This window comes from Triturus cristatus, chromosome 5_1 (genome assembly GCF_964204655.1).
Source record: "Triturus cristatus chromosome 5_1, aTriCri1.1, whole genome shotgun sequence".
In the NCBI taxonomy this organism is placed as follows: Eukaryota; Metazoa; Chordata; class Amphibia; order Caudata; family Salamandridae; genus Triturus; species Triturus cristatus.
This window is the reverse complement of record NC_140587.1, coordinates 547,917,459-547,989,547: the sequence shown is the minus strand read 5'-3', so window position 1 is coordinate 547,989,547 and position 72,089 is coordinate 547,917,459.

The window sequence follows — 72,089 nt, the reverse complement described above, 5'->3', positions numbered from 1 at the left end:
TGGCAGAAAGGTAGCTATTGGTCCAGAAAGCACACTTTTTGTTATTTGGTGTAAATCTATTCAGTAGCTTTGGAGGTATAAAAGAAAATTCAAATTTGCATATCTAGAGTTTCTACAAATCACGAATGCACGATCCAACAGGATTGCCATGATTGCCATGATTGACTGGCCACAACCAGTGTAGAAAGTTGCAGCACCACTTTAAGTAATGGGACACAATCCCTGGGGTGGAAATAAAGTACAAAAGTGGTATAAAGGTTCAGGGTAGAGGTACCCTGATCCCATGGGTGGAATATAGGGGTGTTTGTGTGACATCTTATGTGTTCAAAATGTAAAAAACGTGTTTTTCCCCCTCAAGCGATATTCGTGAATCCGTCGCAGCACCACGTAATGTCACAAAGAATTTGCGAATATCATCAATTTTTTAAAGAAAATACATGCACTAACACTCACAGATGCACTCAGACACTCACACACCTACTCACAGACCGACTCAGAGATTCATGCACCCACTCATAGACCACTGAGACAATCATACACAAACTCATAGACCTACTCAAAGACTCATGCACCCTCTAACAGACTAACTCAGACACTCATGCACCCATTTACAGACCCATTCAGACACTAATGCACCCACTCACAGACCCACTCAGAGACACACGCAACCACTCACAGACCCACTCAGACACTTATGCACCCACTCACAGACCCACTCAGAAACTCACAACTCTACTCACAGACCCACTCTGAGACTTATGCACCCACTCAGAGACCCAGTCAGACACTCCCACACCCACTTACAGACCCACTCAGAGACTCACTTGCCCACTGACTGACCTACTCAGATACTCATGCATTCACTCACAGACCCACTCAGAGACTCACACACCTACTCACAGACTCACGTAGGCACTCACACACCAAATCACAGACTCACTCAGACACTCATGCACCCACTTACTGACCCACTCAGAGATTCATGCACCCAGTGACAGACCCAATCAGAGACTCACACACCTACTCACAGACACAGTCAGACACTCATGTACCCACACACAGACCCACTCACACACTTATGCACCCACTCACAGACTCAGTCAGAGACTGATACACCCATTGAGAGACCCACTCAGACACTCAGGCACTCACTCACAGACCCACTCAGACACTCATGCACCCACTCACAGATCTACTCGGAGACTCATGCACACACTCATAGACCTACTCAGAGATACATGAAACCACTCATGGACCTACTCAGAGACTTATGTACCCACTAACAGACCCACTTAGAGACTCACACAACCACTCACTGACCTACTCAGAGACTCATGCATCCAGTCATAGACCCACTCAGACCCTCGCATACCCACTCACAGATCCACAGTCACTGATGTACACACTCGTAGACCCACTCAGACACTCACACATTCACTCATAGACCCACTCAGAGACTCACACACCCACTCAGAAACTCACTCAGTAACTCCTGTACCCATTCACAGATGCACTCAGACACTCATGCACCAACTCACAGACCCATTCGGACACACACACACACACTCACACAGACCCACACAGACACTGACACGCCCACTCACAGATCTACTTAGAGACTCATGCACCCACTCACAGACCCACTCATACACTCATGCACCCACTCACAGACCTACTCAGAGACTCATGCACCCACTCACAGACACATGTACATGCTCATGGACCCCCTCAGAGACTCATGCACCCCTAACAGACCCACACAGAGGCACACAACCACTCATCGACCTACTCAGAGACTCATGCACCCAGTCATAGACCCACTCAGACCCTCACATACCCACTCACAGATCCACACAGACACTGATATACCCACTCATAGACCCACTCAGACACTCATGCAACCACTCACAGAGCCACTCAGACTCACACATCCACTCACAGACCAACTCAGACACTCATGCACCCATTCCCAGATGCACTTAGACAATCATGCACCAACTTACAGACCCACTCAGACACACACACACTCCCAGACCCACACAGACACTGACACACCTACTTACAGACCCACTCAAAGATTGATGCACCCACTTGGAGACCCACTCAGACACTCATACACCCACTCACAAAGTGCAAAAAGCCATTTACAAAGTGCAAGAGGAAACAAAACAATCCTAAAATATAACAATGCATGTACACCTAAGTAAGAAACAATACAAAATATTACAATATAAGGAGACACATTAAAAATTTCTAATAAATCTCCGAAGACTTTTCAAAAATAAATAAATCCTATTACAGAACCATTTCATTTGGGAGGGACAAAATAAATGAACCGGCATCGAGGGCAGAGTGAATGTTGAATTTGATGAAAAAAGGTCCTAATAAAATAGTGCCTAGCTTTTTGCAACTCTGAACACACAAATAACACGTGATTAATATCTTGGCCTTGTGGATGACACATGTCAAAGATTATCTCCTTTTTCGGTATTTTGTCCCAAATGCCAGTAATTTCTCTTAAGGGCAGCAAATGCAGTCTCAACAAGAGCATCAGACTTAGGATCCGATGGGGTAGGTTCCAAGTTTAGAAGGGCTGTGGTTTGTTCTCCAAAGCTCTCTCACATATCACCTCATTGTGCAGCTTGGGCTGACTTTAGACAGTATCTCTGGCCAAGCTAATGGATGACCACTTTATAAACGACCTTAATCCGGACTTTAGCATGGGAGAATCAATATTCAAGCTAAGCCCGAATAAATCCTTTGCTCGTTCAAAAAACCAAAAGAATGTGGACTGTTGTTTCAACCGACAAAATCTTTCAGGGCATCCCTAAGTGTTCCCTCATCCCCCTGAAGGAGGGAATTGCCTCACCTCAAAACTGCTGCAGCGGATGATGTATATGAGGAGACCAAATTCAAAATGCAAAACATGGTGGGGCAGCCAGTGAGTTCAAGTTGCAGATTTGATGCAGGATTCGGCCTCCGGTCTTGTCAAAGGAAAGCCAGTAGCTCATATCCAGCATCTCAGCTGCATAGGACAAAGAAGGAGGAATTCTGACTCCAAATACTGATAAAACATGCCCAAAATGGCCTTTCTCACAGATTCCATAGAATCTGTGCAGTGCACTAGCCTGGGAAAGAGCCGTGCTTACACAGAGCTTAATGTGTTCTCTATCACTCCAAGTTTTTGAAAAGACCTTTCCAGGCGTCCAGCAAAGAAACCTGTCTGAAGCAAGATGGAGAGGTTTTACGGCCCTTCATGTATAAAGGGATTACAATACTACCCTTCCAAGAAGGGGGAATTTTCCCAGATCGAAAACAATAACTAAACAATGGGGCAATAAAGGCTCCCCAGACAAAAGCCTCCTATTTGATTATCACAATAAGAATTCAATCAGGGCCTTGTGCACAAGATGTTGTAGCGTTCTTTATAAACCCCACTAATTCCTCTCCTGAAGAGGGGCCATATGCCGAGAGAGAAGCCTCGTCAACACCAATTGTTTCAGAAATGACTGGTCTATTATTTGCATATAATAGGGAGATATAATCCACCCAGTCCTTTTCGAAGATTGGGCTAGGCAGTGCCTTCTACCCTGAGTCGCAATATTCTATGATCAGGCGACAGTACTAGGGTGCGAATCTCTTCCATTTGGGCCTCAACGCGTTGAATAGGATTGTCGGGCACACGTCCCAGCTCATGTGCATAAACCCTCTTAATTTTGACCACGGCCATATTTTTTGATGTCCAAAAGGAGCGACTATTTGATTTATTAAAGGCGGCCATACTCAGGCAAGAGTTCCCCGGATCCAATGCCGGTAAATTAAAGGCAGCTTTCATGCCCACTATACTGTGGTCACTCAATACCGGCGAGAGAACAAAAAGATTTTCACAGACCCCAAACATTTGATAAGAAACAGCCACATAGTCTAGAAGACTCTGGATTGTGAGAATGAAAAGTAAAGGAAGCAGCTTCACCCTGTGGATACTCTCCCATTTAATATAATCAAATCCAATCTTCTAAGCATCTGGAGGAAGGACAGCCCTCGTTTGTCCGTTTTTATTTGTTTCTGGGAATAAGATCGCAGGAACAGGCCAGATTTCTTCTTTATCCGAGTTGACGTAAATCTCAGCGGCCGAGTTGGAGACTTTGACGTTTATGTGTCCCATTATTTTCATATGGGGATATTCTTCCCTGATAGCTATATCATAAACGAATGAAAAAAGTGCACTCACAAATAATCAAAGTGTCTTCTGGGTGGAATATACATATTTGCCAAGAGGAAAAAAGAGGAGCAACCATTATCTTCAAAACATGCTTGGTTCCAATTGCTTGAATTCTTAAGCAGGATAGCCACTCTCCCCACACTGCACAACCATGGCCTTTTTCAGAGTGCTTAGGATAGCTAGAAAACACACAAAACACTACAATCAAATGCTTCACAGGCCCAAGTTTCCTGTTAACATATAATTTGGGGTTCAGAGTTTTCAAAAAATTTAGTTTTTCCTCGTTATGACCCAGGCCAGACATGTTCCATGGCAGGAGTAACCCCCCCGGGCTACCTCAAGGGATGACTCCTTTCTGCTTGGGGGCGGTTATTGTTCAAGGCTCCTGTCACCCAGCTCCACTGGGCCAAGTCGTCTTCCAAATGCAGAACCTGAGAATCAGCTGCTAGGTCCATCATCATGTTCAGTTCTCGTCCCCTTTGGCCCAAAGAAACCACAATATCTTTGGGGTTACCAGGCAAGAGCTCCAAAATTGGACCCATCGCATCGGATACCACTGATTTAGAGGTCTTTGGACCATTTAGACACTGAATTATGGGATGCCTGAGGGAAGATTCCCTTATATCATATGACAGATGTAACTTCAATCCCTCGCTTAAGAAAGTACTCACAATTCAGCGCAACCAAATTAGCAATGATGTGGGAGCAGAAGGTGACCCTAGAGTAGGAAAGTCTATCATATAAGTGGATCTTCACATTTGAGATGCCCCTGCTGGATATCAATCTTAAGGCCTTGATTTCAGGGAAGGAGCTAAGGATAAAACCTCTGTTTACTGGAGAGGATTCATAGTCAAATAACCAAGTGAAGTCCAGGATGGAAGATGGGATATTCTGCACCACACTAGATTTCTTTATAGCGTCCGTCATGGGGATCCATAAGGGAAACCTATTCCTGTAGCTAAGAGTTTTTGACCCGTTAGACTGTGCGCTAAGGTATGGAGCGAGAGTGTTGGAGGAACCGCCCTCCCGATTTATATTCGACAATAGATTGCACTCCGTATGGACCTTGTTAGGCCCTCCTTGAGTAGCTCTCAGCTCTTGAACCCACCCTTCTAAGTTTCCGACTGCCCTAACCTCAGTCACTGGCTGGGCCAAGGGGACTCCACAACCCTCTCCTTTTTCCCCTCCCTGGGGGATGACTAACTCATTAAGTAAGGTGAATGGAGCTTCTTTGGGGGACTGAGGTGTTAGATATGGACGAGACACTACCACTCCAAAGCCCCCAGTCCTCCCTACTGAAGCCATGTGTGGCGTAAGGGCCAACCTCGGAGCACCCCCTTCAGGATGAGAATTTAATATTCCCTCGTTCTCTGTATGTCACACAGCATGACAGAGTCCCTCATAAAGTGTAGCCTTATAGTTTTACGTTTGGGAAATTGTCTGAACTTTTGATATTTCCTTTTCTTATTCTTGTCCTTTTGTTTTCTTATGGATTGTTCCCCTTCTCTTCCTTCAAAGCACCTGCGCCCAAGATATTAGAATGCGGAGCGAGGAGGGTGATAGGAGATGATTGCGCCCCCTCCCCCACCTGGTTGTGAGCAGAGCCAACTTCTCCAATTCCCCTTTTTTGACTTTTTTTTTAAACAAGGGGAAACGTTCCAATTTTGGGTTTCTCAAGGGGGGACCTGTTTCTAAATCCCCAAATAATGTATTGAGGCAAATTTCTTCCAATTCAAAATCGCACCCAGGTTCTGTGGGAGGTAGCATATCTCCTTGAACAGAAACATCTCTGTACTCCCGGTAAGGCATACTGGGAGAGACTGTGGTTCACCGCTAATTCCATAGGAAAATGTGTCATAAGTGAAGATTTAGCAGGACCAAACTTATTTACATTCTGTACTTCGAACAAAATTACTGACATAATTTCCAATAAATGGTCAGAACTTAACACAGATTTCTCTATTAGAGACAAAATGGAAAAAATATTTTCAATGCCAAAAAGGTATTGAGAGGAGACACCATCCCCACCATTTCCAATCTTAGGCTGTGTACAAGGCAAGAATACATCTTGAACAGATTCTGAAGAAGAGACAATTAAATAACTTGAGCTGCAGTAAATGAGAGGCATAGAGAGATGCTGGGGAGAAGAACTTACGTTTAAAGAACTCTTTTTATTAGATCTAAATCGGTAGAGGATTGCTCTTATGATCATAGTCAGGGGGGCCTCCCCAGCCCCCTAATTGGGTTTCAATATCAATATCTGGGAGTGTGAAATCTTCCCCAATCCTCGATTCTTTACATATCTTCGACTTCCCACCCAAAATAGGTTCAACTCCCAACGGTTCTTCAAGGCACCTGACCTGGCTTAACCCCTTACAGACAGACCATCTGAAGTGGTGTAACAACAGGAGGACAATCTTTATTGGGCCCATTCGGGGAATTGTGGAGCAGGTCCTGAAGAACGAATGGGGCCTCTGTATCCAAAGGAAATGGAGCGGTAGTAGATTGTAGAACTGGGCCATCCTAAGCACCCTCATTTGACTGATTCTTGACCCCACTAGAAGTAGAATGACCCCCCTGTGGGCTGACATAGTCCAAGGAGGAAGATGTTCCTAGTTGAAAGGTAGGGGCCAGACCGTTAGGGGTCACTGCTGTCACCTCGGATACAATCCGTGGCATCTTTCGGAAGAATCCAGTAATAGATGGATAGGATTTATAGTGATGTTGCTGTAGTATTTTGATCCCACTGTGTGATTTCCTTGTTTTATGGGGTTGTCCAGGTGAAGAGGAAATCACAAGACCTGAGCGGAATTTTGTTGAGGTCATCGTGCTCCTTGAGTTTTCTACGCAGCTCTGGGAAATGCACTGGATAAGGTGAGCAGGAGATCTGAGCTTTTCTTATGGCAAGTTGGGGGTTTAAGACTTGCAAACCCGGCTCAGTCCTGGTTGAGATGCCTGGGAAGGGGTCACAACAAGAAAGTAAAGCTGTGGCTAAGCGGGAAATTTTGCAGGAGGTTTTGCAAAGGCCAGGCAGATTTCCAAAAACCCAGTAGGTGCAATAATGGGGCGTAATGGTGGACTCCAATGCAACAGACTCCACAAATTCTTGAGTGCGATGGCTGAAGGTAGTGTGCGGCATGCGGGCCTTCCTCAAGAGTAGCAAGCCGCACCGACTTCCGCGCCTGCAGTGAAAAAACAGAACTGTGCCCCTGGGGCCTCGCCTATACTCTGCACCCTTTTAATCCGCTTCTCCCAGCCCTCAGCATTTGACACTAGAGAGACTGCCCCACCTAGATCTCACCTGAGGTTCTTTAAATTGGGGTACCTAGTGCAGGGAAAGCTGGGAGCGAGAGTGGAACCCCCGGAATGCAAGCTGGGAGACGGGCTGCTTGCAACTCGCCTATAGCCTGGGGGCGGTGTGTGGGAGCCCCTGCCGCTCTACCACCTCACCTTACTGAGATTCTGGCATACATGCACTGCTCTCCACCTCAATTGTGGTATCCCTACGCAAACTCTGTTGTATGCTGCAGTCTATTTCTCCACCTCCTCACTGCAGCCTGCCTCTACCAGCCTTCCTTGTTGTCTTCTTGCTGCCCCCTTACCTCCTTCACCACCACTAACAAACAGCCCACTCAACGGTACTGAGGTGGCCTGGGAGGAAGACAGGCGAGAGATAGGGATGCAGGCTAGCACGGGGGCAGGACCCAGTAGGACCAGAGACGGGAAAACCAACTGCCCAGGATAGTCAACCTTTCGTCGGGGTTCCGTTTTGCGGGAGAGTCAGACCTGGCCTCACAGCGAGCGGGGCACACCAGAGAGCACCCACAAGCCACACCCAGCGCTAGCCAGGCCACCTCTGTGGGTCTCCTAGGGGCACACACTTAGCGGCAGCTAGCTGCATCTGCCGCCCTCGCAGTCCACCCCTCCTCTCCTCCCTGTCTCCCTGAGTTCAGTGACTGGTGACCAGCCTCCACAAGCAGGTGCCGCAAAGTGAAGTGAAAGCTGGGTGTCAGGTAATGGGAATTGACACTGGTAGCTCTCTGACTCGCCTATGGCCTGTGGACCGCTGGCGGTTTATTGCAGTATAGCCAGTATCAGTTCTATGGCTGTGGTAAATCTGCGGGGCCGCTCCCTCCGCTCGCTGCTCGACACATGCTCACGTCTCTTCCGGATCTGAAAAACAGCAAAAATATGAGGCGAACAACCTCTCACTTGCTCTCTAACCATCACCAACCATCACTGCCAACTTTGCACTCAGAGATACTATTGTAGATAGAAAATCAAAATGTCCCTTTCATATTTTACCACTGTTATTGTACTTCCCAATGGTCACTATTTCCTAACGCTTTTTTGCACTTCAGTGAAGAAGCCCAATCTGGTAGTGGTTTTGGGTGCCTTTGTGAATTAGTCGCGACCCCCAGCACAGGAGCCCAAACACATATTTCGTTTTTTACTCTTCATACTTTGCAACTCCTCTAATGTTTATTACATACATAAGACTAAGCTGCATAAAAGTGGAATTTATTGTTAGGTGTGGGAGGAAACTAGGATCACCATAGTACAATCAACACATACACTCTCAGAGCCCAAGTTAAGTGTGGCTGAAGACTTAAAAATGCCCAAAGTGGGAACCTTTTCTCCATTGGTTAGGGTGTGCACGGGGTCATTCTCACTCACTAGCTCATGGCAGACATAAATGAGGCATCTTTAAGACCCACTTCAGAACACTCCTGGACCTGTGGAAGATCAGAAGAGGACTGAACCTGTTCTCTGAGATGTGAGAAGAGGCCAAAATTACTGGACCTGTTCTGCCCTCTTGTATCCAGGACACCAAGTGTTATAAGGCTGACCTCCTGTTCAACCTACAGAGATTCAACAAGCTACAATAGGCCGTTCCTGCAACTGCCTTGCAGACCAGTTGCAACTGGGCCTGGACCTGGACTGGACCTTGTTTTTGGCTTCTGTCTGACACCCAGTGAGTCCCTAAGTGCCTCTGCTGAGGTCCCGGGAGGGGCTTTAGAGATGTACTCATGTGGCGGATTGGAACTTAAAGGACTGAGGGCCTGATTATCAGTTTGGTAGTCCACAGTGGTGATGCAGCAACTGTCGCACCAGCAGTCCGACTGCCCTTTTATGAGATAGGCGGACGGCCCGCCATTGGACCGCCACAATTGCCGGGGATCCATGATCCCTCTGCGGTGGCGTTTCGGTAAGAGGCTTGCAATATGCTCGCAGAGCCCCTGTGGCACCACCATGCATGTTACGGCTTTCCTCACTGCCACTTTTTTCATGTTGGTGGGCCTGCCATGAAAAGTGCAGTGGTGAGGAAACAAAGGAGCCCTTACAGGGCCCCATGTTGCCTGAAGGCCTAGGGATGCATGCAGGGGGGCACATGGTGTGCCCCCCTATGTGCATGCAACACCTGTTTCTGCACACCATGATGTGCAGGAACAGGCTGTGGCGTGCCCAATGCGCTGCCTTTCTAAGGCTCTCATATAATCCTTAGCACTGCACCATCATGGGGTCACCAGAGGACCACTACCAGACCAGGAGAAAACTCCTAATCTGGAGGGTGGTCAAATTTGGGGGGGTGAGAATGGAGCGATGGGTTGGCGCCTGCTCCCACATCGCCAAACCTGTAATGAGGCCCTAAGTCAGAAGCTAAAATTTTTTGCCCGCAGTGAATTTGGTTGGTGTATCTAACCTGTGCTCCATCACAGTCGGTGTCAAATCACTCCTAAGTCCTGTTCTACCATGACCATTGACTATCATTGGCACCTTGTGCTTCTTGGTGCTATTGCTACTTAAAATGTTTAAAAAATCGTATTTCCGGTTCCCTTGATGGGATTTTATAAATGAAAGACAACATTACAAGTGATATATAATAATAGAAATATATCATTATTTGTGATAGGGAAAACTGGGTGAGGCCATACAAAAAATGTGGTGCGGAATCACAGAGAAATCTACTTGCTGAGATCTTGACACAGATAGGTTTCAACCTACACTTGGTCAAAAATCTATGCCTGAGTGGTGATCACAATTTCAGATGGAATTGTCCCCTCAGTAGTAGGATTCATGAGTCCTTAACCCTTTGCACGAGTGACTGAAGTCTCTTGCAAGAGAGGTTTTGACTTTACACTTACTTATCAGATTCTGTTTAGGGGGGTCACAAGGTGACAGAGGTCACAGCACCTGAACTGAGATGGTTGAGGTTGTTAGCCACTGGTGTCCTGGGGTCTATCCTACTATGGCTCTGAAACTGGGTCAAGTACAATATCATCAGCACATGACTCTCAGGGTAGGTAGCAAAGGTGAGCAGTCACAGTCTTGTCAGAAATGTAGTGTTGGGAGCAAGGGATCAGAAATCAACAGTCAATCATCAGACACAATAACTTAATGTACAGCTCAGTACTTGTCTTTAGGGAAACAAAAGTATTTTTAGTAACACACCAAAATGAAGTACTACACAGCGTAATTTAATTAGTGCATCCAAGTTACAATCTTGTTTGAACACTACACAATTAACTCTCGAGTACTCTCTCCTCATTATTCTGTAGCAGAGGCATGGATTAGGCACAAGTGCAGATTACTTTATGCTGACCCCACAGATTTAGATGCACAGTCAGTTTGCTTGTTCTTATCCCTATCGTTAATGTAGGCAGAAAAGACTTAAGTCCTCATGCTAGAGTCTGTGCTTTATAGTCGGTGCCTTGCATTACTTTGCTTTTTGAAGGTGTTACATGGGTGGAGGATGTACATTCCAGTGCATCCACCTATGTATTTTGACGCGAACCCATAAATACTAATGTCAGTAAACATGGGTTTGTGCCAAAATGTTGCACCTACCTGAGACTGGTTTAACGAGGAGAAATATCTTTATTCCTCCTCGTTACTTCCTCTTTGCATGTGTGCTGCATTCTTCTGCATACCTACAACAAGGAATAAGCCTAGTAGAATAGTTTTTGTGCAGGAAAGCATACCTTCCTGCACAAAACCTATTCTGACCATAATTGAGGCACCCTTGCATTGTGGCTCATGGATGCATGCGTTGGGCCAAGGCATCCACAAGTGCTCCAGCACTAAGAGAGAGCAAAACGGTGCCATATCTTTGTAATTATGGCATAGTTCTGCTCTCTCCTTTTCACACAACACAGTGCATCAAATCACTTGCTGTGCTGCATAAAGTGCAATCCTGAGTTGAGGTACAAAGCTCTTGTCTATCTTTCTGGTCATAGACTAGGACCACTTTTAGTTACTCCGCCAGTGCAGGCACTTGGGGCTGAGGGGTGGGGCAGGACACAATTTGTGAGTCAACACACGCTAGCGCAGATTTCGGGACAGAGGCGTAATACATACTATCGGACACAACAGGGCAGGTTTGGGAGTTTGAGCAAGTGGTAATGACTACTGTCCAGGAGAATACCTGCTGATCTGAGTGAGCACTAGTATAAGGAGAAGGTATAACAGGGGATGCAGCTGGAAACTTAATTGTTGTGGGGCTTCTTGATTGGTGAACAGGTGACGACTGGCCCTGAAGACAGAGAGACAACTCATGGGATGCAACAGATGTAAGTTGTTGATGGCTACAAGGAGCTGCATCGTCTTTCTCCTCCTGGCATGTGCTGTTCACATCACCAACCCACTTTTGGTTTCCACAGCCTCTGCCTGGAGTCTCTTTGATTGTAAGCAAGTGACTCTCTGAGTTAGTGCACCACCAATTCTGGTAGGTGCTCCCCCCTCCTCTATGACGATGTTCTCATCTCCGTGTGCACACCTAGAGGCTGAAGTTCTCCTTCATCTTCACTTCTGGTTCTACTGTTCCCCTCTTTGCCCTTGGCTGCCAGCTAAAAAGGAAAGGCTAGGAAAAAGTATGAGTGACTATGTCCACTTCTTCATGTAAATTTAAAATACATTTTAGTTTCTGGATTTTAAATGTGACAAAGAAATAGAATGTTGGAGAACATACTGGTTCTGTGCAAAGTCATAAATTACTCATGCCACGTTTAACAGTGAGTTTCTCTGTTTATTAAAGATAGACATTAATCACATATTACTTCATAATTAAACCTTATTCTGTAAATTTCACTTTACCATATGAGTTGCATTCTGTCACCCTCACATTCCTTGATGAGGGTAAAAAGGGACATGAGCATGGTTTGAAAGTACAGATATGAATATTTATTGGTATAGAATGCATATGTATTATATGGACCAGTGAGGGTTGAAACTTGTAATTGTATATTGTATATACATTACATGACAAGGGCCATTCTATGTGCGTAATGCAGAAAACTTCAAAGAAGTGTGCTACCCATGCAACTAAATTATAGTTGCTACGTTTATTCAACATCCTTCATAATAAATAAAGCTATAAAATATTAGTGAGATCAACTTTTTTGTTTTTTTAAAGTGAATCGTTTTTTAAAAAAGCTCCCTGTGAGCCAACACCATATTTATTTATTTGTCAGTTCGAATTCATTACATTCATCCACAATACACACAATACATTAAATGGCATAGCAAGATAAAAAAAACATCAAAAAGGATAAAAACTGAAGATTAAAAAAAAATGGCGATAATTCCTCAAACTTTAAAATATGAACTAACAGCCTGAGCGACAATAAGCATCTTATATAGACACAGCAAACACAACCATATAGTTATTATCTGTTTTACAGATCCTTGATGCTTCCAAGTAATACCTAATCTCCAGGGTTAAGCAAAGCGGTATGATCCACTTTGAACAGAGTTATTTGTACGCAGGACAAACAATACGTACATGTTCGAAATTTTCGCAACTAGTGTCACGTACAGGGCACGTACCATACCCTAGAATCTGATCAACTACTCGTAAAAGATGCCAGAGGGAGAGTGCCCATCCTTAATTGAACATACAATTTCCTTGAGAGCGGGGTTTGAAGATAGCAAACAAATTCCTCAGATTTGTCATCAGACTTGAACATTTGAAAAAGAGTCAGTTAAGCTCAGTGGCGAAGAAGAATTAATTCTTTTTTTCCTGAAAGTATTGACAAAATCTCTTCTTCACTATAGAAAACGCATTAGAGAAGATAAAGGCCACATTTGACCAAAATTCTCCTAATCCCAGATTTGCTAAAGACTCTTTGATATACCTTAGCCACGGAATCTTTAATACTTGTGGTCTACTAATAACATCGCTCAACCTTGCTCTAAAATGGTCTAGTCCTTTGGTACACCAAACTCTAACCCAATATGAGATTGTTTTCAATCGGGCGCACCCACTTATCGATAGATGTAAACACAGGCATAAGAGAGGGGTGAACAGTGGCAGCCTTAACAATGATCTTATAAAGGTATTCTCTGAGGGTACAAGATCTTCAACTCCACTGTGTCCCCACAAGTCTGCTCCATAAATTCCCACATTAACGACCTGTTCTCTATGGACCTCCAGTGAGGGGAAAATTGGATTTCTCATAACAATCCTGAAGAATTTAACTATGGCACATGCCCCATATTTGAGAGGAAGCTTGCTCTTAACAATTTGCTCATTCTCAACTGTCAGAGTTAGAGACCCTAATGCCTAAGTAATAAAAGTACGTTATTCAAGACAGTGGCACCCAGGGTTATTCTGTGCCTCTGTGACTTCTCAGAATTAAATAACATTAGTTTGATTTTTGGGCATTTATCTCTCGGTCGTTTTTGCTACAAAATAAACCAAATTTCTCAAGCAAAATTTAAGGCCTTTCTGCTTTTTAGAAATCAGTAGAGTGTTGGTCAGTGAAGCACAATGCAGGGATTTTTTGACCTGATAATGTGGGTGAATCATTCTCGCAATTAGACAAAAATTCTATACAGCAATTTACAAAAAGAAAAAATCATGTTGGTGCTATCACTCAAGCCTGATGAACCCCTCTTTTAATTGTAATTTATTTTTCCTGTGAGTTGGCCACTGCGGACCCGAGCTAACTTTTCTGAATATAAACGTCTGATAATGGCTAGCATGTCAGATGGTATTCTCAAGTTTCGGGTGATTTGCCATAACTAGTCCTTGGGACCATGTCGAAAGCTGTCTGCAGGTTCACAAAAGCGACATACAAACTGCCCCTAGCCATATTCACGATATTCCACCTAATCAATTGAATAGCCTGATCTATTGTGCTTATTTTGGATGTAAAACCAGCTTGGAGTTGACCTAACGTACAAATTTCTAGTATTCAAGCAATACGTTTGTCTATTATCTGTTTACAAAATTTTTTTTGTAAATTGTCAATTAGACTGATGGGACAGCAGTTGCCGGGTTTGTTGTGGGATCCCTTTTAGAATATGGGAATAATCTCTGCACCCTTTCATGTTTCTGGAAATGGGCTTCCCTGCAATATTGCATTGCAAAGGGAATTTCTAAATGGTACCCATATGTCAAGGTTAGAGTGATAAAGATCAGCTACAATCTTATACAGGCCTGAGGTTTTCCCTAGTTTATGCGCCTTAAGGGCTGCTGCAGTGTCTGCCATAGAAATGTTTGTTCAGTGATGGGGGAATTTTGACATGCAAGATGGTAGATACTGGAAACAGATGTGTCATCAGCCTCTATTAAGTAAAGGGCTCCAAAATGTGCTACCGACTCACTGGCTAAAATATGTGCAGGTCTTTTTTCTGCTCATATGGCTTTCCTATAGGAAGATCTAGCTTCAATTATAACATCTCATTCACCAGACCTTGAGGCGTTAACAAGGTTCACTTTTTGAAGGCAGCAATTTGAATTAAACCACTCTCTGCTGTCATACTCTCCCCGTCTTGGGTTTCCCAAAAAAAAACCCTTGGATCTCTTCAACCAGTGTATCGTGGATCTCAAGAATGCTCCTGGGGCAGCTCATATGCACTTTTCAAAGAGATCAAGCACTGTACTACTACTTGCAAAAATAGAATTTAGTGCTGTGTTGCTAATCTCTACGAGCGCCAATTTTAGATTTTCCATATTATTTGTTAGAAATTATCGTTACTTCCCTGAGTTAAACCTTCAGATAACATGTTTGTCAATGGGCCTGCCATATGGAGAGCTGTACGGTTGTGATTCCTCTCATCCCTTGGGGCCACAGAAAGGTCAACCAACTCCCTCCACAACCCTAGGTTGACAAATAGGTAATCCAGGTGATTTCTGTAAGTTCCCTTTTGAAAGTTGGAACTGTCTTGCTATCAGAAGGTGAACAAACATTGCATGCACGGAGACCATGCGACAAGGTGCTATTAATTATTTGTAGGGGGGACTTTGTGAGATATTGAATTGAATTGGTGTCAATTGCAGGTATACCCCCGTATGCACCCTCATCACTGGCTAGGTCGCCAGCGAGTGCGGAGGGTTTAAAGTAAGCCTGGGCGGAGTTTGTAAGTGCAAAAAAACTCTGCCGCGCTACGTGGAGCTCCGCAAGTGGCGGAGTGTGTTAGATAAATGCAGTTCACAGTGATTTTCAGTGCCAGGTGCTTGTCCGCTCTGTGCAATCATCATGAAGGGCACCATGCACAGCACAAGCAGGCACTGCTTCCTTTCTGCCGCTCGAGTAGATTTTTACTCAAGCGGCAGCTTTCTCAACGTGAACGGACGGTTTCTCAATGCGAGCGGTCGCGAGCATACGCAACCACTCGCAATGAGAAATCTGACCGTCTGCGTTGAGAATTATCGCCGGGAGGTTGATTTTCCACGCTTGCGCTCGCCACCTTGATGTTGACAATCGCCAACGAGGAAAAATCTCATCAGGAGGTGGATTTTCCTCGCTCGTGCTCACCAACTTCACGTTGACGAACACGAGCGAGGGATAAAACGGAGAGAAGTTTTTCGGAACTCCGTGAGCTCCACGTAACATGGAGTGCGGAAAACTCCATGAACGGAGTGGAGTTCACTGTCAGACTTCGTTTAAAGTGGACATCAAAATCTCCTCCTACTATAGTTGCACAATCTTTTTTTTAAATGATTTTAACAGCGAGTCCAGGAATCTTGAAGTAGGAGATTCTGTAGAGTTATTAGAAGCTCTATTCCGTACATTCAACAACAATATAGCTTTACCATTACTGGCATGAGCTTGGAATCTCCTTTACTGTACAGTGGAGAGATGTTTTTACTCATGTGCATAAGCCACCCACCGCCCAGACCACCTAAGAGTTTCTAGCCATGATTTGAAAACTTCTAAAACCTGGTCTATATACACAAATGGTCGCCAAAGTCTCTTGTAGTAAGCAAACATCAAAAGCATCAATAAAAAGACCCCAATTGCTAATCAATAATTTAGACTTGAAGCCTGCAATATTCCAAAAGACAACCAAAACATTTCCTAAATTAGATGCTTCTGATTTTTTTTGGACTTCTGGAGTGCACTTCATAGAATCTTAAGTCAGTGGGCGTTCTTCTAATCTGACAGTATGGTGAGATGAACTAGAAGGGGCATGCTCATTTAAGGCTAGAGGCTCATTGTTTGAAACAAGGCCTGCATTCTCAAATCCATAGTTTTGATTTGCATGGGGGCTAGTTCTGAATTAAGTACCATCTTACGAGAAGACTTGGCAACTGAAAGTTTGGATTTCTGGGATGTTTTCCGTTTTGGCAAAAGTCAGAGGGCCAGATGGAAGATCACTAGAACTGATAATGGAGGCTGCCCTTTGCGGTGCAAAAGTCCCTCTTTCTATTGGGCCTTCTGGAATCAAATCTGTAGGTGGAACAGGTTTGTATTGGATCTCTGAGCCTGATGGGGGTTCACATCTAAGGCCAAGTGATAGAAGACCGCTTGCTAAAACATCGCTGGTTAAAGTGATTTTGACTTAGACCCAGTTATTGCTTGAATTGGGATAGAACTTTACGCTCACTATGTCGTTGTGAATAACAGAATAACAATGCCACACATTTCTAATCAAAAGAATTACTTTATTTATTAAGGATTCTGTGTGTCAATTTGATTCACATTTAGGGTCTTTAACCATTAAAATGTCTCTCTCATCATAGGCACCTGTGCGGTGGAGTCATTTGCGTATATGCAGATCATTGATGGAGATTGGTGCATTAGACTAAGAAAAACTTGCCCTGGGGGCACAAACATTTTTGAGGTGTGTGCAAGATGATGGAAATCGGTTTCCTTGCTGGTATCATCCCTTTGTATTACCCCTGCCTGGGCTGTCATTGGAAGTAGATCCCTGCCGTTTATATTGATCTTTTCTTTGTACAGGTTAGCAAGGTTAGTAAATGAGACAGGGTAAGAGAAATTATGGGTAGGCACACAAGGGCGGATGTCATTTAACATGCTTTGGAAGGATGTAAATCTACCAGAGCGATGAGGAGCATAAGCGAGGCAAGCTCCGTTGCTATTCTGCAAGTCCCCAACTGGCAGCACAGAATTACTACTGCTGACATGAACCACAACATCCATTAGTTTGGCAACCATAGATTTATGTCTCTAATTTCAGACTACAATTGCAAAGATTGGATATCAGTTTCCCCAGAACTGACATTAGGACATGATTGTAAGAAGAAATCAGTTTGGGTCTCTTTGGAAAGATTCGCGCAGTTGGAGGGAGCAAAGTGTTCTGTAGGCGCAAGTGATGCATATCTTTTACGCAGACAACCTGTGGCACTAATAGAGGAGGAGCAACTACTAGCGTGTCGCTAGTTGACTGGTATTCACTACAATTGGAGGTTCTATCTAGAATATGTAACTCTTGTGTTGGAGTCCCCGCTCTTTTTCGAAAGTTTTGGCCAGCTTTTTTAATCCATGGCTTTCCCCAGCCATTGATGAGGCCTTATCCCCCAATATAACCTCCATTTCCTTATTCAGATTATTTATATCACCTAGAACACAGTTTTTGAGCCCACAACTCGCTTTAGGTCGCTATGAATTCAATGTCAAAATAAAACAGTAGGTATACAAAAAAAAGGTCAAATGCTTGAGGACCACAATTACCTGATCCTCATCAAAGTAGCTGTGGGTTGGTAACAAGGGCACTTGTAGCAAAGCCAAGAGGCGTTGCCCAGCCCATCCTCCCCCAGGTGATTATGGGTGAAGATGTGCGTGCCCTTAGCCCAGGATTTGCTAAGGGGCGCCCTGCGTGTGACCCGTTCAGCGGAAAATCTTCTTACGCTATAAAACGCAACAGTGAGGTGGGGCCTACCTCCCCCACCCCCTCCTTGTCATTGGGAATGCTGGGACTTGGAGTCCCTGGTTTGAGCGTCCTGTGCAGCGAACAATCTTTTCACGCTATACAGTGCCACAGCGAGGCGGGGTCTACCTCCTCAGCCCACTCCTTGCCCTATGGAATTCTGGGACTTGGAGTGCTTGTTTGAGTGTCCCCTAATTTATTATATAATTGACACACACACTAATACCAATTATAGAACTACACGTTTTAGTAAAAGATGTAAAATACTGACAGCATGTTAAACAATTTAAATGAGACATGACGCTATGACATTTTCAAACCTTAGAATTGTTTTTCTACGTTTTCTATTGTAAGATTTACCACCTTACTTCTGCTTGTGGGCCTCCAGATGAATGTAGGGGGTTGGCAATTTTGTTAGAAAAATCCTTCTGTGCAATCGGGAGATCCTGGGGTACTGCTTGTGGGGCTTAAAGGATACCTCCAGCACATCCTGTGTCTTCAGCTATGGCCAGCACTGGAGGTCCTCCAAGCACGTGCAGCCTTCCCTGGCTATTTGAGTATTAACACCAACTGCACTGCAGGGTGTGACAATGTCCTATCAGATTCCAGTTCAAGCTGCATTGCTCAGCTTGGTTTCAGATCCCGTAAATATGAGGATATATCTGGACGGCCCTCTCCCTGATGATTTCTAATTCCACCTGTAAGAAAGTGAGGGCCCTCCCATTTCGTCCTCAGCCTCTGGAGTGATATAATAAGTACAAAGAGCAGCTGAATGAAGGAGGACCTACTTCCTGTTTCTGTATATCATATGAAATGTGTTGCAGTAGACAAAGGATACAGCCCTGACTACAGATTTCTACTTTTCGACTAAGGAGTTCACCTAAATGCCGGCGGCAGAGACCCTTAACTACGTAGGTGGATTAACCAGGAAAATGAAGGGGAACACATCTGGGGTTGTGAAAGCCTCCATATTGGATGGTAAATGAAATAAAATGTTAATGTAATGTATTATGTGGAAGTAGATACAAGATAATAGAAGGATATGCAGATGTTATCTGCATGTGTTATATATCATGGTCCATGCATTACACTAATTCAAAGTAGTACTGGAACGCCCCAATTTTTTCAAGACTTCTGAAGCGCAACTTGTGGGTACCAAACATGCACTCAATGATGTGCTATTTTATGCCTCTGTTGAGGCTGTAAAAATCTGGAAAGTGGATAAGGAAATGGTGAGTTTAGTCATATTCGGCATCATCTCCAGTAGACTCCTGATATTTGTTAGAATTTTACACATTATACGTAAATACATGCACGCAATATTAATGTTATGTGTGTCTATTGTCATGGTTTGAACTATATGAGTGACTTTGCTTGCGATGGTATTCCCTATATACACATACATTCCTAGTGCATATTATTTAAAGTTACCTATTAGATCCAAGTCTGCAACATCACCAGCAACCACCTGACTAGTAAGAGCTAAAAGTTGAAAAATATATCTGTCCTATGAACACTCAGGAAAGGAAGCATACATGTCAGTGGAGCAGCACCTGCTTGCACTTTGATAGAGTGCCTGCGGTGTCATTTGGGGAAATAGTATACCCTGTGGAAATGGGTTGATGTACCACACAGGTGCAGTTGATGGCATCTAAGACCTGAGGGAAATGGACAATAATAATAATAATAATAATATAATAATAACAATGGTATAACATTTTCATGCCAACTGTTGCCTTTTGGCCAAGGGTGATGGCATGGGGATAAAGATATGCACTGATAATGCATCTAAGTATCTGTCACAAACACCCTGATTGGGCTGCTGTCTATGAGACACCCATGGTGTCCCCACTCACTTTTTCTGAAAAGATCCATTGGACAGGTAGTGGAGACAGTTTGTGTGTGACTGGTTGATATTGTAATGAGTTTCATTTGTGGATTCATGATCACTACTCCCTTGATTGAGCATAACGTCTTCTTGCCATATGTAGTCTCTACTAAATCTAGCTGTGTTTACTGTTAAGAGCCTGTTTTTTTAAATATAGGTTTTTTTGCATGTAAACAGATGTTTCTCTTTATTTGCTATGTTGTTTTATTGTTACTCCTTGCCTCCATTCATTTCTGTGAGAGTGCAATGCCAGTGATACTTTGTGACTTATAACAGTGCTTGTCTGGGGTAAATTTGAGCCACTAGTACTATTATAGTGGATGTGGGAGTAACTTTGGTGAACAGTAATTGTCTTACTCTTTTGTTGACCAGTTTCGTAATTTGCATGTGTCTTGCTCTGCCCCTCGATAATTATAACCCATTAGTAGTAGATATTCCTATTATTCCAGTCGCCCCTCCTTGCCCCCCTTCACCAACACAGCAAAAATGGAGACCTTTTGCAGATTTCTCTGTACTCATGGAAGAGAGCGCAGCACATAAAAAAAGGGTAGACATAGGCAGGGATCTGCAGCTATAAATTAGTGAGTAGAATTTGTGAGTACGTAAAGTAGTGGTACTGAAGTGCTACTTTACTTACTCCAAAATGCTTTGGTGAATAGGCCTCATGATGTATAAAGCAATTGAACGAACAAACACAATCTCAATTCATTGTTAATGAATTTATCAACAGGAAACCACCAAGATACATTTTGTTAAACTAGCAAAAAAACTGTCTTGTGAGTGGGTCATTTAGAGGGACATCAACTGTAAAGTGGTCAAAAGCGCCAGGATACCCTTGTGGGTGAAAGTGCACCTTCAATATACATATTACCTAACAGGTTGGGGCACCACCTAGTGTCTGACAATGGAGCCTCAGCTGTTGCAGACTCTCAGCCTGTCACCCATCTGCCACAGAATCATTAGCTGTACCATGTGGGGAGCCTCGTCCTACTTAGGGCTTGTTTGATGCTGTATTTTCATGCTCATGAATACTCTGGCATGCTAGTTGCACACATCAACAATGGCTCTGAAGAACAAGCATTTGCAATGCAATAGGTCTCACATTCATGTGAGTTTGAGCTATTGGCATTGTAAATGACAATGCCTTTTATTTATGTTTTGGGTTTTAATACATAAATAAAAGGCATTGGCATTTACAATACTAATAGCTTAAACTCTCGCAAATGCGAAACCTATTGCATTGAAATAAAGGGCCTTCTCGACCGCTTGTTAGATTGTAAATATCAGAGGAACAGACCGGCCTGCCACGTCTTCAAAGTAGTGATATATAGTGTAGTGAAGAAGACATGTAAGTGTTGTAAATTACACAGAAACAAAGTGTGAAGTGAGAGTTACATATGACCCAAGCTATAAACACCAACAAAGCGCACCAACACCTTTCACTTTGTGATTACACTGTCCTGGCTCAGGAGGAAGAGCGGGAGGGGGGACTATTTCCTGTCCTCTCCGTGATTTGAGTGTGCAGTGTGGCATTGAGTAATGTCATTGCTATCTGTGGCCTCATAAAAAGGGAGGGAGGGATGGTCTCGGCTGCAGCTCTAGCCTCGCACAGTGCTCCTGCAACTACTAGTGAGAGAGAGGCGCTGAGGTGGTGGTATTGGCATTGGTGGTATTGGCATTTGTGTTATTGGTGGTGGTGGTATTGGTGGTGCTAGTATAGGTTGTATTGGTGGTGCTGGTGGTGGTGGTATTGGTGGTGGTGGCATTGGTAGCATTGATGGTGGTGGTATTGGTGGGGGTGGAGGAATTGGTGGTGGTATTGGTATTGGTGGCATTGGTGTTAATTGGTGGTGGTATTGGTGGAGGTGTAATTGGTGGTATTGATGGTGGTACTGGTGGTGGTATTGGTACTGGTGATGGTATTTGTATTAGTACTGGTGGTTGTGGTATTGGTGTTGTTATTGGTGGTGGTGGTATTAGTGGTTGTGGTGGTATGGGTGGTGGTATTGGTGGTGGTGGTATTGGTGGTGGTGTTGGTATTGGTGGTGGTATTGGTGGCGGTATTGGAGGTGGTGGTATTAGTGGTTGTATTGGTGGCGGTGGTGGTATTGGTGATGGTGGTGGTATTGGTGGTGGTGGTGCTGGTATTTGTGGTGTTGGTATTGGTGGTGGTGGTGGTATTGGTGGTGGTGGTATTGGTGGTGGTGGTATTAGTGGTGGTGGTGGTATTGGTGGTGGTATTGGTGGTATTGGTGATAGAATGAGAGTGGTGGTGGTATTGGTGGTGGTGATGGTGGTATTGTTGGTGGTGGTATTGGTGGTGGTGGTTACGGTTGTATTGGTGGTGGTGGTATTGATGGTGTTATTGGTGGAGGTGGTATTGGTGGTGGTATTGATGGTGGTGGAAGTGGTAATATTGGTAGTGGTATTGGTGGTGGTAGAGGTGGTGGCATTGATGGTGGTGGTGGTGGTGGTGGTAGTGATATTGGTGATGGTATTGGTGGTGGAATTTGTGGTGGTATTGGTGGTGGTGGTATTGGTGGTGGTGGTATTGGTAGTGGTGGTGAAGGTATTGGTGGTGGTGGTATTAGTGGTGCTGGTGGTAGTGGCATTGGTGGTGGTGGTATTAGTGGTGGTGGTGGTGGTATTGGTGGTGTTGGTGGTGATATTGGTGGTGGTGGTATTAGGGTGGTGGTGGTATTAGTTATGGTATTGGTGGTGGAAGTGGTGGTGGTGGTATTGGTGGTGATATTGGTGGTGGTATTGGTGATGGTGGTGGTATTGTTGGTGGTGTTAGTGGTGCAATTGATGGTGGTATTGGTGGTGGTGGTGGTATTGGTGGTGGTATTGTTTGAGGTATTGATGGTAGTGGTGGTGGTATTGGTGGTGGTGGTATTGGTGGTGGTGGTATTGTTGGTGGTAGTGGTGGTGGTGGTGGTATTAGTGGTGGTGGTATTGGTATTGGTGGTGGTGGTATCCGTGGAACTATTGGTAGTGGTATTGGCATTGGCGGTGGTATTGTTATTGGTGGTGGTATTAATGGTGGTATTGGTGGTGTTGGTATTATTGGTGGTATTAGTGGTGGTGGTGGTATTGGTGGTGATATTAATAGTGGTATTGGCATTGGCAGGGGTATTGGTGGTGGTATTGGTGGTGTTGGGATTGGTGGTAGTATGGGTGGTGGTGGTATTGATATTGGTGGTGGTGGTATTGGTGGCGGTATCGGTGGTGGTATTGATGGTGGTGGTACTGGTGGTGGTATTATGGAGGTATTGGTGGTGGTGGAGGTGGTGGTATTGATGGCGGTTATGGTGGTGGTATTGTTGGTGGTATTGGTGGTGGTGGTGGTATTGGTTTTGGTGGTGGTAGTATTGGTGGTGGTGGTAGTGGTAATGGTGGTGGGATTAGTGGTGGTGGTGGTGGTATTGGTGGTGGTATTGGTGGTGGTGATATTGGTGGTGGTGGTATTGGTGGTGGTGTTGGTGGTATTGGTGGTGGTGGCATTGGTTGTGGTGGTGGAGTGTGTGGTATTGGTGGTGGTATTGGTGGTGATACTGGTGGTGGTGGTATTGATATTGGTGGTATCGGTGGAGCTATTGGAAGTGGTATTGGCATTGGCGCTGGTATTGTTCTTGGTGGTGGTATTGGTAGTGTTGGTATTATTGGTGGTATTGGTGGTATTAGTAGTGGTGGTGGTATTGGTGGTGATATTAATAGTGGTATTGGCATTGGCAGTGGTGTTGGTGGTGGTTGTGGTGGTGGTATTGGTGGTGTAGGGATTGGTGATAGTATTGGTGGTGGTGGTATTGGTGGTGGTGATGGTATTGGTGGTATTGATATTGGTGGTGGTGGTATTAGTGGTGGTATCGGTGGTGGTATTGGTGGTGGTGGTGGTATTGGTGGTGGTATTGGTGGTGGTATTGTTCGTGGTATTGATGGTAGTGGTGGTGGTATTGGTGGTGGTGGTATTGGTGTTGGTGGTATTGGTGGTGGTGGTGGTATTAGTGGTGGTATTGGTGGTGGTGGTATTGGTATTGGTGGTGGTGGTATCCGTGGAACTATTGGTAGTGGTATTGGCATTGGTGGCGGTATTGTTTTTGGTGGTGGTATTAATGGTGGTATTGGTATTATTGGTGGTATTAGTGGTGGTGGTGGTATTGGTGGTGATATTAATAGTGGTATTGGCATTGGCAGTGGTATTGGTGGTGGTATTGGTGGTGTTGGGATTGGTGGTAGTATGGGTGGTGGTGGAATTGATATTGGTGATGGTGGTATTGGTGGCGGTATCGGTGGTTGTATTGGTGGTGGTGGCACTGGTGGTGGTATTATGGAGGTATTGGTGGTGGTGGAGGTGGTGGTATTGATGGTGGTTATGGTGGTGGTATTGTTGGTGGTATTGGTGGTGGTGGTGGTATTGGTTTTGATGTGGTGGTATTGGTGGTGGTGGTAGTGGTAATGGTGGTGGGATTGGTGGTGGTGGTTGTATTAGTGGTGGTATTGGTGGTGGTGATATTGGTGGTGGTGGTATTTGTGGTGGTGTTGGTGGTGGTGCCATTGGTGGTGGTGGTGGAGTGTGTGGTATTGGTGGTGGTATTGGTGGTGATACTGGTGGTGGTGGTATTGATATTGGTGGTATCGGTGGAGCTATTGGAAGTGGTATTGGCACTGGCGCTGGTATTGTTATTGGTGGTGGTATTAATGGTGGTACTGGTGGTGTTGGTATTATTGGTGGTATTGGTGGTATTAGTAGTGGTGGTGGTATTGGTGGTGATATTAATAGTGGTATTGGCATTGGCAGTGGTGTTGGTGGTGGTTGTGGTGGTGGTTGTGGTGGTGTAGGGATTGGTGGTAGTATTGGTGGTGGTGGTATTGGTGGTGGTGATGGTATTGGTGGTATTGATATTGGTGGTGGTGGTATTAGTGGTGGTATCGGTGGTGGTATTGGTGGTGGTGGTGATATTGGTGGTGGTATTGGTGGTGGTGGTATTGGTGGTGGTATTGTTCGTGGTATTGATGGTAGTGGTGGTGGTATTGGTGGTGGTGGTATTGGTGTTGGTGGTATTGGTGGTGGTGGTGGTGGTATTAGTGGTGGTATTGGTGGTGGTGGTATTGGTATTGGTATTGGTGGTGGTATCCGTGGAACTATTGGTAGTGGTATTGGCATTGGCGATGGTATTGTTATTGGTGGTGGTATTAATGGTGGTATTGGTGGTGTTGGTATTATTGGTGGTATTAGTGGTGGTGGTGGTATTGGTGGTGATATTAATAGTGGTATTGACATTGCAGTGGTATTGGTGGTGGTATTGGTGGTGTTGGGATTGGTGGTAGTATGGGTGGTGGTAGTATTGATATTGGTGGTGGTGGTATTGGTGGCGGTATCGGTGGTGGTATTGGTGGTGGTGGTACTGGTGGTGGTATTATGGAGGTATTGGTGGTGGTGGAGGTGGTGGTATTGATGGCGGTTATGGTGGTGGTATTGTTGGTGGTATTGGTGGTGGTGGTGGTATTGGTTTTGATGGTGGTGGTATTGGTGGTGGTGGTAGTGGTAATGGTGGTGGTATTGGTGGTGGTGGTTGTATTGGTGGTGGTATTGGTGGTGGTGATATTGGTGGTGGTGGTATTTGTGGTGGTGTTGGTGGTGGTGGCATTGGTGGTGGTGGTGGAGTGTGTGGTATTGGTGGTGGTATTGGTGGTGATACTGGTGGTGGTGGTATTGATATTGGTGGTATCGGTGGAGCTATTGGAAGTGGTATTGGCACTGGCGCTGTTATTGTTATTGTTGGTGGTATTAATGGTGGTACTGGTGGTGTTGGTATTATTGGTGTTATTGGTGGTATTAGTAGTGGTGGTGGTATTGGTGGTGATATTAATAGTGGTATTGGCATTGGCAGTGGTGTTGGTGGTGGTTGTGGTGGTGGTATTGGTGGTGTAGGGATTGGTGGTAGTATTGGTGGTGGTGGTATTGGTGGTGGTGATGGTATTGGTGGTATTGATATTGGTGGTGGTGGTATTAGTGGTGGTATCGGTGGTGGTATTGGTGGTGGGTATTGGTGGTGGTATTGGTGGTGGTGGTGGTGGTGGTGGTATTGGTTGTGGTATTGTTCGTGGTATTGATGGTAGTGATGGTGGTATTGGTGGTGGTGGTATTGGTGTTGGTGGTATTGGTGGTGGTGGTATTAGTGGTGGTATTGGTGGTGGTGGTATTGGTATTGGTGGTTGTGGTATCCGTGGAACTATTGGTAGTGGTATTGGCATTGGCGGTGGTATTGTTATTGGTGGTGGTAGTAATGGTGGTATTGGTGGTGTTGGTATTATTGGTGTTATTAGTGGTGGTGGTGGTATTGGTGGTGATATTAATAGTGGTATTGGCATTGGCAGTGGTATTAGTGGTGGTATTGGTGGTGTTGGGATTGGTGGTAGTATGGGTGGTGGTAGTATTGATATTGGTGGTGGTGGTATTGGTGACGGTATCGGTGGTGGTATTGGTGGTGGTGGTACTGGTGGTGGTATTATGGAGGTATTGGTGGTGGTGGAGGTGGTGGTATTGATGGCGGTTATGGTGGTGGTATTGTTGGTGGTATTGGTGGTGGTGGTGGTATTGGTTTTGATGGTGGTGGTATTGGTGGTGGTGGTAATGGTAATGGTGGTGGGATTGGTGGTGGTAGTTGTATTGGTGGTGGTATTGGTGGTGGTGATATTGGTGGTGGTGGTATTTGTGGTGGTGTTGGTGGTGTTGGTGGTGGTGGCATTGGTGGTGGTGGTGGAGTGTGTGGTATTGGTGGTGGTATTGGTGGTGATACTGGTGGTGGTGGTATTGATATTGGTGGTATCGGTGGAGCTATTGGAAGTGGTATTGGCACTGGCGCTGGTATTGTTATTGGTGGTGGTATTAATGGTGGTACTGGTGGTGTTGGTATTATTGGTGGTATTGGTGGTATTAGTAGTGGTGGTGGTATTGGTGGTGATATTAATAGTGGTATTGGCATTGGCAGTGGTCTTGGTGGTGGTTGTGATGGTGTTATTGGTGGTGTAGGGATTGGTGGTAGTATTGGTGGTGGTGGTATTGGTGGTGGTGATGGTATTGGTGGTATTGATATTGGTGGTGGTGGGGGTATTAGTGGTGGTATCGGTGGTGGTATTGGTGGTGGTGGTATTGGTGGTGGTGGTACTGGTGGTGGTACTGGTGGTGGTATTGTGGAGGTAATGGTGGTGGTGGTACTGATGGTGGTATTGTGGAGGTATTGGTGGTGGTGGAGGTGGTGGTATTGATGCGGTGATGGTGGTGGTATTGTTGGTGGTATTGGTCGTGGTGGTGGTATTGGTATTGGTGGTGGTAGTGGTAATGGTGGTGGTATTGGTGGTGGTGGTGGTATTGGTGGTGGTCATATTGGTGGTGGTGATATTGGTGGTGGTGGTATTGGTGATGGTTGTGGTGTTGGTGGTGGAACTGGTGGTGTTGATGGTGGTGGTGTTGGTGTTGGTGGTGGTGATGTTATTGTTGGTGGTATTGGTGGTGGTGGTATTGGCGGTGGTAGTGGTATTGGTATTGGTGGTGGTGGTGGTATAGGTGGTGGTATTTATGGTGGTGGTATTGGTGGTGGTAGTATTGGTGGTGGTGGTATTGGTGGTGGTGTTGTTGTTAATAAAACAGGCTTTTGAAAACAACCCGTCAGGTAGCTTATGTACAGATGACATGTAACACAGATGTGCTGTTGTCAGCTTCAGCCCATTAGTACAGGATTATGTGCTACCTGAAATTCACATGACTTAATTCGCTAATCATTTGTAAATCCATTTTATTTGGAGGGGGGTTGAAACAGACACAAGATAATGCTGGTTAAAGTGATTGAAAGCAGGTTCCCATGTTACGGAGCGGCCACACTGCTTAAAGAAACACAAGCAGTTTCAGCTGAAGCAGCGCATGTCCGGCCTGCAGTAAGAGAAACTCAATAAAGTAAATAGTGCTTACAGACTAAGTAACAGATCCCGTGTAACAACCGAAGTGAAGGAGCCAGTAGCCATGGGAGGGTGCAAATGAAGATAAGGCCGTACTAGGGAGGGACTAACAAGCCTATTAAGAAGGCAGCTTTTACAAAGATAATTAAACAAGCCAATGAAAAATATGGGAGGAGAGTGGGCGTGGCTTCTCTCCCATACTCTACCACAGCAGTCTCGCAGAGCGAGCAGAGCAAGCGCGCTGCCACTAGGCTCGACCTAAAAACTCCTAGAATTCAGGCCACTGCTATTTTGTTTTGCACAAACCAACCACACTTTGGAGCAGTAGTTTCTATTTCAAAACGTAAATGCTGACCAGGCCACCCGGATGTGATAGTACAGCTGGCATTAGATTTACACCAAGGGTGATATTGTTCTTCCATAGAGCACAGTGTACAAAAAGTCCTGGCAGCAGGACAGAGATCTATAAACATGGTGAGTGGGCTACCCACCTACATCAATCACCCACATCATCCACCAACTATATACAAAATATTGCCATAAGAATTAATCTCTCTTTGAAAATGTTAACACTGGCTGAGGACTTCCAGTTAGAAGTAATTAATAAAAAATAAAAAAAATCAGTAGAATTTTAAATATTGTACTCTTAAATTGGTTTTAAAGAGTTTTTAAACTTTTGGATTTGTAAACAAGATGTTAATATGATAGGTCTGCTCTTCTAGAGCAAATAATAAACCATAATTTGCATGAGCTATTAATTTTGGCTATTCCTAAATATGAAGAAGGGGTTCCAAAGCCAATTAAAAGGTAAACGACCAGAGCGGACAGCTCTGCCTAGTTTCAAGATTACATATAAAACAAGAAACAATGCCAGTAACGCAAATTAAGCCAGTTGAGTGATATATAAACATTTTAATATGCTGAGAACTTTTTTTTAACTCAAATTAAATTTAGGAATGACACTAAAAATTCGCCAGAAATGGTGAAAGTCTAAAGAATGAGAGGCTATGTTTCTGTCAGTAGCCCACCCCTTCTCCTCCACCTCCTCATTCCTTCATCTTGCTGTCTTAGGTTCTGTGGTGTGTGTGGGTAAATGCGTCAATTAGAGAGAATAAAATAGGGCAAGGAAAGTCTATCTGCAGATAGAGTGGTTGAGGAGGGAAGTACAGCTAGATTTTTCCTTGTCTTCCTTCCTTACGCCTCCTGTCCTCCTGCCTCCTCGTTTTGTCTTTGTGCGCTCCCTAGCGTGGGATGATGTCTCTTTATAAAGCAAAAGAACATCAATCTCCACCTTGCTGTGTACATTGTGTGGTGAATTAGCAAAAGGGGTATCTGAAAATAACCACATTTTGCTAGAGGTTCTACAATAACTATGTCCACATAAAAGCACAAATCCTATCAGTATCTTGTGCAGGCCTACCCGTGACACACTCAGCAGTATGGTACTAGAATACCATCGCCCAAATATATTGTTTGACAAAAATCTAGGCCAACATTCAGGCTTCAATACTAATGTCAGATTATATTTTTTGTTGTTATCAATCTTTTGACATTAAACCCTTTAAGTGCTGGTATATTTCTAAAAAATCTATCCCAAAGATATAAAAACTGAATTCAGAAGCACTATGCCCCTGAGCCAAGACCACACTCGCCAGAAATTGATGATAAAATCTCCTTTCAGGAGAGGTCACAAGCCACATTCCAGACCCACCAGGTGATCACTAAGTTATCTCAGGAAGTGGGGGGAGATAGAACCTTCCACGTCTCCAGCCTTGGACAAAGAAAATGAGCTCAAATTTCCCTGCCAGGGAAAACCAGAAAGCAGCCTTACCACCTTGCCAAGATAATAATAGGGTGAAAACATTTATTCTAAACAGCCTACAAGAAACATCTCTTGAGCTCTACCATCAGCGTTCCTTTTAAGAATAGTTCTTCCATCTATTGACTTCCAAAAACTGAACACTCATCAGCATACAACCAGCTCCTTAAAGACTGACTCTACTCTCACCCTTTCTGAGGCTAAGGGCCTGACTAAGAGTTTGGTGGATGGATTACTCCACAAGGCCAGACCCACAAGGCCAGACTAGTCACACAGGGCATTGGGCATTTCCCTGGGAGGCTGGATGGGTGGGGCCTGTTTGCCAACTTTGGGGTCAGATTTTGTTACTGGGGCTAGTTTTGCAGCAGTGCTGCAATATCGGCCCCCAGTAACAAAAGCAGCAAGTAAGCGTTTCCAACCACCCAGGCCGTGCTTCCTCAGGGGCTGGTCTGAGAAAATTGCCAGGGCTGCTTTGGGTTCCCAGTCCGGCCCTGCTACTCCATCACAAATATTATGGATAGCCTGTCTGCCATATTCCAGTTTATTACATCGAGTGGCCCTTGTAATACGGCGGATGGCTTATACGTCACGATTGTGAAGGAGTAGCAAATCTGCCAAACTCTACATGAGACCCTAGCACCCAATTCCCATTGAAAAGTAAAGCTTATTCACCCGGAGTCAACGCTATAGATACAAAGTAGGCACAAATGGGATTGACAGTACCTTTTTCACATTACTGTAGGTAACACTTTAACTCTCATTTCAATCAGGGAGCTTGAGGGTCTCCTAGGCCTCCAGCAGATGCACCCATTTTCTGGTCAAAGCAGCATATGACATTGTTAGATTTGGGGGTCTCTAGTTGGCACAGGTAGGTACTTGTGACAAATAGGGACCCTTGCCTCTAGTCAGGGTAAGGGGTACACTCCTAAAATAACCTCTGCTCACCCCCTTGGTAGCTTGGCACGAGCAGATAAGCTTATCTCAGAGGCAGTGTGTAAAGCATTTGTGACACATACACTAATCCAGTGACAACACCACAAATGGACACCACACAGGTTTTATATAAAAAATACGTATACTTTATATAGATTTACCACAAGACCATAAACGACAAAAATACACAATACTATTACATTAAGATGGTAGTTTTTAGCTTAGTTCAGTTCAGTTCTTAAGATGCGACACTTTGCGTCAATGTACCTTACGATGCGTTGCGCTTCCACGACAAGTAATGTAGTAGCGATGGAAATGCGGCAAAGTTCTGGTGCAAAGAAATAAAGATGTGAATATCTTCCAGATGCGGCACGCTTCTCCGGGGATGCGAGAAGTTCTCGGTTAGATGCGTGGACTGCAGTGGTGACACCCTTGTTTAGAAGTGCGACGGCAACAGCCTCAGCTGCGACACTCTTCTCCCAGTTTGCGTCAAGTTTCCTCACAATGCGACAACTACAGCGGCAACCTCCTTGTTCAGAAATGTGATGGCAGCAGCTCCGACGGCGGCGTGCTTCTCTTGGGATGCGAGGCGCTTTCCTCGATGCGGTGCAATGCGACAGTTCCAGTGGTGACACCCTTGTTCAGAAGTGCGACGGCAGCAACAGCGACTGCGACATGCTTCTTCCTCGTTGCGAGACCCTTCTCTCGATGCGGTGCAGTGCGACAACTCCAGCGGCGATACCCTTGTTCAGAAGTGCGACGGCAGGCAGCAGCGACGGCTACACGCTTCCTCTTCATTGTGAGACGCTTCTCTCGATGCGGTGCAGTGCGACAACTCCAGCGGCGACACCCTTGTTCAGAAGTGCGACGGCAGCAGCAGCGACGGCGACACGGTTCGGCTTCGTTGAGTCGCGCTTCCAGCTCCTTGCGACACACAGTCCCTCAGAAGGCCCAAAACAGCAGCAGGCACTTCCAAAGAACTCTGGGGAGCTGGAGGTTGAAGTCTGTCGTCCCTGAGACTTCAGCAGGAGGCAAGCTCTGTTCCAAGCCCTTGGAGATCCTTACAAGTTGAAATAAGCACGCAAAGTCTCTTCTCCTTCCTTTGGCAGTCAAGCAAACCACTGCAGGCCAATCCCCCAAGCAGCACTTCAGCTTAGGGATAGTCTCTCCTCAGTTTCTTCAGGTTCTGCTCCTCAGTAAAGGTTTCTTCTTGTTCCAAAAGTGATCTAAATTCTTGGGATCAGGGTCCCACTACTTATAACCCAAAATCCTTCGTTCTCTGAGGGGAGAGGGGCCTTTGCCCAGTTCAAAGCAGTTCCTGAGCACTCTGTTTACCAGACTTCTCCTTTCCTTTCACAGTGTAGGGCAGAAACATCAGACGCCCCACAGGAGGTGGAGCCAGCACTGTGGAAGGCAAGTACAGCCCTGGAGCACTTTGTTGACAGGATTCCCTCTCTTCATTCACTGTGCAGGACAGAGACATCAGCCGCTCCCCAGGAGGTGGAGCCAGCATTGTGGAAGGCAGGCACAGCCCTATTCAAGGTTCAGGTGTAACCCCTCCCTCACATCTAGATGCAGATCTCTCTATTCACCACTGGGCTGACTCATCCTATCTCATGGAATCCCCCAGCCCTGTCACTCACAGAAACCAGACAAAGGAATACACAACCTAGCAGAGGCAGGCTTGAAAGGTTAGGCAAGAAAATACCTACTTTTTAAAAGTGGTATTTTCAAACACAGAATGGTAAAACCACCTTCACTAAAATATGTATTTTATCATTCAGTTCAGGCATACTAAACTCGAATTTCTACCATATTCTCTGAGTCAGTTAAGATTATAAACATGTAATAATCTAAAAGCCCATTCTGGCCTATGGAGAACAGGTAGCCTTGCAATAGTGAAAAACGAAAATGGCTGTAATTCACTATTAGGGCATACCACACACATCAGGGCATGTCCTACCTTATCCTTACAATGCACCCTGCCCTTGGGCCTAAAATAGGGGTGTCTGATATGAAGAAAAGGGAAGGTTTAGGGACTGGCAAGCGGGTGCACTTGCCCAGTACAGTACCAGACTGCACGCAGGCTCTGCAATGGCAGACCTTAGACACATTTTACAAGGCTGCTTTTGTGGGTGGCACAACCAGTGCTGCAAGCCCACCAGCAGCATTTGGATTTACAAGCCCTGGGCACACTCAGTGCACTATACTAGGGTCCGACAAGTAAACCAAATCAGTCAATCATGGAATCACTAATCAATACATTCATTAATAGTAGGGAGCACTTGCACTGTGGCACTGGACAGCAGTGGCACAGTGCCCAAAGCATCTAACACCAGCAAAAACACATGAGGCAACAGCAAAAAATGGAAGGGAGACCCACGCCAATGGTGCCAGGTCTAACAGACATCTTTCATTCTGTGGTGTTCATCTGACACTTGTAGAGAGACCAGAAGTTACAGGCATGTCCTTAGCTATTTACTACCGAAAAACTGCCCTGTTGGGAAACAAGTATTTGCATTGCAATCGGTCTCGCCTTTGGGACCTTAGATTTATTTAGCTATGCAGCACATTAGCCTGGGTGCTAAAACCTCCACTGTTCTTTAACAAGGAGGGAAAGTAAGCACCAAACTGCTTGACACGCCAGGTATGGGAACATATGGAGATAAATATTGCCTTTCAGCTGGAAATGGTATAGTCCAAAGCTCTGTTTTTAATATAAAATCAGGGCCTTCAGTGGTCATATCATTGAAAATAAAAGATTTGAAAAAAATGATTGTCTCCAGCAGCCATGGCCTGTATAGTGCGTGCCACCGGGCGGAGACGTGGGGCAGGGGAGGGGCAGGGTGGGGGGTTGTAAAATGCGTCATACAGTCAATATCAGGCAAGTAACACAAAAAAAAGAATTTTGTTGCGCGTGCTGCATCGCATTTACTTATCTGAAATCGCCCGTATGCCGCATTTTACAACCCCCCACCCTGCCCCTCCCACGCCCCATGTCACCACCCGGTGGCATGCCCTATACGGCTGTGGCTGGTCTACAGGTGCTCGTGGAAGACAATTTCTATGGACTGTAATCTAATGAATGCTTAATTGATTCTGGTATTCTACTGACCTCTCAAGACAGTTAAATAGAGGCAGTTGAACAGAAAAAAAAGCCCTAAGCGGAAGCAGACAAGTCCTAGGGCTGATCTCCAGAGCCCACAAAGTACATACACATATAAATATATACTAAAGTATATACAAGAGGTCGCGAATGTTCGACCTAAAAATGGGACAACTTTTTTATGACCTGGCACCCTGGCACATTCTTCCTAAATATGCAAATAGCATTATTTTTACGTTCACACTAACGCTAACTTCATCACAATGTACGAAATCATAAGCAGGTTTTATTTTGTACAACCTGACATTCTTGCATTACTCGACGGGCCCCAAATATTTATGTTTGACACATGGAGGTACACATGAAACACATTACTGTATGGGACATTGCATGGCGCAGCTATCTTTTTGTTCCCACAGTGCCCAGCACAGAGGACTCAATCCTGCTGTAAAGCTATTTCTGTCAATGTATGAAACTGTAGCTCCAAATCCACGGATACCCAAACATTGGGCTGCCTCCTAAATGGCAGGTGAGAGTGTAGGGAATGATGGTTATTCATGTAGATGGACGACAGCCAACTATGTATGAAAGTGTCAAAACCGTAAGTATAGAGTATAGGAGTAGACCATAGGCACCAGAGGGTACTTGTGGTCAATTACCAGCAACACTGGTTAACATTCTTCCTCTAAAAGTATTTCCAGTGCAAACCACTTGATAAAAATAACAACAATAACATGTATAATTCTATCAGTAGCGTTAAGCGGATATACAACATTATCTGGGGTACATTGAAAAATGTTAAGAAGTGTCAAAAAATCCCTAATTCCACCAAGACTGTAACAGTAACAAACTCTAACAAGCATTGTGAAAGCCAGATTGTTCAGTCTTGTCTAGTTGGTGCAATAGTTACATTTTTCATTTCTTTTGCAAGCATATCCTGAAAAATAAATGAAAAAAGCATTAGCAAGGCCAGCAATGGCAATACTTGTGTGTCTTGCCTTTATGCTGGCAATGCAGACCTATTGACTTTTCCAGTTCTTTTTGTCGCTACTGTGAAACATCAGAAAAGAAAAAAGCGCATTGATGTGTACGGGTGCATGCGTCTTCATGCCCATGTATGTGTCATGACTTGATAGTGTACAAGCATGATGACGTATCCACATGCATGCAAAAAGAACAGATGATGGACGGAATGCTGAGTTAATCAAACATTCACCCCAGATCTGGATTAAATCCATCTTTTTTTGCATGCCATGCCATTCCAGTTTAGACCCAGCCATTTGCAAATCAGTCTTCACCCTGTTCCCTGTGGGAACAGTGTAGCCAGAACTGCCAGGTCAGTTCTTCCCTGGACCAGGAACAAGCATCCTGAGACATGATTCAAGGTAACACCCCTCATCAGCCAGGCTTGCTTGAATCTGGTGGCGTAGAAAGCACAGGACTCATGTCTGGGCATACTCTTCCCACTTAGGGCAACAAATGCAAAAAGAACAGATGATGGACAGAATGCTGAGTTAATCAAACATTCCCCCCCAGTCACAGATCTGGATTAAATCCATTGCTTTTTTGTACATCACACCATTTCAGTTTAGACCCAGCCATATGCAAATCAGTTCTGACCCTGTTCCCCATGGGAACAGTCCAGCCCGATTTGTCAGCCCAGGTCTTCCCTGGACCAGAAACAAGCACCATAGGGGGGCAATTTCGGGGTAACACACCTCATCAGCCAGGCTAGCTTGATTCTGGTGGCGTAGCAAGTGCAGCACCCACATCTGGGCATACCCTTCCCACTTAGAGCAACAAATGCAAAAAGAACAGATGATGGACAGAATGCTGAGTTAATCAAATATTCACCACCAGTCACAGATATGGATTAAATTTATCATTTTTTTTGCATGCCACACCATTCCAGTTTAGACCCCGCATATGCTAATCAGTCTTGACCCTGTTCCCCATGGGAACAGTCTAGCCAGAACTGCCAAGCCGGGTCTTCGTTGAACCAGAAACAATAATCCTGGGACCAGTTCTGTGGTAACACCCCTCATCAGACAGGATAACTTGAATCTGGTGGCGTAGAAAGCACGGGACCCACGTCTGGGCATACCCTTCCCACTTAGGGAAACAAATGCAAAAAAAACAGATGATGGACCATACATGCACATGTTTATGACATTATGCAGCTGAATATTTTTTTAATTTAATGTTTATTTAGTTTATATTTTTATTTACTATTCCTAGATACGACACTTTAATTAAAAAAAATGCCCTTTAAAAAAGATAAAAGTTGCGACCGAGGGACTGGAGGAGCAATGGAAGAATACATGAGGTCTAAGTCAATGTGAGGGAGACAACTGGAAGTCGGGCCGGGGCGCAACATATGCGTTTGAGAAGGATGAATTATTTTTAAAAAAGCAAAAAAACTCTAACAGGGAGGTGTTGAGGAAATAACAGACGAGCTGGTAGGAGAGGACTATGCAATATGGCATAAATAGGGGGCAGAAATTCGGAGAGGGAAGCAACACACAAAGGAAACAAGAAAACACATGCCCTCCATGTAGGGACGAAAGAAAAACTAAAACTAAATCATTCTTTCTTGAAAATGAGCAGTGGAAGGATACAAGTCATTCAATCAAAAGAAAGGTAACGTAACTATGCTCCAGGGGAGAAAAACGTAAGAAGAGGAGGGAAAGACGTCAAATAAGAAGCAAGCAAATAGGATTGACAAAAAAGCCCACCAATGGTATGCAATGAGTTAGCCTAAAGCCCACTGTATGTATTAATATTTTCCACTATAGGGCTCTGACAACAGACAGCTGCATCTGTCTTTAGGAAAGAGATAAATAGAAAAGAAACAATTTTGCAGCCCAAACATGGTGGCCATATACATGCAAACATTGTTTTAAATAATAATTATGGCATATTATTCCAATAGCTCAATTAGGGGGCTTACGGGCAGGCAGGTGTACTTTGAGCAGGTATTGAAACCTAAAGACATAATTTAAACACACAAGGATGCCAAAGAAAAATAAAAAGGATAAAGAATAGAAGAAAAACATCAGCACAGTAAATCATTGGACCACCTACACTGGCACTGAAGAGAACTTTTATTTATGCCAATGTGATCAAACTTAATGTCACTTACAGTGCAAGAAAGCAAATGTCTGAAGTGGGCTGATCAATTGACCCATGCTGTGTGATGTGTGGATAGAAATGAAATGTCAATGGCAGTTGAACAGACCAATGGATGAAGAGGACTGACTGAAAGCCCTGTTATGTATGTATATATGTATGCACTTGGTATTCATGGATATGATTGCATGAGGGCGATGAAGCAGCTAAACCTGTCTATAGACCTAACAAGCATTGGCATTGCCAATAGGTCTGACTTAGGAATGAAAGTGCCTTTTGTGTCATTGATGGGTTTAGGCACTCAATAAGTCATCATACATACACTCTGTCACTCATCTTTCCACTTGCGCATCCATTCATCCATCCACTGGCTCATTCTGCTCATTCTTGCATTCACTTTCTGACACAACCTCAATACAATATACACAAACTCAACAACATATGAATGATAAATTAAAAGAATGCAAGTAGAAAAAATATGCTGCTGTTTGAACATGGTGGTTATATGCTTGCAAAACTTAACTAAACACAGCAGAGGCTGTTCATCTTGCAGAGGTATTGTAAGAAATCTATCATTGTTTTAAGTTTTAAAGCTGCCATGTTTTGAACCAACATGTTGGCTATCTTGGAATGACAAAACAATGGTATTCTATACAAAACAACATTTAATAATGATTGCCTAGTTTAGGGGATGTGGACACCTGGATTGTGGCACCTTGCATATGAAATGAGCGGAAAACCAGCGACTGCCTGGAGGGCTGTAATATCTTCTTAAAGAAAAAGGAGAAGCAAAGAATTGGATGGGAACAATAAAAGGAGAAAAATATAAAATACAGAACTGGCTAACCGGCCCAGACAATGAAGCATGCTCAATTTCAGATGGATGTGCGCAACTGATCAGAAAATGCTGTATTTCACAAGGCAAGAGAGCCAACCACTGACCCATGCAATAAGCTGTCATAAATGGAAGCAGAGTGCAAATGACACTCAGACAAACCAATGGCAAAAGAGGGCTAACCGAAAGGGCATTTATATGTCTACGTGGATGTGTATTTAAATATGGATGTATGTATTATTTAATGATTTTTTTATTACAAGATCCTGGCAGACAGTGAAGCCTGTCAGTTGTTCTGAAGAGAAACCAGCAACAATTATTACAGTGCAAATCTTTTACCTAGGCTTTCTCAGAGGTGGTAACTAACAGCAAAATCCTTACCTGCAAAGGTTATCTGTGAGATTTCATATAACAAAAAACCTAGCTGTAGGCTTTTATTCAAATTAATTACAATCTACCCTTGAAAGCCTATTTACTCTAACATTTGCTTTTCACTATCGATATATCCAGTTTACTGCCATTATGGCAACTTTTCCTAATAAAAAGTTTAGACTTAGGGTAATTGAAATATCTTTTCCTAGTGAACCCATTAGACCTAGAGCTCTTATAATATCATACCCAACTCAGCTGGCTGTATTGAGTTTAAGCCTTCCTTCAGGGCAATACTCGGGCATACAGTCATAAAATCACACAGGTATACACAATTATACATGGCAAAGAAAATATCTATCTCTTCTTAGAAAGTCTAACAATGATTCTCATAGTGCAAATCTTCTATACCTTGGTTTCTTAGTGGGGGTAGCCAGCACCAACACCCTTACCTTCTAGGGTAGTCTGTGAGATTTCATGTAACAAAATACATTCTGCCCCAAGATAGATCGCCTGCCCCCAACGAAATACATAAATCTCCCAAAAATGAGGGAATGGTTACGAATCTACAGAAAATATTTGGGGTTGGTGGACATCTGGAAGGAGAAAGGTGATAAAACTTACCCGTTTACGTTCAAAAATAAAAGACTGGGCCATCAATCCAGAATTGATAGTATGTAAAATCATTAGGGTTGAGCATTTACCAGCCTTACTTTCAGATCATTCCGCTGTCCTACTCAAAACTCAATTGGGCATGGCACAGTCTAACATAAGATGGACGGTGGATCGAACCATATTCAATGACATACAAATCATTGAGAATCTAATTAAAGAGTCGGAGAACTTCTTTGAAAATAATAAAGCGGGAGTATCTCCTCAAACCACATGGGATGCATATAAGGCTGTTATTAGGGGGAAAATACTCAGTCTGGCTGCATATAAAACAAAAATATCAAAACAAAACATTAGTAGGTTGGAATCCGATATTAAAAAATTTGAGTTATTAATAGAAGCGGAGGTGGATCTGGAAAAAAAAAAGAAGTTGGAAGTAGACAAGTTGGCATACGAGGAAAGATTAACAGGAATTCTAGAAAGTAAGGTTAGAGAGAGATGGGAGGTAAGCAAGCTCGCTCATTATGAATATGGGGAGGGCTGCAGTAAGTTGTTAGCATGGAAAACGAAGACCGATACCAATAGAAATAAAATACTTAATATCTTACCACAAGATGGTACTGTCCCGTGTTCAGAAGAAGAGGTAATAATGAGAGAATTTGTAGACTTCTTTTCTTCCTTGTACACTGAAGATACTGCTCCACCAATTGAGGATCTAGAAGAATACTTATCCAATTTGGAACTCTCTAAGCTAACTAATAAGGAAAAAGAAGATCTGAATGCCCCATTCACTAAAGAGGAAGTAGAAGGAGTAATAAAGGGTCTGAAGAGAGGTAAATCAGCAGGTCCAGATGCCCTCCCTAATGAACTATATAGTAAATTTAGGGAGGTTATAGCTCCCCCGCTCACAATTTTGTTAAACACAATTTACTTGGAGAAGGGGAGACTCCCGGACTCTTGGAATGAAGCTACGATATGCATCCTGTTGAAACCCGGTAAAAATCCAGTTAAATGTGAATCCTACCGCCCTATAAGTTTACTCAATTGTGACTATACACAAATGTTAGCAAAGAGGCTTGGCAGGTTTGCAGGAAAACTGATAAAAGAAGATCAGAAAGGGTTTATAAGGGGTAGACATTTACATGACCTTACACAGGAGCTTATCGGATCAATAGATATAGCTATAAGCGAAAAGATCCCCCTGACAATAATAACATTGGATGCGGCCAAAGCATTCGATAGAGTTAATTGGGCTTTCTTGAATGCTACTTTAGCAAAATATAACCTGGGAGAAAATTTCCAGGGAGCAATCAAAGAAATTTATCGTGCACCAAAAGCTAAGGTCCTAATTAATGGGAATTTAACAGAAAACATCCCCATATTTAGAGGGACCCGTCAGGGATGTCCCTTGTCTCCCCTTCTTTTTAATTTATACATCGAGCCTCTGGCAAATAGGCTCAGAGTCCACCCTGAAATAACACCTTTCAAATTTCAGACTTGGGAGAAAAAAATAGCCTTATATGCAGACGATGTGATGATTTTCACGAGTAACTATATAGGTTCGGTTCAGGCAATATATGACACCTTAATAAACTTTGGGAGGGTTTCAGGTTACCAAGCTAACCAATCCAAAACTGAGTTAATGAGTTGGAACTCCCAGGTAGACAACACATACACCAGGGAGAAGATTAAATATTTGGGAATAGATCTGATTAAAAACCTAAACAAGATACCCGAGATAAATTTGGATAGAGTTACAGCTGACGTTAAAAAGTTATTGAAAGCATGGGGGGGTCTCCCTCTAACCTTCCTAGGCAGATCTAATATAATTAAGATGTCCATCCTCCCAAAATACACATTTCTATTTAGCGCAATCCCATTGGAATTTAAGAGAGAAACGTTAAAAAAATACAACGGGAATTAGCGAGTTTTATTTGGATGGCAAAAAGTACACGCATTGCCTGGAGAAAATTACGGAGAAGAAAAGCAGAAGGAGGAATTGCCAGCCCAGACCTAGTGGAATATTACAGAGCCTTTCAATTCAAGAGCATGAGGGTTCTTCTAAACAATTATGATTTGTACCCGGAACATCTTAAAGTAATGACTAAAAATACTGGCCATTTTTTATTCAAATTTGGACACCCAATACTTCAAAAAAGTGAAGTTGAAGACTTTGAGAGCAGCAGCTAAGCTTTGGTATCAAATCAGGTGCACTCTAAATATTCCATACTATAGTGAGTTTGCGCCCATTTGGGATTCACCAGGAACACCGGAATGCCTCAAAGACAGTTTGGCTATACCTCTTAAATCTTCGGGTTTCCAAGTATGGGGCCAGTTATTGGTCGGTAACAGTATAATAGACTGGGAAACTCTGCTCCTGAATTCAAGTACAGCCCCATCAAAATTCAAATATTATCAGCTCACCAGCTGGGCGAAAACAGTGAAGGAGAAATTTTCCGGAAATAGGACCATGGAAACAATCATGATAAGAAATCCGCCCAAAAAAAAAGAAATAGCAACATGGTACTGGGCACTGGTAAAAGCAGGAGAGGACGAGTTTCTGATTCCCGATGAGATCTGGGGGAAAGACCTGCCGACGCTGGATCTCCAAGACTTGTGGCAAGTATCAATGAACAAATGCTGGTCAATTGTGAAATCTGCCGCCTTAAAGAGAAATCATCTCTTTACTTCCCATAGAGCATACTGGACGCCGAAGCGACTTTCTAACTTTGGTGGATCCGTTGCGAAGGCATGCCCTAAATGTGCTCTTCCGAGAGCAGATGATGTGCACATGTTTTGGCAATGTCCTCATATCGAAGGCTTCCGGCAGGAAGTGAGTAAAACCATAGATTTGGTATTAAGAAGACCAGTGAAAGTAAGTATAGATCTTGTTATTTTTGGGGTCAGAAGACAGGATTTGCTAATAACGTTAACTAAGAAGGAAGAGAATCTTCTGTTTATAATGATTTTACTTGCACGAAGGGAGCTCTGTTTAAAGTGGATAAGACCAGTCCCGCCCACACATCTGGAATGGGTGGCCTCAATTAACAAAATAAATAAATGGGATAGGAGAGGGAGGCCCAGTAAAAGGTATAAGTACTGGGAAATATGGGAAGCCTCTCAATTCGCAATCTAATTCAGTAATTTTATGTTACAATTAAGCTTTGACCCATTTAATTCCAATGATTATGCAATGGCAATGGCAATAAAACCACAAGCATAATGCTTGTGTGAGTGATCAGAGTGGTCAGCTCCCCCAGCGCACATGGAAAAGTTTTGGAAGTGTTACGGACGAAAGGGGACCCTACTCTAAAAACTCTACAGAAGGTACTTCTCCAACGAATGGAGAAATGAGATGGTCTAGAAAATAGAGAATTGGGTTCCCGATAACTCCAGATACACTACATTGCTGTATGAGGAAAAAAAATAAAAAAAAATAAAAAAAAATAAAAATACATTCTGTAGGTTTTAATTCAGAGTACTAAAAATCCACAGTTAAATGCTTTTTGACTTTAACATATGATTTTCATAATCAAAATGTTAGGCTTACTGCCTTTATCATAACTTTTCATAATAAACAATCAGACCTATAACCATTATCATTGGTATGTCGTCATACCGAACTCATACCTCCTGTTTTGACCATAAGCTTCCCTACAAGGCAGCCGTCAGGTATACCATAATAATACTGCAAATATGTACAAAATTACAGTTGTCAGAACAATAAAACATCTCGACTAATAGGGCCAAATAAGGACCACCAAAGTGCGAACCTGTTATCCCCATGGTTTGTTAGGGTAGGTCACCAAAGCCATATCCCATTGCCTACTACAGTACTCTCTAAGATTGTTTGTACGAAAACACCTGCCCACAGACTTTAGCATAGTGGTATTACAACCAACCCTCAAAAGCTTATTGCCTGTAACACATGCTTTCCATAATAATTAAGTCAAGCCGACTTGCTTTGCCAAAAAATTTCATTATAAACAGATCACACCTAATGAACCTGATGTAACTTTATCCAGTGAACCGATATGGTTTACATTTTTAGAAATAAATCAGTTTTTATTGGCCAAGCGTATAATGAAAACAATACACAGCATACTGCCTATATCCCCATTGGGCCTGCTGCGTTAAAGGTTACCAAAGGAAACAAAGCAAGTAACCATTGTATATCTTATGTAACATAAAGATAAACAGAAAGCCGCCTACAACCCAACATGGGCCGGCAGCGTCAACAGAGGAGCTGAGGGGGGCTGACTGCAACCCTCCATCAATCAACCGAGGAGAAAATCAGTTGTGTCCTTAGAGTGCAAATCTCAGGAAAAAGAGGCAGTTGCTAGACTGACACATTTGTCATTTCCTAACTAACAGACAGCAACAAAAACCCTAAAACCGAACAGAAGGCAAAACAACAAGCCTCCCACCCCACCCTATCCCTCTCCGAATGATCCAAGTGTTCCAGCCCCACTCACCTGAATAACAGGTACTGCAGGAACGAAGATTGTCCCTTTCCCTTCCCTATGCCTTGACCCTCCATACCCCAACGCACTGGGGGAACGTAGGAAGAAAGGAATACAAGGACAGGAGTGGGTAACCGCTGAATGCTCTCCATTGGACTTCTCAAGGACACCAGGCAAACCTCAAAGGCTTCTCCATTAGAAAAAAAAATAGAAAAGAACAGAGAAGGATTAAATAAGTACCCAAAGAACAGAACAGGTTAACAGAGAATCAAAACACCACACAACAGAAAAATACCTCTGGTTCACCCCCTCTCTTTTCTGTGCTGGACTTCACCAATTCCAATGGTTATGTTCACCAATGTTATATCCAGAGAGGAGAGAGAAAGAAATAACCAGTCTGTCTTCAGACCATCTTCAGGGAAAACAAACACTCCAAAGAAGGCCAAGGGGATTACTGGCAATGTGGGAAAAAAAGCCAATGATGCAAAAAACCCGCACCCGAAATCAAGAACGTTCCGAAGGGTAATCTTGAAGGATTAATAAGGAAAAGCTACCAGTGCACTGGGACAAAAGAAAAACAACAGAAGGACAGCAAGAATATCAGGCTATTCAAAACCCGAAATGTGCTGCAAGGTCCGAATCCAAAAAGAGGAGACAAGGAAGTTTTTAGGCCAGCAAGAACAATTGCATTTCATGAACCCGGTAAGGTGATCCAGTTCAAAGTAATCCAGAAAAGGCAAGCACCATAACAACAAGGCATCAGCGGAATGCCGAAGGCCAGAATCCTTCCGGGGCAGGAACCGGAAGTGAACCCAAGCACAGAAGAGCAGGGAGGAGGCTCTGAAATACTCCTTGTCGCTGTCCATAGGAACTACTGCAGCTACGCCACAATGAGAAGAGAAGGCGTGGCGAGCGAGAAAGGAAGCAGAAGAAAACACCAAAGAAGGAGCAGCGACAAAGAAAAAGGTGGCACGCAATTCCCCGTAACACAAGGAGAAGGCACAACACCAGGCAAGGTATGTAAAGACATCAGACCGTAGCACCAAGAGTCCAGGAAAAAAGGGGGGAGCTCCTAGAGAAACACACACGGGCAAAACACTCATGACCCTCACCCAGATTCAGAGGCAACAATCTCCCCATGGGGGTCCAGATTCAATTTCAAAATGCGCAGGTAGATGGGGCAGGTCAGCTCTCGAATCTCATAGGAGAGGACTGATATAAAAGGGGCCCAAATCTTCATATAGTCGGATTTATCCCCCAGATGCATTCAACAATCTTTCCATGCCAAGAAGAGACCACAACTGGTGGAGCCACTGTGTGTGTTCCGGGATTCTATCGGATTTCCAACAAGATAAGAGCACTCAAAGGGCGGCCTTAAGTGCCAGGGCCATCTGTCTGCCTTTTATTGAGCGAAGAGGAAAGGTTAGTGCATTGGGCAGACTCAATATTGTATAAGCAGGGAGCCTAGGGATGGTAGTGTCAAAGGCTCTGTCTATTTTGTCTAAAATGTTATCTAGTGAGTTTTGGGCAGTTCCATAAGAGATGTAGTAGGGTGCCAGGGCTACCACAACCCTACCATCATAGCCCGTCACACTGAGGATTCCACTTCATTATTCGGGAGGGGTATAATACCAGTATGAAATAATTTTGTATGATGTTTCAGCATGTCCCATGGTATGTGCAGTGTAGTGTGTCCTATACAAAATATCCTCCCATTTTTTATCTGAAAGCATTTGGCCTATTTCCGCCTCCCACCGCTTTTGACCAGCAGATCTGTCTTTGTGCTAGTTCCGGGAAAGAAACAAATACATTTCAGAAATGAGCTTTTTATCGTCTTTCTTAAGAAATAATCACTTTTCGAAAAGAGACATCGGCGTGTTCACGAGGGGGCGTATGGACGCGTCCAATACCCAGTGCAGCATCTGTGAATAGAGAAATTGGTTTAGGGCAGATAAGTCATAATCTACCGTGAGTTGTGTGAATGGGATAGGGCCATTGTGATCAAAAAGACAGCCCAGCCCTTTACACCCTCCCTTTACCCAGAAGCCGTTCACCCCCTTAGCTATACCAAGAGGAAAATCCGGATTCAAGAATATGGGGGACATAGACGAGGGGAACGTTGTGAGTTTCGTGGATGAGGCCACCCTATCCCAGACCTGGAATGTAGGGAGTGTTAAGGGAGAAGAGTAGAGCCCCCAGACCCGGGAAGACCTAGGCATCCACACCTCTCTCCATATATGGGGACCAGCAACCGTCTGGTCCATGAATACCCAATGTTTTTCCATAGGCGGATGATTCCATTCTACCAAATTTTGCAAGAGCGTGGCCTAATAGTAGCGAGTCACGTTTGGCAATGTGAGGACACCTTCCCGCTTCAGCCATTGCAGTAAATGTTTCTGCAACCTAGGGGATACCGACCTCCAAATGAAACGCTCGATCTCCCTTTGGATTTTAGGAAGCACACCCGGGGGCGGTAGTAGAGGAAGAGTCTGGAAAATATATAGAGCCCTGGGTAAGATATTCATCTTCACAGCAGCGAGCCTGCCAAGTCACGACAATGGGAGCCGCTGCTATTATGTCAGATCCTTGCGTATACGTGCATGTAATTTGGAAAAGTTAGGTCTGGTGGTTTTCGCCAGGTTCTTATTGAGGACCAGACCAAGGTATGTTAGCTCCTCTGCGACCCAATCAAAGTCAAACTGAGCGCACAGAGTTCCCACAGTATGCGCGGTAGCAGTCAAGTTCAATATTTGTGACTTCTGCATATTGATCCTGAAACCGGATGCCTGCCCAAAGGCCCGCAAGTCTGCCACGATAGTCAGAAGGGAGCTCAAAGGGTGGGCGATGGAAAAGATAACGTCATCGGCATAAAGACTGACTATTTGCTTTTCGGCGCCAAACCGAATGCCCTTAGCGTTAGGATTGTCCCAGAGTCACTGTGCGAAAGGCTCCATGTAAAGGGCAAAGAGCAACGGTGATAAGGGGCAGCCCAACCTCGTGCCTCTGCTGATCGCGAAACCACAAGATCGTACTCCAAGCACCCTGACTGAAACACTAGGGAAACTATAAATGCTCACAATCCAGTTTTGAAAGTGTGTGCCCAATCTGAATCGTTCTAGAGTAGCGGACAGGTAAGGCCAGTGCACCCAATCAAAGGCCTTCTCGGTGTCTACCGCTAACAACAATGCCTCTTCCCAGGACTGCTGTACTTTATCGATCAGATGACAAAAACGTTTAGTGTTGGCCCCACATTGCCGACCGGGGAAAAATCTAGCCTGGTCCGGCTCAACTAGCCCAGGCATCAGAGGGTTCAGACGCTGGACTAGAATGCTACAGTATAACTTTGCATCAACATTTAGCAGCTAGATCTATCAAAACGAGCTACAGAGCGTAGGGTCGTTACCGGGCTTGGGAATCACAGTAATTGAGGCTTGGAGCATCATTTCGGTGAGTGTACCTGTGTCAATAAAGGAATTAAACAAGCGGTGAGTAAGGGAGCTAACTCAGTGCAGAATGTCTTATAAAAGGCTGCGCTAAACCTGTCGGGTCCCAGCGCCTTCAGGGGATTCAATCGGGCAATTGGGGAAATCACCTCCTCAATACGTATAGGCACATCGAGATATTCAGCCTCGCCAGCGGGGAGGGGGGTGACAGCTGCAGCGTTTACATAGGCATGTGGATCAGCAGTATATGGTTTACATTTTTTACCACTGGCTTGACACTATATGCAAAACAGGCCTCTTGAGCTATGCAGAAACTGGAAAACATCATGCATACATTTATAAGATAAAAAATGTGTACAGAAGTGCAGTTGGTAAAACAACATACAGCCCTCTGAATAGGGCCTAACTAGAATCATCACAGTATAAATCTTCCCCTTGCAGGGTTTTTCAGAGTAGGTGTTCAACACTAAAACCCTTGCTTGTTATGGTAATCTGTGGATTTGCATGTCACCAAATACCAATCTACTGTCTGTAACATAGTGTGATAACAATCTGCTGTTAGTGGTCTATTAGCTTTAACAAATGTTTTTTCATAATAAATAAGCCAGACCTCCTGACTTTGTCATAACTTTTCATAATAAAATAACCAGACCTATGGTATCTGGAATAACATTTCCCTATGCACCACTCAGACCTATAGCTGTTCCCATTGGCTGGTCACCATAAGCAACTAAGGCATACTATAATGAGCACACGCTTTTCCACAAGGCAACCATCAGGCATACAGTCAAAAAATTGCAAATCTACTAAAATTATAGGTCGCAAAGTAAAATTCTATCTCTCCAAAGAGGGGTTACCAAGGATTCTCAGTGCTAATCTTCGATACCCACAGTTTATCAGAGGGGGTAACCACCACTTAAATCCTTGCCTACTAAGGCAATATGTCAAAATCCATGTAACAAATGGCCTATCTGTAGGCTTTGAAACAGAGTAATAGTAATCCACTCTTTAATGCCTAATGACTTTAAGATATGCTTTTCATAATAAATATATCAGGCCTATTGCCTAGTCAATATTCAGGCCTATAACCTTCATAATTGGCTTGTCACCATACCCAACTCAAACCTACTGTGTTGGCCTTATGCCTTCCCATAAGACAATCTTCAGGTATACAGTAATAACATTACAATTATGTACACAATTACAGTTTCAAAACAATATGAATCTCCTCCTAAACTAAAGGCTATTAAGGATTTTCATGGTGCCAATTCCAGCGCTTCTTACCCTGTAGTCTGTTGGCGCTTGACCTCTGGGGATCCTCAATACCTACTCAGGGGCCCAAGACCTCTTACAAAGTTAAATTCCATTAACAGATTGATAAAGTATATATAAATAAAGAAGTAACATTGCAAATTGCAAATTTGAAAACTTTCTGTGAAGGTAAAGGAGTCTGAAATGAGAGGCTAAAAATGTTATGTTATGTTAGTTAGGTATTTATAAAGCGCACGGCTACTCCCAAGAGTGTTACGGCGCTGAGCAAAGAACCACATAACAATCATAGTGTGAGAAACGAGAAAAAAGTAAACAGAAAAAAAAATGGATTAGAGTTGGAAAAGCCATGTCTTGAGCCTTTTCCTGAAGGTAAGGAGATCCTGAGCCTGTTTGAGGTCCAAGGGAAGGCCGTTCCACAGACGGGAGGCAATTACCTGGAAGGAGCGACCACCGATCCTGGCAAATGAGACCTTAGGAACAGGGATCAGAAGTTGAGTGGAAGATCTCAAAGTACGTTGGGGCATGTAGCGGGGAAATCTTAGGGTAAGGTAAGGTGCTCCAATCTGATTAAAAGCCTTAAAAACCAGAGTCAAAGCCTTAAATGGAATTCTCCGCTGAACAGGAAGCCAATGTAGGGAAGACAGCAGAGGGGAAACATGAATCCTAGGGACTGCCAGAAAGATCGCCCTGGCCGCCGTATTTTGAATCACCTGCAGGCGAGCAATTAAGTAGCTGGGAAGTCCCAGGTACAAAGAATTGGCATAGTCCAGATGTGAGGTAACCAAGGCTTGGACAATGGTTTTTCTGTGAGGGACAGATAGCAGGGGCAAAAAGTTAAGTACCATTCTTAAAATCCCGAAACAAGTCCCAGCTACTGATTGAATATGGGATTTCACAGAAAGTGTAGCATCAAGTTTGACTCCGAGGTTCTTAACCATAGTCACGGAAGAGCTAGGGGGGGGACAGATTCTGCGGCCACCAGCTGTTCCATGTCTCACAGGGGCGGTGGCCGAAAAAGATTATCTGGGACTTATCCGGATTACATTTCATTTGATTGTTTTTTATTCACAAGAAGACCTCTGAGAGACAAGCATTAATTGCATGACCATCAAACTCGGTCCCCTTCTCACACGTGAACAACAGCTGGGTTTCGTCTGCATACAATATAATCTTAGCTCCGTGTTGTTCAGTCAGAAGTGCAATAGGGGCCAGATATAAATTAAATAGAGTGGGGCTTAAAATAGAGCCCTACGGGACCCCGACATTCAAAGGGTGAATATCAGCGGAAAATGGGGGGGGGACCATATAGTCTGGAGACGTTTGCTGAGAAAAGACCTAATCCATCTCAGAACCGTGCCACCGACACCGCCCTCCGCTAGTCTCTGCACCAGTCTATTGTGGGGGATGGTGTCAAAGGCCGCGGAGAGGTGCAACAGAACCAAGACCGCATTGCCACCCCTGTCTAGTGTGGTTTTTATAGTTTCAGCCACTTCTAATAGGGCTGATTCAGTCCTGAAGTTTGCCCTGAAACTTGACTAACTAGGGTGCAAAAGGTGATTGGTCTTGATGTATTCGGTGATAATGGAATTGACATATTTCTCCAAAACCTTGGAGAAAAAAGGCAGCAAAGATATAGGTCAATAATTACCTGCTACCTCAGGGTCAGCTGAAGAATTTTTAAGCAAAGGAAGAATTTTAGCATGTTTTCAACAAAGAGGCATATGTCCTTCCTGCAAGGAGTTGTTAAGGATCCGATTCACAGTAGGATTGATCACCTCAGCAATTGCCACCAATACCTTGGCAGGACAGGGGTCCGCTGGAGAGCCCGACTTCAGGGACTTCATAAGCCTTAATGAATGGTCCATTGGGATTGTAGGGAACTGCATAAGGGAGGAAACTAAGTTTACATTACCACTAAGGGGAGCTTGCTCCGTTACTGAAACCGATGGCTGTAATTCAAAAGAGTCTTGTATTTTCTTAATTTTATCATGAAAAATTAAGTTGATATACTCAAATATAATTGTGGGAGCAGTGCAAGAACATCAAATATAGAATATAGTATGGACAATGGATAGACTCAATTGGATTTAGAAAAGCTTCAACCTTCCCACTAAACTTAAAATGTTAAATTTGTATATTTCTTTGTGAATTAAATTAAATATTTCATCATGTGTGTATTTGTTTTAATTAATGCTTGTTTCTATATGTTTCTGTATTATGCTAAGGTTCAAATAATTGAAAATGACATAGGGTGAGGTCCCCGGCATCCAGTAATAACTCATTTTGGGTCCCTGGATTCTAATAATGATTTGATGCGGCTCCTCAGATTTCAGTAATAATTTAACAGGGTCCACAAATGTCAAATGGCTAAGAATCACTGTTCTATACCCATGGTTCGCTTGGGTGGGTCACTAACACCAAAACCCTTGTTTACTAATTTAATCTACAAGATACCATGTAAAAATTGCCTGCCTACAGGCTTCAGCACAGAGTAATAACAATCCATCCCTGAAAGCCTATTGCCTTCAACACATGCTTGTCACAATAAATCAGGCCTACTTGCTTTGTCATAACTTTCATTATAAACAGATTGCACCTAAGGAATCTGACATTACCTTTTTTCAGTGAACTGATCAGGTCTATTTCCCTTACCATTATCTTGACACTATATCCAACACAGCCTGCTGAAATTCGCATAAACTGACAACCTACCATCATGCATACAGTTACGAAACTAAAAATATGTACAGAATTACACTTGGCAAACAATATACAACCATTTACACAAAGGAGCTAAGGGGGTCTTCGAGGCAGGTCGCCCCCCACTCAATATCAAATACACAACAAAGGACCTGCCTCTTGCGTCAAGCTAAATTCCTACTTTTCTAAGCACGAAGACTGATAGATGTTTTCTATTCTACTTATGGGCTATAGGTACAGTACGTTATCCTGTAGCTAATGATACTTAAAATAGTAATGTAAACAATTCTATGGTCTCGAGCTCTACCGATACTTGTGGACTAAGGGAATTAAATATAGGTTCCCCTAGAAACCTGTGTGGCCCCCCCTAATATATAAAGAAGGAAGGAAAGGCAGAAAAGGAGAGAGCTTAAACAATTTCACCTTCCACCCCCAAAGCTTGTTATCTACTTCGATGCCACAAAGGAAAAGTGTAGACAAAGTGGAAAAAATGAGGGCGGCAATACCTCACGGACGTAACCCCCACGAGGTGTAAGCGGACAGGTACTCGTCCGTTACCTCACTTTATCATCATTGGTTACTGCCGTCCCCAGTGAAAAACACAAAAGTGACACAACAGGTATAGCGTTTGTCTCTAGTGCCTATTGTGGGAAGAACTAATAACTTAACTGTGTATGTGTGCAACCAAAAACAATGGGTGTCGACCCTAAGACTAGGGAGAATGAGTCTGATCAGGACCCAAATATTCCCAATTTAAAACCGGGTAGCCCACACTAGCTAAAGAGACTTTTTATTCATGCTGTGTGGCTATCCCCTTAAAAAAACCAACATGTTTCGTTGCCTGTATGGATTGGCGGCAACTTCATCAGGGCTAGGGTCGACCAGCCTCTTAGCTTTGTTTATGCTGGCTAATATATGATTTGTCAGCACCTAGGGGAAACATAAAAGATAGACTTATACAGGTTCAGTGCATACCACAACTGTACCCCAGCAGGGTAGACATACATTCAGCCAGGCAGTGGGCATACTGCCTGTTACACTCACAGCAGGTATATTTACCGTAAGGGTGTCCCTCTTACTGCATACCTCACCCCCACTGATTTCAGTGGTCAGCGTTATCTCAGACACTTCTGGATAGCGTAACCGCAACCTGCGGATTCTTATATCTAAAATGTATGGAAAAGGCGGAAAGGTTAGAGCAGCCTGTGTTAAAATGGCATTGAGCATTCCCTTATGGACACTCACATCCACGGTGTGAAACCCAACTACATAGGGTTCTGTCAGTATCCCTGCTTTTTACTTGCACTCGAGGTCTGCTTACTTAGTGCCTGGCCTCGTACGTGGCTATTCTTACGCTGACTTAATACCACTGTGTATACCAATTCCCCTCGTCAACTTGACCCTCCTTCGCTCTCAGTACACACCTCACTGTTGTGTCCTGGTGTCTGCGTGGTCTATGTTCCGGGTCAACTGTACTGTTAACCCGCCTGTCTTGCCGGATATGTGGATCATGTTAAGGCTCCCGCTAGCTCCATGTCCCTATCAGAGCCTATTTCAGTATGTTACTGACCCAACCGCTACTCGTTCAGGTTCTCACCTCGTCAGGGTTGCGTTGCGTCTTAAAATCAGCCTTCATCCCGGGTTCTGTTTTCCCTTGACCGCTTAAGTACTCCGCGCCCCGTGATGTTATGTGGGTGTGGTCTTACTCGGACGACTGCCGCGGCCATGTTGTGTAAACCACACCGGGCTTTTCTATTGGAGGGAATCTACATCCCCTATCAGGCATGCGCAAATTCGCAATGAGGGTGGCGGGGGCCATCTTGTGTCTACTCGAACTCGTAAACTCAAAATTGTAAATTTATATTGGGATACAGTTCTAAAATGAAATGTCCTATACTGATGGCATTATTCAGATAATAGTTCTGATAGATTCACCTTGTTGGTTCGTCTATCCTTTATCCATTAGTGTGACTCACAATGGATAGTATGTATAGGTATCGCTGTCCCCAGTGAACACCCATGGCCTGCACCCACCTATCACTATGTTTTTAAGACCCTGTGAGTGTGTTATCACGTCATGACCTGGTTCCATTCTATGCAGTCGTTCAAGCCCTGTCTGTCTGCTCCCTCTTGGTAGATCCAACGCGCTTCCTTAGTTGTTAGCCTGGTGTTCATATTATGGCTATCGCCCCACACCCGTTCCAATACCACCCATCGTAATGATAGACGAACCAACAAGGTGAATCTATCAGAACTATTATCTGAATAATGCCATCAGTATAGGACATTTCATTTTAGAACTGTATCCCAATATAAATTTACAATTTTGAGTTTACGAGTTCGAGTAGACACAAGATGGCCCCCGCCACCCTCATTGCGAATTTGCGCATGCCTGATAGGGGATGTAGATTCCCTCCAATAGAAAAGCCCGGTGTGGTTTACACAACATGGCCGCGGCAGTCGTCCGAGTAAGACCACACCCACATAACATCACGGGGCGCGGAGTACTTAAGCGGTCAAGGGAAAACAGAACCCGGGATGAAGGCTGATTTTAAGACGCAACGCAACCCTGACGAGGTGAGAACCTGAACGAGTAGCGGTTGGGTCAGTAACATACTGAAATAGGCTCTGATAGGGACATGGAGCTAGCGGGAGCCTTAACATGATCCACATATCCGGCAAGACAGGCGGGTTAACAGTACAGTTGACCCGGAACATAGACCACGCAGACACCAGGACACAACAGTGAGGTGTGTACTGAGAGCGAAGGAGGGTCAAGTTGACGAGGGGAATTGGTATACACAGTGGTATTAAGTCAGCGTAAGAATAGCCACGTACGAGGCCAGGCACTAAGTAAGCAGACCTCGAGTGCAAGTAAAAAGCAGGGATACTGACAGAACCCTATGTAGTTGGGTTTCACACCGTGGATGTGAGTGTCCATAAGGGAATGCTCAATGCCATTTTAACACAGGCTGCTCTAACCTTTCCGCCTTTTCCATACATTTTAGATATAAGAATCCGCAGGTTGCGGTTACGCTATCCAGAAGTGTCTGAGATAACGCTGACCACTGAAATCAGTGGGGGTGAGGTATGCAGTAAGAGGGACACCCTTACGGTAAATATACCTGCTGTGAGTGTAACAGGCAGTATGCCCACTGCCTGGCTGAATGTATGTCTACCCTGCTGGGGTACAGTTGTGGTATGCACTGAACCTGTATATGTCTATCTTTTATGTTTCCCCTAGGTGCTGACAAATCATATATTGGCCAGCATAAACAAAGCTAAGAGGCTGGTCGACCCTAGCCCTGATGAAGTTGCCGCCAATCCATACAGGCAACGAAACATGTTGGTTTTTTTAAGGGGATAGCCACACAGCATGAATAAAAAGTCTCTTTAGCTAGTGTGGGCTACCCGGTTTTGAATTGGGAATATTTGGGTCCTGATCAGACTCATTCTCCCTAGTCTTAGGGTCGACACCCATTGTTTTTGGTTGCACACATACACAGTTAAGTTATTAGTTCTTCCCACAATAGGCACTAGAGACAAACGCTATACCTGTTGTGTCACTTTTGTGTTTTTCACTGGGGACGGCAGTAACCAATGATGATAAAGTGAGGTAACGGACGAGTACCTGTCCGCTTACACCTCGTGGGGGTTACGTCCGTGAGGTATTGCCGCCCTCATTTTTTCCACTTTGTCTACACTTTTCCTTTGTGGCATCGAAGTAGATAACAAGCTTTGGGGGTGGAAGGTGAAATTGTTTAAGCTCTCTCCTTTTCTGCCTTTCCTTCCTTCTTTATATATTAGGGGGGGCCACACAGGTTTCTAGGGGAACCTATATTTAATTCACTTAGTCCACAAGTATCGGTAGAGCTCGAGACCATAGAATTGTTTACATTACTATTTTAAGTATCATTAGCTACAGGATAACGTACTGTACCTATAGCCCATAAGTAGAATAGAAAACATCTATCAGTCTTCGTGCTTAGAAAAGTAGGAATTTAGCTTGACGCAAGAGGCAGGTCCTTTGTTGTGTATTTAAACAATATACAACCCCTAAAAATACTCACTGTGGAAAACCCCAGGGTTTGTTAAAGTAGGCGGTCAATGCCAAAACCTTGTGTACTATAGTATTCTGTCTATGGTGTGTAACTCAACATAATAACACCAACTGGCTTTAACAAATGCTTTTCAAAATAAATAAGCTAGGCTTACTGTCTTTGTTGTAACTCATAATAAGCAGATCAGACCTTTCGCACTAGGCATAATGTTTCCAAGTGCACTAATCAGGCCTTTTGCTTGTCGCCACAACCAACTCAGACCTATTGTTTTGAGAGTAAGATTTTCCTATAGGCAACAATCTAGCACACAGTAATACATTTACAAAGGTGTGCAATTTACAGTTGGCTGAACAAAATACTACCTCTCCTAGAAGGGCCCAACGAGGATTCTCCGAGAGTGAGGTTTTCCACAGTTTGTCACAAGGGACAACATGCACTAAACCCCTTGGTGCTTCAGTAACCTGTGAGATTCCATATTGCAGTTTCATATCTGTAGACTTTATTGTCGAGTGATATCAATCCACCCTAAAATGCCTAACATATGCTTTACACAATACATATGTAAAACCTAATGGCATCATCATAACATTTCATAATAAACAAATCCGGCCTATAGCAATGATCATTGGCTTGTCAACATAACCAACCCAATCCTGTTGTATTGACTATAAACTTTACCACAAGTCAAAAACTGCAATGCAAGCGCTTCTTTTGTCTGGAAGCACACAACTTCGGCCCAATCAAATCTTGTACTTAGGAGAACCAACATGTGGGTGGAGCTTAAGCCCCTCTCTCAGTAGTACTCTGAAAGCTATTTTTTGGTTGATCACAGTCCATGGACAGCTGCACTCTCAGCCAGACTTGATAAAAAGTAGAGTCATAGTTCTGCAGGAGCTTTGAGAAGAGGCTCAGGTGCAGGCACACTCGAGGAGGAATCACAGGGGATTGAATGCTTTACTATTGAGCAGGTTACCAGGGCTATGTTTATGGCCGGCAGGAGTTGTAAACACTGACTATCAGCAGTGGATTATCTCTGATTCAACTTGTCATCAACACAAGGGAAGTCTGGGATATTTGATGGGAAACCTTGACTGAATACAAAAGACAACAAAGTGAAAGTATAGTTTTACATTCTCATACGAGCCAACACGAACTGAAAGTGACTTCGGAGATAAGGAGGCTCTAGGGTATTCACAGCAGGAACAGGACCAGAGATATGAACTAGCAGATGCACCGTGCAAACAACAATGAACACGTAGAGCAAGCTGCCTAAAGTAAAAAAGCACTGGCAAAACCAATAAGATTGGCATATAACAGAAAGCTCACCTTGCAGCCCCTCGGAATGCTTCCAACAGGGAACACTCATTAACAGAGCAAACAATCAAGCGTTTGTGTAATTCACGAGTAAGAGTAGGGGGTTTGATAGTGCATGCACCCCAATTCTTTTAAACCGTTTGTGTATTGAGCAACACTACAACAGCCTTTCAAGCTTGAGTTTCTACGATTATGAGGGAACATAAATTGGACGCAGCATCAAAAAATATAAAGTAAACAAAAACACATTTGACTATAAGAAAATTCATCGAAATATTGCTTTTTGCTGGAAACCCGCCTATAAAATGTCAGCATTGTGCCCCATCCCAGTCAGTGCTATAAATGGAAATACAGAAGTTTTGGTACTCACTATGGAGGAGTCCCCGTTTGAAATGGTCCTATTAAAAGTATTGGAGCAGTGCCGAGAAGAGAAGGTGCTCGCCCTTTCAATTTAATGAAGTGCAGGGCAGGCACTCAGTACTGAACACAACCTGCCCGTTTAAAGTGCTGATCACAGTTGGCTTTATGTTACAGAATAAGTGTGAGAAACATGGTAAGCGCAGATCAATCTTGTCCAAAGAAATCAATTTGTATAATGAAATAATGAAGAAGGCCAGAAAACGTTGGGAAGAGGAGTTGGTCGGTCTAACGGCTAGGGCTGTCGACCTGAGTCTGGGAAACGGGCTTCGAGTCTCGGCAAAGACGCTGAACATCCTGTGATTCTGGGCAAATCACTTAATCTCCCTGTGCCAAACACAAATGAATGTGTCCTCATGTAACACAACTGGTGCTATGCAAAGCGCTCTGATACGCGATACCTTCGGGTCAAGTTCCCGCTATATAAAACTCCGTAAAAAAAAAAAAAACCTCTTTCAGTAAAGAAAATCCAAATAAAAGGACAACTACTGTGATTTGTATGTAAAACTGTGTCTTTTTTAGTGAAACCCGCGTCTCGAATTTAGGCGCAGTCACCAGGATGTAGCCAGCAGCAAAAGGTCCTGTCTTTCTTTGTTTTTTGCCACCTGCATCCACGTGGAATCAATAGTCGCATTCTTGAAGTGCATTGATTTGCATCTGTCCTGCTTCCTGAATCACTTATTTTCAATGGTTCATATACCTAAATTGTAATTTTAATTTGCCAAATGTTTATCGGTACATCACTTGCTCTACCTGCAAACACTGGGCATTCACTTTGAAAAACAAGCATTGACATAGGTAATAGGTATGTCTTTAATGTTGTTACACGTGTAACAACACAGGAACGGAGGGAGATGGCATGTATATGGTCTGAGCATGTGGGCATGCCTATGTTTGCATGCATTAGCACATTGGCTTTGCCCTAGCCAATGAGCTTCTAGCATATGCTTGGCTAATGAGGGCATTTGTTGCTTTCATGGGCCTCTGATAATTCCAACTAATTGTTTGCACATAGTTTGCATACTTACAATCTTGTAAAGTTATCTTTCTCACCAATATGAATACGTATATATACTTTGAATTACTAGTTTTAAGGTAAGTTATAGAGTTAATTGTGCTATTGAACTGAATTTTACATTTTTAAAGAGATGCTCTAGAGCTCTTAGGTATATTTGAACCCAGGAAATAAAATCACCACTGCATTAATACATTAAGGGCCAGATGTACAGAAATCTACAATTGCGATTTCCCAATTGTGATTCTTAGGAAATCACAATTCTGATCTTTAAAATAGCAATTCTTGTGGGTAACAAATCAGCCTTCCTCATGAATATAAATGAGGCCGTTTGCAATTTGCAACCCATTAGGGATTGCAGCCATCACATGGATGGTGGACTGCTGATGCCTTTATTGAAAAGCAATCACAGCATGTCTGTGATTGCTTTTCAATAAAGATTTTTTTTTAATGCAGCCTGTTTTTCTCAAAGGAAAACAGAATGCGTTTAAAAAGAAAAAATGAAACTTTGAATTAGTGGTGGTACCCAAAGCAGCACCATAGCCGTATTTGGTGTTGTGGAACCTTTCCCCTGAAGACTAATTCATTATATGTGGTGATGGAAGTGCGCAGTCCCCTTCCCAAGCTGCATTTGCCCCAGTGACCCCATTCCCTTGGGCCCACAGTATTGTTTAAGGGGCTTAACCCTTTATAAGCCATCAATGGCTCGGGTACCCCCATTTCCAAGGACTGCTCACTTGCTGTATCTCGAGGAGCCCACCCCTGGTACACAACGGTTTCCCTGCCCGCACCAGCACCAGAAGGGAAACTTGTGCTTGCTACCACTTGGCAAGAGTATTTTTAAAACTCCCAGCAAATGAGAGTACACACAAACTCTGCTCTCAGAGGGAGGGAGTTTAAAGAATGCTCCTGTCAGCTGGAAGTAGACTTGAGATTGGTTTCCCTTTCCTTACTGATGCGGGCAGGAAAACAGATCAAGATATTGCTCCCATCTAGAGGAAGCAGCATAAATAGCTGCTCACTGCAGGTGGGAGAGATGCCGGTTCCCACAGCCCCCAATGTTGTGCATGGTAGGCACCCACTTTTAATTAATGTGGGATGGGGTCTCTGGGGCCAAAATAGACTTGGGGTGGGGGGCCACACAGTCCCCTCCCTTTAAAAACAAACAATCTTGGGGATCGGGTACCTAGGGACTAATAAGGGCCAGGGAGGGGGTCACGTGGCCCTACTTCCCTTTAAAATACATAAGGCTCTGGGGTATGGGCTCAACAGGGCCTAATGAGGCTCAGGGAGGAGGGCATGTGGCCCGCCTCCCATTAAGAGAAAAACACAGCGTACAGTTCTCACTTTTAATTACTTCTGTAGTAACTGCAAATGCACCAAATCACTTACAAGCTACACCTGTTTGGCACTGCCCCTTCCAGTTATTAGTATGCAACAGTGTCCCCGCAGATGGACAGTGTATGTTGTTTACAATTGCACATTGAACAATTATCTGAAGTCATTTATGGAGGTGAATTCATCATTGATTTATTAGAGCGCAATCTCCAATGTCAGCAATGGTGACTTTTGAGACGTCATCAGTGATGCCATAAATGATATCATAGACCATGTCATGGTGTGATGTAATATGTGATGTCATAAGGAGCGCATGGCGAGGACACAAGCTACAGCTAACTCTGCTAGCCATAACTGGTGAATTCCTGTGTTTTTTTTTGTTCAAACATTAATGTTGCCACTGACATATTCACCTAACCATAACAGTACTGTAACCTTTGTTTATTCAATGAATATATACATTTTTATAGTCCCATCGTATGAAAACCCTAACCCCCAACTACTAAAGGACTGGTCTGAATTCACAACAGATTCTGCCAAAGGGATGATGAGGATCCTCATCAAATATGCATGGAGCGATCGGGAGAAGCTCCTAAAGGAGATTAAAATGCTAGAAGAAATGATCAGCAAGGATAAAGACACAAAACAAAGTGAAGAACTTAGATTGGCTATGAAAAATAGGCTAAAGGACTAAGAAAATGGATTACGCCGTCGCAAACAAACAAAGTTCCAACACGATGAGCAAGATTACTTGTCAGGACGCGTCTTGATCTTTGCCCGGAAATATAATCTACAAAGAAAACAAATGAGTCAGAAAGGAAATGGTGTGTCTTTCAATAGAGAAACCTCGGAGTCTGAGGTAGAAACCTCTGAGGGTGAGCAAGGAACAAGCGGAGAAGCTAAAGAAAGAAACTAGGAATCTACGTTTTTTCGGGAATTCAAGCTAATTAGCGAAAACCGCCAGAGACCGGCACAGAGAACACATCCTCCAAACGAAAGAAAAAATGGAAACAAGGCGTGGTAACAGATGGAGAAGAAACACCCACACCGAAAGTGACACGCAGCAAGGGCAACAGGGGCAAGCGTTAAGCGAAAGAAGTGTCATCAATTTGTCCAATGGGATTTTAAGTGAAGATGAATTGAAAGTACTCCAATTGGGGCTAACCTTCTGCCCAACAGCAGAATTCAACTATGTGGAAACAATGATAGATCTGTATAAGTTTATCAGGAAGCTGAAACTTCAAAAAATACATCTTATGCATCCAGAAATAAGGAGACATACGGAGGAGATGAGTCTATCAAGTGATACAGATCTTCTCACTGGTAATGATCTGGACACTCTGATGATCATGCAAATGTTGGAAACATCAGGAAGCATCAATCATCAAGGTAACTTAGAAATGGGTGAAATTGATCCACAGTATGCTGGAATTGAACAAGCAAGTGGAAACAGAGGACTAAAAAGAAGGTCCAGAACGAATCCACAGATGCCCTATGATGCCATAGACATCTTCAATGATGCTGTAATGCAAGATCTGAAAAAACTTTTTCATTAAACCAACACTGACAAACCTTATAGTATCACACAGAGACAGTGGCAGTCAATCCAAAGCCTTAAATAGGATGATTCAATAATTATTAAACCCTCAGATAAAGGGGGAAATATAGTTGTCTTTTCTAAAGAACAATATCTAAGGGAAGCCTTGAATCAACTGGAGGACAGAAACTGCTATGCCTTGAAAACAAGAAAGGACTATTCCACATGTATTGACATTTTTCACCAACTGCTGCGAACCTGGAGAGATGAGGGGATGCTGGATGTTGATGAATTTAACTTTTTATTTTGTGAGTCCCCCACTGTACCAACCTTTTACCACCTCCCCAAGGTACATAAAGACATTCATTGGCCTCCGGGATGTCCAATAGTTGCTTCAATAAATAGCCTTCTTGAAAACTGCTCAATCTATTTGGACTCTTTTCTGGCACCCTGGGTGAAAAATTTAAGCTCCTACATTAAAGACACACAGGACGTTTTGAGGTCCATTGAAGGAATCAATTGGGAACCTGATATGTGGTTGATCCCATTGGACATTACAAGTTTGTATACCTCCATAAATCACGATCAAGGTTTCAATGCTGTAAAATGGTTCCTAGAGAAGCGTCCACTTAAATAAAAAAAATCTAATGAAATGCTTCTACAAATGTTGACATTCTGTTTAGAAAATAACATTTTTATTTTTTGCAGGACAGCTGTACAGACAGCAACGGGGGACCGCAATGGGCACGTACTTCGCCCCCAGCTACCCAAAACTTTTCGTGGGCTGGTGGGAGAAGCACGTGGCTTGGAGGGACACCCTGGAAAAACGGTTGGAAAAGGTGACATTTTGGGCCTGCTATATCGGTGATTTATCGTATGGAAGGGCTCATATTACTCAGCTGAGGAATATATATCATTTTTAAATACTAACAAACTAACTAGACCTAGATGTCTGTGTGGAAAATATGAATATCCTGACCTGGCTTTATAGGAAATCTACAGCCGCCAATGCCGTGCTACATTCTAAAAGTTTTCACCCTAGGAGCATGGTTAGCAATATCCCCTATGAGGAATTGCTGCGCATTAAACGCACTTGTGCAGCAGAGGAGGAATATGAGATAGCCAAGAAGGAAGCCCTGAATCGATTCAAAACTAGAGGCTATTCTGACAATACCATGAAACGGCAGCAAATAAGGTGCAAAAGACATCAAGACTTGAATTGTTGATTCCCAAATTTGACCAGACTATTAATACTTTGAAAGGGGTAGAGCCAGTACGTATGATAACACGCAATCTTCTAAGATAGGTCAGATGTTTAAGAAAAACTGGCATATACTTAAAACAGATAATGTCTTGAAAAATGTAATTTCTGTGCAACCCCTTATTAGATACAGAAGAGCAAAATCTATCAAAGACAATTTAGTCTCAAGTCATTACGTGTCCACTGTACAGAGAGAAGAACCAATTGTGGGATACTTCCCCTGTTTAAAATGTAAAGAATGTAAATTCAGTCACAAGAAGAATACTTATGAGATACAGGGGAATGGGTCTAAATCTACCAGAAAAATCAATCGCCTGCTTAATTGCAACTCTGAGTTCACAATATATTGCTTAGATTGTGCCTGTCAAAAAAAGTACATAGGTAGTACTGTACACCCTACAAAGAAGCGTATACTTGAGCATATGCGGGCCATAGCCAAAAAGGACAACACCTATCCGGTGGCTCCTCTTTTGAAACTGCCATCAGAGTAACCGCGACCTGTTAAAATTCTATTGCCTAGACCAAATTCCCAAAAATTAGAGAGGGGGGTATAGAGACAGGAGATTACGCTCATTGGATTGCAAATATATCATAGAGCTTGGCACAATGGCTCCACAGGGCTTGAATAATGATGAAGAGTTGTGGGCACATTTGGACTAACGGCTCTTGTTTGCATTCATCTCTCTGAAAGTAAATGAAACATGCTCATTAGGCCTGTAATGACAACTCATGATTAATTGTATGGAGCATGATTGTTTACCCAGGGGGGTATTAACATTTGTGTCATTTCCTGAACAGAATTTCAGTAATAACAAGATAAGTCACCCACCCAGGGCCCAATTGTACAAAAAAAGACATAATCAGAAATGCACCTTCTTTTCGCTCAGACATGTGATTGTTTATCTCCACGCGTTAGAATCGTTTGCCCATTCAGGGTGGTATAATTTAATCACAGTAGTTGTGCACTTAATGTAAAAGAATTTTTAAATCCTCATAAACGAAAGGCATGATTTATAAATAGAGAAGCTTAGGACAATTTATTGATGTCGGCTCTCAAAGCCTTATTGTTGATATGATGATATAGAATATATGTTATTGTAGATAAATTGTGGTAGTGTGGCTTATAAAGTAGTCCACTTTCATAAATTATTTGAGGCCAATATTCAATAACAAGATTTGTGATCGTCACATATAATTGCTACAGATGTGCACCAACACAACGTGGAGATATAATGAATTATGTTTTTTAGATATTTATCTAATGTGATTTCTTATGGCACCACAACAGGCTTTAAGATGGCCCCCACAGAATCATTGCATTATGTATATATTAGACCATCTGTAAGGTCTACCACACGTTCACTGTACACTTTATTTTCACTTTAAAATGGTGGAGTTTTTATGGACAAACTGACATTGACAAAGCCGTAATGGCGAAACGCGTCTGTCAGCGCTGAGGGGTTGATACACTTGAATAAAGCAAGCTCTTGTCACGAATCCTCGTGTGTGCTCCTGTTTGTGTCGGCGGACACAATTCTGGTCTACGACGGTACCTGCATGCAAACATGGCTCACCACCGCGCAGGGAGGCATATATATCAAGGACACAGCCCAGTGTCCGAAACGCGTCTGAGGCAGCACTGTTTGTTCACAGGAAAAAAAAAAAAATTCTGGCATCAGCTTATCGAAGTGTCCGTGTTCCTGTTTGTGCAAGGAAGCACTTGGGAGAAGTGGAGTAGATATATATATATATATATATATATATATATTATCTACTGGCGGTCGCCAGTAGATAGTTATAGTTAGGACCGTGTTTCCATAGGAAATCTGAAAATTCTATTTTGAATAACTTTGGTGCCGGTTGACGAATCCTCGCGAAATTTTCAAAACTAATGCGGCGCTCCGCTCAGCTCCTACCCTGAAAGTCTTGGGGTGATTCGTCAAGCGGGGGCTGAGAAAAAAGGGGGGTCCCACAACGCGTTTCCCCATGCATTTTCCCATAGGACCTTTAGTCGAAGGTACAGCCCGAACAGCTGAACAGAATTACTTGAAATTTGGCAAAGAGGTAGTCCTCAGGTCAGGCATGTGCCTTTTGCATATATGGTGTCAATCTGTTCAGTAGTTCCTGATAAAATTGCAGTTAAAGGCACATAAATATCTATAACCGGTGCCGTGCGCGAGCATAATTCTGATTGGTGGATTCATGTCAGTCAACATTCGAATCGGTCGAAATCAGGAAGTGTCGACCGCCATTTTGTGTGTGACAGTGAAAAAGAAAGGTGGAGAACGTGAAAAGGGGGCAGGGTACAGAGTTCCTGACCCCCTAGCTTTTGTCAGGGGGTCCCTGAAGGACCATGAAGGGTGAAAAAAACATTATTATTATTTTTTTTTTAAATCGCAGGGTGCGCGTACGGTGCGCGCACCGTACGCGCGCCGTCGCGAGGTGCGCGCACGGTGCGCGCATGGCGGAATCATAAAAAAAATAGAATTACAAATCAAATTTAAGTGTTTAGATGTTAGGTGGCTCTAAAAAGAGCAGTTGTGTTAATTGAGGGACAGAGGAAAAAAAAGACATGGCAAAAATTATAGGGTGCCGCACGTGTGCTGCTGTATCTTGCTCTCTATTAGTGGAATGCTGGTGTCCGCATAAGAGAGAAGAGCATTGCACGCATTGCACCGTATATGCACCCTCTTTAACAGAGGGTGTATATCCAGAGGAACCGAAGAAGGTGAAGCTGCCACCGCAGATGAAGTGCTCGGCTGAGCTGCGGATGATGTGCTCGGCTGAGCTGCGGCGGATGTGCTCGGCTGAGCTGCTGGAGGGTTTTCTCTAGCAGCTCGAGCATAAGCCACAGGATGTACATCTCTAACGTGCCTGATCATAGTGACGATACTAAAAGAGTATTTATTTTTAGGATCTCCTCTTGATAAGACACGATCACAAAGAGTGCAGGTGACTTTTCGAGCATTCACCTTCTTCTGCCCGTGTGGAAATGTAAAAAATTGCCATATAAAAGAGTCTTTCTGTTTCCTCTGTCTCTGTCTCACAAGGGTCTCCTGCTCACTCCCAAAAGATCACTGCTGCTCTGCCATTCTCAAGTACTGGAGTACTGGAAAAGCTGCTCAGCTCCTTCTGCCAGGGAATCAGAAGTAATAATGAGGGGAGTGGGTGTGGTGTTGAAAGTTTCTGGAACTGAAACTACTATAAACCAATGAAAAGTGTTGTTTCTAAATCACATGACTTGCCGTGCGCGCACAGTGATGTCATTTGAGATGTCATCAGTGATGTCATGAGTGATGTCACTGATATGTGACGTCATCAGCAGTGGATTGCGGGCGCGCGAGTTATAGTTAGCTGAACTAACTATAACGGGGGAATTTCATTGGTTTTTTGCGAGTGAAATGTCCAGCTAACTATAACATGTGTGAAACCTATGGTTTTTTCAGTGAATATATATATATATATATATATATATATATATATATATATATATATATATATATATATATATATATATATATATGTATATATATAAATCACCTGCTTCACCTCTGAACAACCAGTTTCTCTGGACCAGACGAACGCGGGCCCACTGTATGGTGCAAAAATAATTTATTTGTTACCCTGCACCGCCGCCATAATGCGTTTCGGCCTCCCCAAAGGCCTTGATCACATGGCGCATTGAGTAGTGCCTTACCAAAATGTAAAGTGCCAGTACCACACTCGTGATCTCACATGTTGCTACATCATAGACATAGAAGATTGATAAAACAATTCCAACTGAATACAGAGTAAATTTGCACCATGCAGGTAAAATTGCGAACTTTTTGGTTTACAATCACTCAATTAAAAATATTAAGATAAATAATACTAATGCATTAAACAATTTGATTTAAATCATATTAATTGCAACTATTCACTATATCCTTCAAGTTTAAAACACAGTGTAAAAATAGCAATGCCATGGAGTACTAAAAAGTCCATACAGTAAAATTCACAGCTCCATGTCAGTACATAGTTGTATTTACCATGAGGGTCACTTAATTACACTCTTTCACTGGTCTTTATTGGAATAGTGTCTGCTATGTTTACCCAGAATTATGCCCACAGTGAGCTTGAATTCTCTGCTATGTCTTGTGTGTCTTAAAGTGTAAGTGTATAACATGCCACCCTCTTGAACCCGCAAGAATTTAAAAAGTGCTAAGTGCTATCAATATAAGGACTAAAAACCTATGCGACTGAGGCGCCGAGTAGTTAAAAGAGATAAAGTGTTAAAACAAATATGTGCAAGCAAGTCACAGAAGAAACTGACTATAAGCAAGTGAAGAAATCTTCACTTGTGTTGAGCCCAAGTGGAGTTTTTGTGTTCAGTTCCAAAATATACCTCGTCTCCAGTAGACGAAGCTGGGGCTCATGGTTCCCTCCCCTCCTCAGTGGCAAAACTGTATCTAGCACAAAGTATTTAAGGCTTTCCAGGTAGCCGCCATGAGTCTCCTTAAAATGTCTCGCCACTGGATAAGTTGGATAGCTGTTAGTGATGGCTCTTATGTGCTGCAGTATCCGCTTGTGTACCGGCAGTCTGGTACTGCCTATGTAACGTAGGCCACAGGGACACTCCAGCACATAAACAGCGAATTCGCCTCGGTCTTACAGGTAAGCCTTTTCTTAATAGGTATTGGATCTGGTTTGAATGGGCTGGTGTAGCATATTTTGTTGTTAGCAAATCTACACGTTTTGCATGAGGGACATTTGAAGAACCCCTTGCAGGAGGTGAGCCATTTACTAAACATTTTCAATTCTGGGCTACATTCCACCAGGCTGTTACTCATAGATCTAGCCTTTCTAAAAGTTAGCTCAGGCTTCTTGGAGACACAGTCTCCCAAAATAGGATCATTCCTTAGAAGACCCCAGTTCTTATTCAATATTTTGCGTAATGCCTGATGCTGTTGGTTAAAAGTGAGGATCATTCTGGTCGGTTGTGAGGATGAATCCAAAACCTCACTAACTTGACTAGATTTGTATGAAAGGACCTCCTCTCTGACAATCCCCTTAGTTTTATTAATGGCTTTGTCAATAACATCAGCTGCAGAGCCCCTATCTAGGAACCTCTTCCTGCTAGCTGCCTGCGCAATGTTACAATCTTCCTCAGTGCTGCAGATGTGTTTAATACACAGCTTTTATCCATATGGAATGCTATGTATTAAATGTCTAGGATGATGACTCTTTGCATGCAGCACTTTGTTGCCCGCAATGGGCTTCCTATACATTCCAGTCTCAAGTTTGTTTTATTTGACAAATACCTCAACATCAAGAAAACATACTGATGTTCTACTAAGGTTTGCGGTGAAATGGAGATTGAGATCATTTGCATTGATCTGCTCTATGAACTGAAGGGCCCCTTCCTCAGGACCCCTCCAAATCAAGAACAGGTCGTCAATGAAACTAAACCAACACGATACATGGTGTTTCAATGTTTCTGTAAACCGGATGCTGAGGACCTGCTCCTCCTACAGCCCCATATGCAAATAAGCATAGCTAGGGGAAAAGCAAGCCCCCATCGCAACACCCCTAGTCTGCTGATACATCTGATTTTCGAAGAGAAAAAAGTTCTGTTCCAAACAAATCGATACCATACTGACAAGCATTTTGTTGTGCATGTATAAAGACATAGATCTTCTATTCAAGTAATGTTCAATAGCCTTTATACCATCCTAGTGACGAATGGAGGTATACAATGACGTAACATCCATGGTTATAAGAAATGAGTCTGGATCCCATGCGGCCTCACTGATCTTCCTCAGGAAATCGCTAGTATCCTGCAGATACAAAGGCAAATTCTTAATGTGATCTTGAAGAAAATAGTCTACGTATCTGGACGTGTTTTCCATGAGGCTATTGCCAGTAGCTATTATTGGTCTGCCAGGGGGTTTACTTGCATTTTTATGAATCTTGGGGATAAAGTAGATTTATGGAATAACTGGAAGTTCTTTTTTGAGTAAATAAAATTCTTCCTCACTCAGTAACCCCCCACTTCTCCATGCAAGTGATCTGGAATAATTTTCATTTGATGCTGACTAGACAATATGCATGTTGCTCTTTTTATAGCACTCAATGTCGTTCAATTGATTTTGCGCTTCCTCCATGTATAAGTTACGAGACCATAGCACCACATTGCCTCCTTTGTCCGATTGCCTCACAATTATGTTGTTATTACTTTGAAGCTTTTTCATTAATTGGATATAACAGTTATTTTTTTGTTTACGGGTGTACCAGGCACATGTGGTGGATCTATAAAGTCTCTTAAGCTCTACCGTAACTTGCTCATGGTATACATCCAAATTATCATGTAGCATCACCGGTTGGAATGTAGATTTTGGTTTGAACGGTGTCTTTATTGTTCCACTGATGTCAGATGTGGTCATGCTTGTGCTTGTTTTACTCGTGGCTTGCTCATTATGCAACTGATACAGTTCCTGTAGTAGGTCCACATCTCCTGCTACTAGTAAAGATGGACTTTGGATATCTGCCCTATCCTATTCTGGCGGTCTTTTGGCTTGCAGAAAATGGAATTTACGCAGTTTCAGCTTCCGTATGAATCGGTAGACATCCATATGGGTTTCTGCATAATTAAAGCTACTTTCTGGGCTGTAAGACAATCTCAATGACAAGATCTGATTTTCAGCCATACTCAAATGAATGTCAATGTCAGTCAGATTGATTACAGTGTTCGGATCAAAATTGAGTTTTATTTCTTTCATTTTTGGTTCCATCTGCCCCTCGTTGTTTTTTTGGTGGTTTGCTTTTCGCCATTTGTTAAGTCTATGGGTATTTTTCATTTTATGAACATGACTACAGCCCAAACTGCTGAACGGAATTACACCAAATTTGGCAGAAAGCTAGATGTTGGTCCAGAAAGCATGCTTTTTGTGATTTGGTGTAAATCCGTTTAGTAGTTTTTCAGATATCTAACTTAAAAAAATATGGATGTCTGGGGGTGCGATACCTTGCAGTGAACTCGCGGAGCCTACTAAAATTTGATTGGCTGCCAACATTTCAGCCTGGAAGTATTGGCAGCCATCTTGGGACATGTGGATGTATCCGCAAATCTTCAGCAACATTTTAAAAGGCAAGCGTGGGCTCCCACGCTTGCTTTAGAATAGTCCCCGGGTGGGCCACGTCCTGGGGGCATGTGATAAATATAGGAGAGGGCGCACGTGGCTCCCTTCCTCTGGCTATTTAAAGCCCCTGGGACCACCACCTCCCGGGGCATTGTTAACTATGAAAGCGGTAGAGCCCCTGTATGCCCCAGTATTCCCCGGTATGCCAATTATGTCGGGGGCCCAATGGACCCCCTTTCCCCGGGAACTGCCACCTCCCCAGGGCTAATTAAAATTATGTGGGGTCCTCACACCTCCCTGATGCCCCAGGGACCGCCGATCCCCTTGGGCAAAAATGCAATAATTAAGGGGGTCTGTTGCGGACCCCTGGTCCCTGGGACCACGACCTCCCTGGGGCGAATTTGATCAAAGGAGGGGGGCCATACAGCCCCGTCCTGGAGTCTACATGGCCGTGGGGACCGCCATCCCCCAGGGCCAGCTCCAGCAATGTCCCAAGGTGCCCACCCTCAGGACATTGCAGTTTGCTATGGCTTGGATGCCATAGCAAACAGTGCTCTGCTTTAAGCAAGCAAGAGCATTTTGCTCTTGGTTGCTCAAAGCAGAGGACTTTGCTTTTAGACACAGGGAGCTGCATGTCAGCAGCTCCTTGTGTGTAAAAGCAGTGCCAGCTCCCACAAAGAGGCAGGGAGTTGACAGGGACCGAGGGGGCCTTCAGGCTCCCCTCGCGGTCGCCAACGAAGTGGCGTGGCGCCGGGGGATGGGGTCCCTTGGGCAGAAAATGGCCAGGGATGGGAGCCGCTCAGCCCCCTCCCTTTAATGACAATATTTAAAAAGACAAAAAAAAGAAAAGGCCCCCCTCTCCTTTTAAAAAAACAATATATAAAGGCTTAGCACTAGCAATGGGGTTCCCAAGGCCTAAAATGGCTTGGGAAGGGGGAGCCACGCGGTGCCCTTCTGTTTTTTTCCATCAATTCTTTTTAAAGGGTCAGCCCTTGATGGGTGGGGTCTCCGGGGCACAAAATGGTCCATGGAAGGAAGGCCACACGGTCCCCCCTTCCTAAAATAGAAAAAAAGCCGGCAACTCGCTTGGAGGTCCCACCCCCATTCTCCACTACTCTGCACACGCACCTTCTGGTTCTCCCCTGGTTGGGGGATGAAGTCCCCTTGGCTGCTGAGGAGCCTTAGGGGCCAACAAGACCTCCTGTTACCTCCAGTATAGGTGGGGTAGAGATATTAGGTGTTCAGGTGGGGATATATGCACTAGAGCTTAGGTAGAGGTAGACATATTGAGGAATAGGCAGATGTAGATGTGGTCGGGTGCAAGCAGGGGCAGCAGACAGGGCTTAAGAAATGAAACATAAATGTAGGAGAAATACAGTTGAACTGATTTAGGTAAAGAATGAGCCTGTTACATAATTTATGGAATCATTAAATCTAATTAAGCTAATCCGCTTTTACCATAACAGCTTTTGTATATCTGTAGCAAATCTGTCAGTTCTGCATGGTCACACTAGATTTTTGGGATTTTTCTGGACCGTATTTTTGCTGGACTTGGAACTCCGTGCACGTGTAACCCTGCATAACAGAAGTAAAGTGCCTGCGCTCCCCCTTCTAAACATGCTTAAATTGGCATATCCCTATAGACATATTTAACTAGCTTATAAGCCCTTCGTAATGTTTCAAGCCATAGGGTCCAATTCACAAAGGTATATTTAAATGTGTAGATATACTAATGTGCAGAACTATTCCTACATCTAAGTGTAAATCTCCACTTTTTTGTTATTTACCATTTCTGGGTGAAAATTTGGCACCTAGTTGTCAGCTTAAGAGTCTCCACCCCGCGAGTGAGGGTTGGGGCCTCTTATAATTTAATTTACAAATATAAAATTATAATTAGTAACTTTCTTTCTGTTTATAGAGCTCTCCACTTCTGACATGGAGATCTCCCTATAAGAAAAGATAGGGAAATTAAAAAACATTCAGTTAACAAAAACTACATAAAATGCATTCAATGCAAAATAAAAACGTAATACAATTTTAAACAAATAGTATTAACCTAGGACCAAATAAAGAAAAAGATACAGCACACTACTTCCTAAAATGATTTTTTTAAATAAAATCCCCCACACTCACTATCATTTTTGTATTTTTATTTAATTTATAACAAACATGGTTATAAATTATAATTTTAATTAATTCTTTTAGATTTCTCATACCAAGGTAAAAAAGAAATTTACATTGTTTTGAAAGTAAGCATATTATTAAATTACAAAATAAGAACATTTTGCATTTATTATTCCTCATGTATCCTTCATTTGACTCCTCCCTATCCTCATTTTACTACTATGATCTCCTTATCCTCTTTCTAGATGATTCCCTTCTCCATCCCTTCTCTGGCTTATCCCAAACCTCATTCTACTACTATAATCTCCCAAATAACACTTTCTAGACTCTTCCCTCCTCTATCCCTCTTTTATACTATTAAGTAATACTAACAGACTCACATGTCCAGCGCTCTAATTAACAACTTATTGTTCCCAATACTAATCCACCACTAATCTTTTTGGGTTCTGGAGTAGCGTGCTACTCGCCAAAACGCACTTTAACACCCAGTCAGGGGTAGTAAGTGCTATATAAATACAATCGCAATTAATTATACTCACTTTTTAAACTTAAAATGTATTTAGAAATATATTTTAAATTCAGAATGAACTTACTTTAATTTACATAATTTTCTATAGGGCGTTTCTATTATGACCTGCTTCCATTATTTTTATGGAAGTGCGCTGCACTACCAGTGGTTGGCCATGTAAGGTTCTTGATTTGCTCCAAGGGTGGGCTGGAAGGCAGTTAAGTATGTTTTGTCACTATTATGGTTGTAGAATTTGAATGTTTTTTGTGAATTAAAATTGTTTTACGCTTGGTGTGTGTTTTGAATGAGCATTTCCTCGCCAAACTGTTCCCTAAATTTCCTTAACCCTGCCCCTTTTGTGTAATTATTTTACAGTGTCTCACCACTCCCCATAGTCTCGTTAACATTTACTGATAAATCTGGGGCAGAGATTTATGTACAGAAAAGAGAAGAGAGGCGTGGGTTTGTGAATTGCATTTTGTAGCACTTGAAGTAGTATTGCAGGAGTACTATTTTAAAGACTCCAATATG